Genomic DNA, 72,089 nt, shown 5'->3' on the forward strand with positions numbered 1-72,089 from the left:
AGCCATCCTTTCTGGGAAGTACTCCAGACAGGTGCAGGTATTCAGGACAAGGGAAGGCCAGAGAGGAAGGCAGACCCATTGTCTCCCTTCCATATGTACAATTTCTTTAATAGCCTGAGTTCCAGAAACTGCCATATTACTGGGGCTCCATAGATCACATCACTTGAATATGCCAACTCCTTGCACCCAATGAACAATTCGCTCCTTGATTCATCTGCTCACCATCTCCTCCAGAGCAGCCACCTGCAATTCCCCCCTCCCCAATCTTACAAGCATCAAAATCTTGGCAAAAGATAAATTCAGGTCACTGCCCATCCCTTTCCTGCAGCCTGACATTTACATGTTTCTGAAGATGTGAGCTCTGCTGGTCATGCAACCATGGGGAACAGCTGTAGCTTGGTGGCAAACCCCCCGAGAAATCTGAATCTCAGAATGGAAGTCCAGGAACTGATCACCAGGAGGTTCAAATTAGTTAACTAGTTAATTAATTGGGTTCAGAGAGTAGAAAGGGGCATCGATGCTGGCAATACCAACAACACTGCTTCTTTACCTCAAGGCAATGTTTCTCATCCTGGACAACTTTAAGAGGTGTGCACTTCAACTCCCAGGATTTCCCAGCCAGCCAGAATCCTGGGAGTTGAAGTCCACACCTCTTAAAGTGACCATGGTTGAGAAACACTGCCTTAAGGCAATCAGTAAGAAGAATGCAAGGAGAGGAGGTCAAAGTAAAGAGAATGTCAGAAAGAAGCACGTGTTCATGTTACATCCCTTTAGTTCATGCAAAACCAACCTTGGCCCGTGCTCGACATTTTGCTGAATACCGCCCACATATTTTCAAGTTTTCCCCCTCAAACCTGTTAGGTTAGGAAACACTGCCTAGGTTTGTAAACAGCTGCCCACCCCAGACTCAAAGAAGCATTGCGAAGTGTTTCTCCTCTTCTTGTCAAGACCTTTCACTCTCTGGGTCTACCCCGCGATGTTTGTTAGGCAGCTACTATGCCAAATGTGGGGCACAACATCCAGACAAGTGCGTGCCCTGGCACAGTTCTTGGAAATGAATGTGGCTGAAATGGAGCCTATTCCCCGAAGCCTTCCCAAGACAAAGGAAGCAACATGGAGGAAACCATTGCTCTAGCTTGCTTTAAGATTACACAAGGGAAGGCATTTCTACCATTGTGCTGGAGGAAAAACAGAGGAGGAAAGTATTATCTTGGCCACCGGAGCAGTATATAACCTGGAACGATAAATAAAGAATGGAACCAAATCCCCCATCCCTGGGGCACGATCTGAAGAGCCAACCCAGCGTCCACCTTTTCTACGTTTGTGAACATTAATGACCCAGCGCTCGAGAGAACCACCAGAGCATCGTGTGGCTCGCTCCCAGGCCCTCCCCTTTCCTAGAGCAGCTTTCCCCAACCGGGGAGACTTCTAGATGCCCTGACCTACAATCCCCATCATCCTCAGCCAGCTGGGGGGGGGCATTACTAGGCCGACCTCTGAACAGAGAGAGAAGAATGGAGCATTAACATCCTCAACTCAATACGTGGCTCGGTACACCAAGTGCGAAAAGGGAAACGTGTATTGGGAAGAAGGGAGGCGAGTGCGTGCCTGGGACTGGGATCCCCAGAGGCACCTCCCGTGGCCCCCCCCGGCCCTCCCTCCATCCCACTGGCTTTCTTAATTTCGTCAGGTTATTTTCATCTCTATTTAAAGACACAGAAAGCTAGTCTGCTGCAAAGCCAGCCAGCCACAGCATCCTATTCATTGTCTGTACCACCTCTGATCCCCTGGGCGTTCTTAGAAGAAAACTGGTGGTCATTTCAGTCCTGGTGAAGCGGAGAGAGGGGGCAGAAGTGGTGGCAGAGGCCATCTATCAATATGTCTTCTGACCCAGGGGTGCTTCCACTGTGGCTGTCCGTTCCCTCTGACCCATGAATGCTTCCAGAATATGCTTTCCCAATTCCAAATATGTTCATTGATTTAGAAAGGGTGCGAGCGTGCCGGGTTTATGCACGTTTGAGTCCCCCAGTCATCTCCGCTCACCTTGGACGTCCTACCGAACTGTATTTTGGGTCCTATCCAAAACATCCACACTAGCCCCCGGAGGAAGAATTAAAAGATGAAGTGATCCGAACCGAATCAATTCAGTGCCAGACAGGCATAATCCCTGACCGAACTTGTATTTTATAGTAGCATGCTACTGTATGTACAACCACTGCCGGTTAAGACAATTTTTTCCCGAAAACAAGGATGACATGCAGAAACACTCCAACATATTCTAATACACAAACACAGTTTTCCTTAATGGACTGGGAAGATTTTATCTGGAAGGGAACTCCAGGACGGGGAGTTAGGCTAGGAATGTGTTTTCTTCAAAAGGAAATGCTCCAGATATACCGGGAAAGAAACTTTCGCTGTGAGAGGGGCAACAGCTTAAACAGGGTTTATTCAGGGGACGTTCCCACACAACTGTACAGCGGCAGAGATCTTGTCAGTTCACCCACGTCCTTCCACCAATAAACTTCTCCTTTCATTTGGTATTCCCTCTTTACAGCTATCGGCTCTTCTGCGAAATCATCTGTTGGTTAAACACGCTTTTTCCACCCTCTCATTGATTCCTATTCTGTATTTTGTGATAATTCTTCTACCGATCAGAAAGCACTATCGTTTAAAATTCCAAAGAGAAAACAAAACATCCAGAGATAAGGGGAGGGGGGGGAACCTGTTAAAACAGTACCTCATTTTAATTTCAAAAGCATTTCAACAAGATTCTGTCCTAACTCAATGAACAGTGAACTTCCCTGTAGCAGCAACGCTGCCTGTTCTCCCGCTGGTTTCTCTGCCCAGGTTTTCCAACAGACTTCAAAATTCGTAGCTTTCTAACTGGTCTGCTGGTTTTCCGATTCCATTCTTGGTCCACTTACAAAAGACAAATCCTAGTCAAGGATTCCTGCAGAATTCTGCTGAAAAGTGGGTGTTAAACCACTTGGGGTTTTCTTGTAGAAAAATAGACTGCACTCTTTAAATAGCCAGGTACTTAAGGGGAAGAAGACGATATTAGGTAGGCAAACTGAATATTAGAAAGCCAGGTCCCTAGGAGGGCCCACCAGCCAGATGCTTCTCAGGGGAATCTGGGGTAAAAAAAAAAAAACACCAGGAGAGTTTAGGCACAGGAGGCACGTCTGCCTCTCGACTAGGACTGTTAAGTTCCTGGTATCTGCACTTCAGAATTGCTAAGCTGCTATATGAAGCGTCTCCCACACAGTTCATCATCCTTGTGACCGACAGCTATCAAGGAAGAGCCCGGGGAGGCACAGCTGCAGCAAATATGCTCCCCGGCATCTTCTCTCTCTTTCATGCTCTTTGCGTGAGTGATAACCCAAGAAGACAGAGTCCAACCCAAGGTCTCCTTTGATTCCACACCTCCCAAGTTCTAGAAGGTGTTTTTGATCTTGGCTGCCACCAGGATCAGGATCTCGCCAATCTTTCTCTGCCAGTTGCTGATGTCCTTGGAGACCTCGCACCACAGCTCTCCATGGCGTGGCTCCGCATTTTCACAACGCTTCCTCACCTCTTCTTGCTGCTCCTGCATCAGGATGAAAGGAGGCACAAAACTTGGCTTAACCATTCAGGTCGCAAGAAGTCTTCAGGAGACATGCAACACAATCTGGTTAGGTTTACTCGGAAATTCAGAAGATTCCTGAAGAACCCTGGTTCTGCTAAAGATTCTTGCTTTAACAAGAGGATGTACAACTGCACCTGTGCCCGTTGAAGGTACAGCTACAAAATGGGACAAATCCACTCCCATCTACCTTCCACAAGTTATCCCACAGTGCTCGGCTGTGCCCAACCCCCTCAGAACAATCTTCAGAGCTAGGAAGAAGCACTCTAGCTAACCAAGAGTGAGTGGGTGTGCTCCAGGTCCCCTCCCTTAAATGTTGCCATCTGATGGGACCTCAAAGGCGTGCCTTCTCGGTGGCCATCCCAGTCCTTTGGAACAGCCTCCCACCGGAGATCAGAGGGACCCCTATCCTTTTAGCCTTCTGGAGGGCTGTAAAGACCTCAATCTTCTCCTAAGCATTTGGCTAGGATGGGGCGGGGGGGTGTTGAGCTGCAAGGATGATTGGTCTGGCACCTGGGAGAAGGGTACTTTTCTTTTTAACTATGTTTTATGAATTGCTGTGAGCTGCCTAGAACTTTAGGGAGGGAGCACAGACTAATGATCAGAGATCCAATCCCAGGGAGCAGTTGAGCAATAAGGAAAAGGAATCAGTGAGGGAAAAGGGATTTCAACAGCCCAAGAGCTGGGAAATAACTTGGGAGTTGCAAATGAACTCTATGGAAGATTTGGAGAATGGGGCAGTTAGGATTCTAGACCACCAACATACCCAGAATGCAGCTTTAATTATGCATATAATATCTGGGTCACAAAAATATGGATGACCGCTGGATAGAAACAAAGGGACTGAGTTTTCCATATCTCTTTGCTGTCATTTAGCTTTCATCTGGATTTTTGCAGCTCAGATGTTTGCCTTAGCTTAAGTCAACATTTTCACTTTCCTCTGGAAATCAAAAGGAATCTGAGCCTGTTCCACCATCACTAACGCTTCCCCAATCAGCAAAGTCTCTCCATAAAGTTCCCGTTTGAGTGAATCAACCATTCCCTCACCTCAGTGCCATGCTGAAGCTCAAATTTATAAAAGAAAGCCCAAGCGTCCCCCAGGTCAGAATCTATCTTCACGGTCCGATGGAACCACTCTCGAGCCTTGGTTATTTTACGTTCGCTCCAGAACAACCTGCAGAGGAGGAAGGAGGAGAAGGCAAGCTAAGGAGACCAGGAACGTCTTTCTGACCAAGACAGTCAGAATCTGGAGTAGCACAAGTCACATCCAATGGAGAAGGAAAAGTCATGGAGATGCCCCTTAGACCAGGGTTTCTCAACCTTGGCAACTTTAAGACGTCTGGACTTCAACTCCCAGAATACCCCAGCCAGCCATGCGTTCAATTGGACTCTGCTTCAATTTCAATCCAGGAATGACACCGAACAGGTATGGGCCTTCTCTGTGTCATCCTTCACCGATTCTTCTAAGCTCATTTGCTCAATACCCATCTCCCTGGTAGTACCTAATTCAACCCCTGCAGAAGCAGCCCTAAACATACAGAAAACATACATATTTTGCCCACGCTTGGCCTGTGATCAATAGGCATGATAATTTGGAAATGTCTAATTTGTTCATGTACATCAGAAAGGCTTGTTAGAAGTCCTACTGAAATGAACAGGAGCTGCCCAACTGGGATTTTGTTAACCAATGACACCGGTGAAGTTTACAACACAATTAGATCCCATGCGCTTTGCATGGGGCCGCCCTTGAAGACCACTCGAAAGCTACAACTGGTCCAGAACGCAGCGGCACGTGTAATATTGGGTATTCCTAGGTTCGGCTATGTTAAACCTCTGTGGCGCAAACTGCACTGGCTCCTTGTTTCCTTCCAGGTGCAATTCAAGGTGCTGGTATCGCCTTTAAAGCCCTACATGGCATGGGACCACCTTATTTGCGGGACCACCTCTCCCTGAGAGTATCTGCCTGTCCCAGTATATCAGATAGGATGGGCACGATCCAGGTCCCTTCCCTGAAATCTTGCCATCTAGTGGGACCTCACAAATGTGCTTTCCCAGGGCTGCCCCTACCTTATAGAACACCCTCCCCCCAATGATCCAGCAGGCCCCCACCCTTTTAGCCTTTTGGTGTTTTTTTTTAAAATGGTAATTTTAATAAAAAATAAAAACAATTACAAGAAAAAAAACTAATACAAACTAAAAAAAATAGAAAAAAAAGAAAAAAGATAGAAAGAAAAATAGGAAAGAAAAAATAAGATGATAGTAAAGAGAAAGAAAAGAAATATATAAAAAAATGACTTCCTCCTTCATCGCAAGAAGTATGAACAATTTTAGTCACTTATCACCTTCTCTCAAAATACAGCCAATGACCTCTCCTCCCCATACCCCATCCCTTTTAGCCTTTCGGAAGGCTACCAAGACCTGGCTTTTTACCCAGGAGCTGGGATGGAATGAGGATATCTGGAGCTGGTTGTGGGGCATCCCAAGGGGATGACTGAGGCACTGTGTTTTTGTTTTATGGTTTATGATTTTAGAGTTACTGGGCTTTATTGTTGTTGTGAGCCACCCAGAATTGTGTTTAAGATGGGCGGCCATATAAATCTTACAATCAATCAATCAATCAATCAATCAATCAAACAAACCCTTCCTTCCTTCTCTCCTCCTTCCTGCCTTTCCTCCCTCCCTCTTCCTCTTTCTTCCCTCCTCCCTCCCTCCTTCCTTCCTCCCTTTCCTTCCTTTCTTCCTTCCTTACCTCCCTCCATCACCTCCCTCCCTCTTCCTCTCCTTTCTTCCTCCCTCCCTCCCTCCTTCCTTCCCTCTCCCTTCCTTCCTTTCTCCCTCCCTCCCTCCCTCTCCTTCCTTCCTTCTCCCTCCCTCCCTCTCCTTCTTTCCTTCTCCCTCCCTCTTCCTCTTTTCTTCCTCCCTCCCTCCCTCCTTCCCTCTCCCTTCCTTCCTTTCTCCCTCCCTCCCCTTCCTTCCTTCTCCTTCCCTCCCCTCTTTCTTCCTTCTTTACCTCCCTCCCTCCCACTTCCTCTCCTTCCTCCCTCCCTCCAATACAGCATTGTCTTTAAACATGGAAATCTAACAAAAGCAGTGGGCATGGGCTTAATTCTGAGTGTCCAGCTTTCCCTGCCTGTTACCCATTCTGAAATTTTCCTCTTCCTTTTAAAAGAAGTCCTTCAGTCAAACAACTGCACTGCTCTTTTACGGGGACCAATTTTGCATTCCAGCACAGAGGCTCAGTCAAGACCCAGGGATTTCCATGTCTTGACACTTAATAAAAAGGCTGTCTGGCAGATCAAACTGTTCCACCGTGTATGTTTATGGCCTAGTAAACATAACTGGGGGGGGGGGCTTGTTACTGCAATAGCTGTCAAGGAAAAAAAAATGCTACTTGCAGTGTGTAGGGCTTAGTACTGGGATGTTGCTGAAAGCTCTTTACAAGGCCTAGAAGAGAACCAAGCAAAGCCCGCTTGTCAGAGCAAGAGAATCTTCATTAGAGAACGGCAGAGGCTCACTCCTGAGCTGACAATTTTACTAGGGCTGTTAAAACCTGGCTTCCTTTCCAAGGAAAAGACCCCACAATTCACCGTGACATTTTCCAAGATACTGCAATGGTTTTCCACATTCAGAAAATGGTTTCCTGTGGAATTAAGTCTGAAGGACCCACTCAGCGCCTGCAAGAGCCACAGCGAACTACCGAATTGTAGAGACACGTCTCAGGGTGCGGGTGGAGGAATGATGCCCAGGCTCCCTGGAACTTTTCTCCACTCAATCTGTCCTGGGAGGGGATCACGGAGCACATCCAGTGCTCCTCTGCTCATTAAAGTAATGGAAAGAGACCACGAGTGCTGCTCTGGTGTCAGGGAAAGTGGCGAAAGTGACTCCCTGGCAGAACCCCAAGGACCCCATCGCATTGTCCCTAATATTTCACCGTCAAAGGAGAAGGCCCAAGGAGTTCCAGGCAGGCTTAATTGCAAAAAGTCTGGTACGAGCCAAGAGAAAAATAACAAGGGTGTCTCTGAACATATGCCAGCACTTCTTGTTTTCTTCTCAGCAAAGAAAAACTTTCCCTCCCACCGAAGCTTTCGTGAACTGCCTTTTAATAAAAGGTGTTAGTCAGAAAAGGTGCCCCCAGATTCCCTCTTTCAAAATAATCTGCCCCACATTTTCCTCCCTTCCCTGCAGCATTTTCCCTTCAAAGGGCTGTCTCCTGCCTTGTTATTTTATTTCATGTTCATCAACAGAAAATGTAGAAACAAAGATAGCTTGCTATACGGCGACCAAGGGGTGTCATGCTGACTTCTCTTTTGTCTTCAGAGTAGTCAACAGCCTTTCTATCTCCCCCCGACCCCCAGCTCCACTCCTTCTGTCCCATGTTAGCATGGAGAACAAGAGACAAGTTAACTCTAACGGGTGCCGAGGAATAGCAAAGCAATAAAGGAGAGGTCTGAAATTACCCCTTGCCTCCTTCCATCTAGTGTCTGTCATTAGAATGAATCTGTGCGGAAGCTTAGGGGATGGTATTTGGGGGAACAGCTGAGGTTAGCAGCTGCTTGGTTCCTGGAAAAGCATGGGGCCAGATACAGAGAGCTAAGGAGATCAGTCAAAGCAGCTTTGTTAAGGATGGGAAGACAGAACAGAGCAATACCTGAATCTGAAAATAATGTGTCAAAGTCCGTCTGCCCCTTCAGAGCTACTGATCAGATATATGCAGCGTTTCCAAAAAGGAGAGAAAAAGGGGATGAAGAAATCCTTATAGTCCATTCGTGAGTCCCCAAAGGCTCCTCCAGGATTTCTCATTCTCAGCCGGGGGAAAATGGACTTTTTTGAAGGGTGCAGTTCTCCCCGTAAGGGTGTCTGAGACTATCCAGGGAGGGGCAGATTCTTGATCATATTGTTCATACAGAGTCTGATTTCATTTAGTGAAGTCTGCTCTGACAAACACGTTAGCATTAAGCCTAGGGATGGATTTTAAGCGTGTGCTTATTTTTATCATCTGTCCCTAACCCACAGCGCAGGTCACATTTTCTGTAGGAACTGAAACATGGAAGACTGAGCAGGCACTGGTTTGCTGGTACAAATATTAATAAGAGTACAATAGAGTAGGCTCCATTTGGTGCTTCATGTAATTTCACACAACTTCCTCGGCTCTCAGCCTTTAGCAAAACCTCCAGCAGACCTTTTTTAGAACAGTGAGGATTCTGGATAGTATATCCAATTAATATTTGCTTCGTGTATTCAGCCTCCTTAAAATAAACGGGCATCATAACTTACTTGGCCACTGCCAGGAGGACGTGGGGATCGTGTTCACACTTCTTCAGAGCATCCACGCTCTTTGTCTTCCTTTGAGGTCTGGCCTCTAAGAAGATGGCTTCCGACCACAGAATTCCTAAAAGGCGGAAGAGACAGAAGTCAGAACTGATCCAGGACTATCTCAAATTAATACTGCCAATGAAGAAGCCTTATAACCAAGAGAATTCCATGGAGGAATTTTTGACTCCAGTCACATTAGGACATACTTATTGTCAGAAAAGCTTTTAAGGGATAACGTTATCCTTTGCCAGGCTTAAAGGACCCATTCGACCATTTAAACTCCCCCAGAAGGCAAGAGAATGAAAAGGCCAGAGCTTTTGGCTCCCCTGGGGGAGGGAGGTAGAGGGGGAAGAGACGGGGGACTTTAAAAGGAATGATTTATGGCTTAATGTGCTGTCTAATCAAGTCAAGCCTGTTTATTTCTGTCATTGACCAGCAAACTTAGTATGTTGTATGAACCTAGCCACTATGGCTGGTTCAACAAACTATGGTTGAAATGACCTTTGATTTAGCCTTGTATGTGAACCTGTGCTCAGTCTAAGCAGGAGGAATAAATTGCAGATCTTCCCCAGAGGGACATCCAATTCCTTAATATCTTAACCCTCTTGAGCAGTGTTTCTCAATCTTAGCCATTTTAAGATGTGTGGACTTCAATTCCCAGAATTCCCCAGCCAGCAGATCTTGCTGACAGCTCCCTATAGGGCTGGATGAAGAGACAGCCACAGGTACAGGGCACCCCACCTTTTTCCCCTAGCTCACACCTGCAGGAGCACCTGGGTCTTTCAGATGCTCCCCCCTTAACTTGGGTTTTCTTTCTTTCTTCTGTGGCAAGGGGCCACTGGGCCTGCCGCTGCTGTGTCCCCCTTCCCCTCATTCACGCCATCCCCCCATCACCTGGGGCAGAGCCGGGAGCATGTGGGTCTCTAGTGAAAACTGACAACCTGGACCCCCTTGGTGACTGGGGCCTGGAGCTTTCAGCTTGGGGAATTCTCCTCCTCTTCCTCCTCCTCACTCCTGCCTGCCTTGAATCTGCCACACAGGCAATTTAAAAACAAGGTTCCTACACTTCTGAATCCAACCCAATGCTGTGTAGGGAATGTTTTAGGCAAGATATACTTGGCTTAGAATATTTGCAGGAAGCACCATATGTGGACTACTCTGACTGTCACAGTAGGTTAGGTCAACCTGAACATATGTACTCCCTTTACTGGTTTAATACAAGAAGTGCTTGGCACAGAAAATTGGCCCCAAGGTCTCTCCTGGCATTGGACAAGCCAATAATCATCCAAGACCACAAAGCGGAATGAGAAGAAAGCCACTGAGGTGTGGAATTTTAATTGCAGCAGACAGAGCCTCACACAAAACTCATGTATCAGTTCTCATCTCTTCAAACAAGGCCAAAGACGACCTTCCAGAGAAAGACAAATCAGGAAACTGAAACACTCCATGGGGAAGGTGTTTGATCAGCTCCTTGCAGAACAAGGACGTTTCTACAGAGGTCTGTTGCAAACTGGACATTAGTGGACCACTTAAATCCAGGAAAGACCAAGCAATTCTAAAATATGCTGAAGATCTGCTCCCCTTTTCTAGCTAAGAGATGAAAACTAGAGAGATGAATGAACAGCAGTCAGTTAAAAACTCCCTGAAGAGAATGACTATTTCTTTCATTAATCAAAGTGGGAATATTAATAGTCTGCCATGTTTTCTTCACAGGTTCTCCACAGGATACGAAACAGTCCTCATATATTGGTTCATTTGCTTTTCATGCACACAAAAATAATGGAGATATTCAAATGAAGTCCTTGATAGATTGCTCCGAGCTCTTCACATTGGTTTGTTACTCAAATTCTCATTCCAAAACATGAGTGCCTTTTCCCAACGTCAAAGCTTTTTTTCGTGGCTGAAGAACCTACTCAGGATGAATGATGAAGAATGAATTCACCAGGTTTGGATCAAAAAGCTCAGCGGCATCGTAAGACCCAACATTTATTCTGGAGCCATACTGGGGAGAACGCTGAAAAGGGGGAATCAATGCAGAAGAATAAGTGAGGGACAAGCACAGAAGATTACTAGGACAGGAGATGAAAAAAACAGACCAAGAACCATAGTAACTGGTTTCAAGCAACATGCTAGTCTAAAATGAAGTGGACTCGCTTGTGACTCAAGTATTGTGTGAACTCAGCCGTATGGGTTAAATCCATCGAGGGTGAAATAAACCCACGCCACAACTGTGTTATGAATATTCGGCTAGTATATTGCTGCATACACTTTCCAATGATATTCCAAAGAAAGTACTTCAGCCTCTTTTGTGGAGGAAAATACTGTCCAATGCCAAGAAATGCCCGGCTTACTAGATACTCTCACTGTTTCGGGCCCCACTGTTCCTTGACTCAAGTTCTCCCTTTCTGGCATGGGGCTTTCAATCTGTGATCCCTCCCAGGTCAATCAACAGCCTCTGCTGTGAGCCGCCCAAAGCCATATATTTGAGATGGGCTGGCTGTACAAACTGAAGTAATAAATAAATAAAGCAATACACTGTTCAATAGCTTCCAAGTCAATGCTTTCCATGTCCTATGTAGCAGCCAACCTTCTCCATAGAAGGATTCGCGTTCCCAGATTGTGCAAGACCTATTTAAATATCGAAGCACAGGAAGTAAGAGTTGAAGGTCATCATGTCCGACTCCCCGCCCTGTGCCGGAATCCAGGAAATATTCCAAAAACCCGCTCATATCACAGCTTTTGTTCGGCAAGGAAAGGGTCATAAGTACAAGGGGCAATCAGATAAGGAGGTCTCTTACTGAAACTAATGATAGTGATTGCTGGCTTCCTGGACATGCAATGCTTATCTTAAAAAAAGAAAACAAATTAAATTGTAAGTTGAGCAAAGTGCAAAACCAGAATTATGCTTTTCCTACCTGAATTGGGACACTCTTGCAATGCTTTCGCCATCAAAGTATTTGCAATGTTCTTCAGCCCAGCTCTGTACTCTAACCGCACTGATTCCAGCCTACAGAAAGATGGAGCACCAGGTTTTAGTTATGAAAGCTGGAAGAGAGTTCTGGAAAGGCTTCCCACAAACCGTCACAGGATTTCCTCCTTACCACAAATCTTGGTTCTTGGGATTCTTCAGACGAGATTTCTCCAAGATGGCTCTGGCCCGGGTGAGCTGACCGACCTTCTCTTCCAGCCTGGACAACAGCAACCAAAGAGGGATCGAACCAGGGCATTTCTTCAGCTGTTGGGGAGCGGAGGGAGAGAAAATGTTGTGAGAGAGAAACATCGAGGACAGTCTCCGCTGCTGCAGGGGAGATCCTCTTTTCCACTGTCATGGGATGAAAGGACAAAAATCCCACTGTCCCTGGATCGCTCACTGATGGCTCAGAAGGGTGCATTTCCAGAGTTCATGATTTAGTGATCAGGCTCTTCAAATAGCTAATCTGATAAATTTTCAAGTTTCTAGGTTTGTCGTTAATTTCTGTGGAAGAGAAATGCTGAGGGATTGCACAAGAATACTGGGAAAATATTTGTGATACGTGGTCCATTTCTGGCCCATATCTGCAAGGGTCCAAAACAGCCTAGGCTAGAAGCTGGACCTTTGCCATTTCCTTTAGACCAGGGTTCCTCAATCTTGGTGACTTGAAGATGTGTGGACTTCAACTCCCAGAATTCTGGGAGTTGAAGTCCACACATCTTCAAGTCACCAAGGTTGAGGAATGCTGCTTTAGACTTCCCAAAGGGGTCTAGATTGCAGAGTCATATACATATTATAAACACATTCTGAGAGAGCCCATGATCTTCCCAGAAAACTACAGAGGAACCGGCCTTACCCCCTGATTATATGCATCTCGGGCTTTTTCAATCAGCTCCTCCTGTTCCTCTATCTGTCCTTTCATCATCCATAGCTTGGGGAAGTCTTCATAGTGCTTCAGGGCTTCCTCACAGAGCTCTTGAGCTGCGGCAATGTTTCCAAGCACCCATTCGAGTTTGACAGACTTCATGAAGACCTGGAAAGACGCAGGGAACCTTCACCTTTCACCCTAATCCAAGGGAACCCCCATCTTCTAAGACGTTTTAGGTCCACGCACACTCACCAGAAGTTTTGAGGACTACCACAATTGCCAGATGCACCTGTTCTGCACTTAAAAATCTACTCAATTACACTGAATGTAATACCGTAGCAGCTTATTTCAAGTTGTTCGTAAGCTACTTCTAGCTCTTAGGAAGGAAAAAAATGGGGATACTGTAAACTATATAATCCGATGTGTATTTTGTTACCTATTTAGCAATGTTTTAAAGAAAAAAAAACATGAGAGAAATTGGACTACAGACTTTTGAAATAATGAAGTAATAGTAGTAGTTATAGCCTGTAAGCCAAATTGGTATAGTGGTTAAGGTGCCATGTCAGCCTAGAAACTGGGAGACTGTGAGTTCTAGTCCCACCATAGGCACAAAGCCAGCTGGGTGACCTTGGGCCAGTCCCTTTCTCTCAGCCCTAAGAAGGCGGCAGTGACAAGCCACTTCCAAAATCTTGCCAGGAAAACTTCAAGGACTTGTCCAGACAGTTGCCAGGAGTCAACCCTGACTCAAAGGCACAACAACAACAAAGTTATAGCACTAAGCACAACAATTAAAACAGTATGTGGAGGACATATATTGAAGTGGGTGAAAAGTATACACAAGAGCATTTAACCAATGAGAGAATCTACGAAATGGCCCTATCATCCTCGGGTGACTTTCCACTGGCACACTTTAATGGTATCAAGAAGATCAATTCATTTTCAAGCGACACAAAGAGACTGCACTCTCTCACAAAACATTCTGAAGATGCACGACAACAGCAACTTAGCAAAGATCTACTGCAGGCCCTTACCCTCTTCAGTCACGCAGCACAGGTCACTCTAACCGGTTTGAAGCAGTGGCTCTTTTTAGCCCACCGCTATGCCTCTAGCTGACCCACTGCACAGCAGCACTCACCATGACTACAAGTACGTTTGAAGTGGGAAATGTGTTTTGTTTCAAGTGTGGATTAAACAGCCCCACTCAAAAGCATCTGAGTTGGCAGTTTTCCATCAGAATTAAAAAGCAAAGGGTCTTGAGCATTTTATTCTGACCCTGAAATACAACTATTGAAGCAGACATGTTCAGTTTTGAGCTTGGACCCACAAAGTCTATTTCAACATTGTCTTCTATGACCAGAACACTCAAAATGCTGCTACTCAAAACAGCCAAATTTATTCCAAGGTCAAACAAAATGTTCTAACCTTAATACAAAACTCTTAAAATATATGTTTTGTTTTGGGCTTGAATGTTAAACACAACCCTGACATGAGACATAAATACACTAGGATCTTTAAACAGCAGGATGGGCTCTCTTCTCTTCTCTAACTGTAATTATTTCATTCAGATGTGGGAACATCCACCCCCGAGTGGTAGAGAACAAATTTTCTGGGTCGAAGGGCACATTCAGCTCAGCAGATGAGCTAAGACACCTTTATGTACCCAGTGAAAGTAATTGCAGCTAATTTAATAGAACTGCGTCCTCCAAGCAGAGTGGGGCTTACTCGAGCTGTTGGGGCGCTGCTACGGGCCTTGGCCAACAACCGCCTTGCTCTTTCGTATTCGTTGTTTTCGGATTCCAACTTCACGGCAGCCAGCCAAATCTCTTCACTGTTGGGATTGGCCTGAAAAACAGTCACACACACAGACAGGAAAGGGGCATCAGAAAATTCCAAGTCCCGCTTCGTCAATTGTACGTATCAGGCCGAACCCTCCTCTTCTACTGTTCTGTTATTAGGCATGCTTTGTGCTAGCTAAGCATGGATCATGAAGGCTGGGGAAAACTGAAGATCCAGATCCTAATTTAATCATCAGGGGTTGGCGACAGGCTCCCCAACTGATCATTTGGAGCCCTGGGTCCTGCTCAGTGGTTCAGCTTCTGCCTGCACCAACAGGACCCCTGTTGGGTGAAGACAGCCTGGAAAAAGTGCCTCCATTAAACTCTGCAGAGCTAAAGCACTTAGTGGGAACAGCACAGAGCAGGACAGACCAACAGCCTGACTCATATAAGGAAACTGCCTATGTTCCTGGACAACAAACCACATGGGCTATGTGCTTGCTTGTTTACTTCTGTGTCATTGTGGATATAGGGATATTCAAATCATTGAACCGGGTGTGATAAATGGAATCTGGTCCAGAGCTGGACCCAACACCTGCTTGGATGGACAGCTGAGCTTAATGGAGCAGGATGCCCAAGCCTCACCCAGTTCAGGACTGTGGATTTTTTTTTTTTTTTTTTGGTCTGTGCAAGGCACATGGCCCAACAGCTGAAACAGCTGTAGTTTCACAGATCACACTGGCTGAGCTGGTCATCTGGACCAGACCCACAAGCCATTGGTTCTCTACCTCATCTCTAAGTAACAGCTGGCAAAAGATAAAACAGGCCTCTCTAAGGACAAAAAGGAAATTGTGGAGAGAGAGACGTCCTTCAGCGGGTGCTCCAAAGAATCGGGATGTTAATTTCAAAGAGGGTGGGGGAAAAAAGGTACCCATCATGCAAAATACCACACTGTGCAACGTCCCAAGTATTGCAAGCAACCCAGCACTTCTCTTAGCGTTCGAGCACGGGTGATTTCTGCAACTGGAGAAGAGCCAGAAAGGACCACAACAGATCCTAAACCATTTCGATGGATCAGTAGATTATATTCTAAACTTTGTCGTGGGTGAGGCTATTTTATCACTGCAGAAAGACAACAGAACCTCAAGGATCTCATGTTCTTGGAGCATTTTTCCTTTCATTCTCCCATGTTTTTATTTGTTTTTCCCCCTGTTGGTCTATGTCATGTCCTTTCATCTCTCTCTCTTTTTTTTTTAATCAACCTGGAAGCTTTTAGCACAGATCGCCTGAAACACTTCTAAATAAATCCAAAATACCGTAAGCCCTCTGTTCCAAAGCAGTCACTGCAGAAGGGAAGGACCCCATGAAAGCTGGGCAAGCTCACCTGGAAAGCCAACGCCAGAATGCTCCTGGCAGCAGGGACATCTCCAGCCAGCCACTTGGACTTTGCCCCCATGAGCCACAAGACTTCAGCTTTGGGGCAGTGAGCAACAGCTCTTTGCAAGAGAGCTTCCAGAGATTCCCTGAAAGGACACAAGAGCCCAAGGAAGTCACAGTCTGCGCATCTAACTTGCTGACAGGCAGGATAAGCAACACTTGCCCTCCTGGGGTCCAGAACCCAAACCCATCAGAAGCAGGAAATCCTGCGCTACTCCTATTCTGCTGTCCACCTCTCAAATGATATATTCAGTTTCGGTAAAGCTCTCTTCAAAATGGTTCCTAAATAATTGGAAAAGGAGACAGTCTAAGGGGCCCATTTTCATTCACATGAGCCAAAGGTGTTCCAAGAGCCATCTTCTATTGATTACACTATGGCTGCGCTCACACAACATGCTTAACGAAGCTAGGTAAAGTCCTAACAGCTGCATTTTTAGCTTGGGAACCGTTAACCTTGGTTAAGTTTTCTGTGGCTGGGTACGTTGTCCAAATCCAGCCTGTTTGGTTGGTTCATAATTCAATGTACTGTGTGAACCTCCAAATGAGTTAATTACATCATCAGGTTAAATATACTCCCCAAGCAGAGACCATGGATCAGAGCGAGAAAGATCTCAGGTCCTACACCTCACAGATTACTAGAAGGATGGAAATCGTTTAGCAACAATTGTGATTTTAAATTAAAGAGGCAATATACAATTTTTAAAAGGTACTCCACAGGCATCCCTCAGAGGCCCTGTCATGTTAGTAATCTTGTGGCTCACAATCAAAAGAGATCATTCCCATCCAGGGGGGCCAAGAAACTGACAGCGGAAAAAGCCTCAGGGGCTTCGCATCAAGAGGCCGTAATCTGCCAACTGTCTTTCTATGTATTAAAAACAGAGCTGTAGGAAAAGCACCTTGTATCTGTTCCCCTCCAGCTACAACAAATGAAGCTAAACCATCATAGGAACAATCACCACAACCTGTTTCCAGCAGAATCTTTGCAAAACAGCACAAGGGGATGTACCTTGTTCCGTGATTCTTTTCAAAATAGGCTGCTCGCAACCAGACACTCTTCTTGCTGGGGAATACTTGCAGGGCATAAGCGTAAATTGCCCGGGCGCACTCCAAGGCATTGTGAGCCACACACTGGAAAAAAGGAACATGGGTGAAACAAACTATTTTTAGTTACCTATCATAATCTTAGGTGTAGATTCAAGAACATTCTTTTTGCAGACCACTATGTCAGAAGCCATTCTACTTTATGCAAATGTTTCCATAAACCCCATCTAAAATTTTTATGGTGCATTAACATTTACTTTTTAAATGTAGAGCAGTGTTCCTCTACATTTAGCAACTTTTAAGACGTGTGGACTTCAACCCCAGCATGCTGAGAAACGCTGATGTAGAGCGACAAAGCCCAACTTCCATCCCATGCTTCTGAGGATTGTTGGTCCAATTGTGACTTACACAAAAATCAGGCTATGCAAATTTTACAAAACAGAACAGTTACGTTCATCAGTAATGCCCTCCTATTCTTTGAAGCAAATATTCACGTAGCGTGCTACGCCCAGATGACACACAAAAACCCCCCCGCCATGTGCCGTAATATGCAGTGCCCAAAGAAATGAACCATGGTATGGTTATTACGATGGCCCGTCCCATGCAAGCTAATGGTTGGATTCCTCAACATGCGGAACCACAAAGAACCCATTCAGCACGTTGTGCCAAACTAGCCATTATGTATGAAATACTGACTTACAAAACCACCAAATACACCCAATTTAAATTGCAGTTCAGAGTTTTTGCTTACATCAGAAGATGACTAGAATCAATTTTTAGAGGTAGCCCCTGTCCTAAAAGTAGGCAGAGGTGCCAACTGATAAAAGCGATCAAATAAAAAATGGGAAACATGTGTGATGTCAGACAGGCTGCAACGTCCCACCTCTAACTTTGCCAATTGGGCTCATCATCAGCGTCACGCCTGAGGTCTGTACTTACACTGTCAGCATCTTCCATCCAGGTGTGTTTCCGGTCTTCCTCTTCAATCCCAATTCCAATCACTGCTCTCATGATCGCCTGGCAGGTGGCCACACTTCCAGCTTTGTCGCATTCTTCAGCATCCTGGAAGAATTTATTTTCACATTTTCAGCTGGGGCAAGGAAGTGGCAATTCCCCCCAAAGTGGAAGCTTCGTCATAAACTGGCAATGCCCGTAACTGAACTGGCTGTTCTGCCCCCTGACCACCGCACTTTCACCCAGGCAGAGGTGAGAGGCCATAGTATCTTAGAAGAGTACATGTTCAGGCTAAGTATCTTTCATTTCCAATGAAAAAAACAGTAGTAGTAATGCTTTTATCTGTAAAAATTCGCATGGCACATTAAAGCAATTAACAAAACTGACAGATACATGAGCTTCATTAGTTCACAGAAAAACAAGTGTAACATCGTGATTAAATATTTAACTACAACTGAAAGAACCAGACAAACACAATCTCTCCTCTTCTGTTGCGTGCTTTGCATCCCATCTATCTTAGTCCCTGAACACCCCGGCCATCCCTCCCATCTCTTTCTGGTAGATTCCAGAAGAGCAGCTGTTTCAAATCAAATCAAATCAAATCAAATCTTTATTACGGACCAGCATAACTGCTTCAATCCATAGCTTCTAAAATATTCATATTATTTCTTGTAGCCCAAGCTTCCATAGAATTGTTATGAAATGCACTGGGAGCCATGAGACATTTTCCAATAGATTTTCCACATCTGTTTATTTTATTCCAGATCGTATTGTAGCACCTGCCCTGAACACATACTGTACAATGGTCTAAAACAACCATTCCCAGCTTGGCGCCTTGAGTAGTTTGGGAGACAGTCTCAAAAAGCCTGGAAGACATCCGATTAGAAACAAAGCCAGACTTTCAAAGAGAAACGCCCACAAAGTACCTGGATCCACTGCTCCCGGTTTATTTCCACCCCGTTAGCCCGTAACGAGGTGATGGCTCGGTCAATGATCTTCTCCACCATTTGAGTATTCCCGTTAGCCTCCTCAAGCTTGGCAGCCGTAATCCAGATGTGCCTGTCAGTTGGAATGTTCTCACGGGCTTTGTTTAAGACCTTACGAGCATTTTCGTAGGTTTCGAGTCTTGCCAGGGCAAGCCACAGCTGGAACAAATGAACCGGAAAAGTTGACGTGAAGGCTATCGAGCTGCAAGTGACGTTTCCTTCTAGATCAGGTTTTTCAAACTTTTTCAAACATGCTGGCTGGGGAATTCTGGGAGCTGAAGTCCATTCATCTTAAAGTTGCCAAGTTTGAAAAACACTGTCCTAGACCAATGTTTCTCAACCTTGCTAACTTTTAAGATGTGTGGACTTCAATTCCCAGAATCTTCCAGCCAGCATGGCTGGCTGGGGAATTCTGGGAGTTGAAGTCCACTCATCTTAAAGTTGCCAAGTTTGAAAAACACTGTTCTAGATCAAATCCTGGTGATTATTGGACAGACCCATGTTGCTTACTTGGCAACAGTATGAACTTTCCTAATTAGCTTACCACTTTGGGATTTCCTGGAGCTTAATTTAGATAAATCCAGTGGTCTCCTATCCAAGTGCAATCAACATGTGACCTTGCTTAGCTTTTTCAAGATCAGCCAGATGCTGCCACCTGCTCTGACTACAGAAGTAACTACCATACAAATGTATACACTGGATTCTCCCATTTCTTTTCGTTTGCAACCAACAAAAAGTGAGATCGTAAGAACTGAACTGAAAAAGAAAATACAGACATGCAAAGTGATAAAACGACCCAAAAGCGCTTTCAGAAATCCCCAAAGCTATTTGTACTTCAACTAGCCAAATCTTTTCACTAATTCTAAGAAAATCTCATATAGACTGCACAGCTGTCCTGAGAATATCTTTCTCAGAAGATGGGATAGGAGAAAAAGGAAGAGCATATATCTGTATGTTGCTACTTTCTGTCCCATAGTCAGAGCATGTTAGTCCGTTTCAAATCTGATCAGAGTTCATTTATTGTTGTCTCAATAGTGAGGCCAACATTGAGTGTCAGTGGCAATGGGTGCAAATGTTGGAAGACCTGTAAGACCAGGTTAGGGGCAGATAGTCATGGAGGAAATCTATCTATGTGGTCGCTAGGAGTCAAAAGTGACTTGATGGCACAGAATCAGTCAATCAATAGTGAGGCCTGCAGGGAAACGCAGAGTTTGCACCAGAAAGGAAAAGCTTTGAGGGAAAGCAAGGCAGACGTTGGTCCAACAGCCTGCTCCAACATGATTAAACATAGTTAAATGACTGGCAGGATAAACCCAATCCTAGTCCAATGTGGATTTGACACATACTCTTGCAACATCTCACAGTTCATCTTTCATTTAAGTGTTTTCAAAAGATTGTAACAAAGTGAGTGCATGAAGAAAAAAACCTGATTCTCCCCATCCCACACTACTGCATCTCAAAAGATCTGTAAGTTATTAGTAAATGCTAGTTTAGTACTAAGCGTACTAGCATAGAAATTAGGTCCAAGCAGAAACAGTAATTTCATCCTTATATTAGGGTCAAAACTTAGGGAAATGGGAGAGTGCCATTTAGCCATAATAGTATTAGATTTTATTATTATCAGATTTTTATCCCACCTTTTTATATATGGCCAACTCAAGGCAGCAAACACATCTAATACTCCTGCCTCCTACTTTCCCCACAGCAACAACCCTGTGAGGTGGGCTGGGCTGAGGGAGAGGGACTGGCCCAAAGTCACCCAGCCGGCTTTCACTCATAAGGGAGGCCTAGAACTCACTGTCTCCTGGTTTCTAGGCCGGCACCTTCACCCCTACACCGAACCGGTTCTCATATGGCATCAAAGGCCATCGCTCTTCAAGATGAGCTCGAGAAGAAAAACAAGCTGTCATAAATTGGGGAAATGTCCTTCTGCTTTCTGATATGTTCTTCCCTCCCTGGCATCCTAATTTAAAACTTTCAGCTCAGTGATAAGCTTTGTCTGGGACAGCCCCGCATACAGAAACGATCCGCCAACTTACTTCCACGCTGGTGGGGCAGCATTCCACCGCCCGGCTCAGCATTATCCTGGCATCCTCGGGTTCTTCCAATTCAACAGCCGCCTTCCATAGGCGGACTGAATTTGGAACGTGCTCCAGTGCTAGGAAAGAGAAATGGAAAAAAAAAAAAAACAGCCATGCTTTCTTTACCCAGGACAGAACCATATCCAAGCTGCCGGGTCTAATGCAATTTGCAAATTTAATAGAAAGGGAAATCTTTGAAGCATACCATGTAAAGGACTCACAAATGCAATGCAGCTGCTACATTTTAGAAATGGAGAAAGGCTGCAGTCAAGAACACACTTGACTTCTGCAATTTAAAGAACTGAGGGCTGGCCCCGGGGAGAAGGGATTATATATCCAACCTTCCAACTATCATTTTGTTTCTATCAATTCTGTACTTAATGCACTTCCTAAAATTACGCTCCAGTTCTCTTATCAGGAAAACTCTTGTCAGAAGCATCAATTTTCACAGTGGATTTCTGTGATTTCAAAAAGGCTGACTCAGTTGCTCATCTCGGCCCCTGTGTGAACTGACATTTTATGAATAAGACATAACCCCACTTAATTCTTTCCTGCCACTCAGAACTACTGACCGATAACATCTCTCTATTTTAAAAAACATTCCTTGCTTCCTTTTAACATCCTGCCTGAGGAAGAGGGCTCTAAAATCTGAAAAGTTCAACAAAACATCTTGGCTGGCTCTGACAAAAGTATTAGTTTTCTCTACTGGGCCAAAAAACTCTGATTGTTTTGCTTTCAAAAAGGCTTGGGGAGAGTTTAAAGGACATTTTTCCAAAAAAGTAATCCGTACAGTGCCCCCAAAACAGATTGTTTTGGAAAATATGTTTTAAAATACTGAAAGACTAGCTTTAATAAAATGAAAGGGCTCGGCACAAAAATTTTCTTCTTCAGTAACCTAACAGAGTTTTCTCCACAATCTCTGAAGAAACTGACTTTCACGTGGCCGACGGTTCAGCGGTTCGAGTCCAGCCTTCGCGTTAAACAGGGTGAGCTCCTGTTTCCTCCCCAGTTCCTGTCAACCCAACAGGTCGAAAACTCACGTGAGTAGATAAATGGGTACTCTCACTCCAGTGGGAGGAAAAATGCTGGTGGCACCTTGCAAAAAGGAGTTGGGACCAGTTGCTGGTAAGCACGAAAAACCGCATGCGCCCGAAAAGGGCGCGAAGCAACGGAAACCCCGCCTCCTGTGCTCGCCAGCTGGGCTCTGCTCTAGGAAGGAGGCTCTGGCAAACCACTTCCGAAAAACAATTGCCTTGAAAACTGCAAGGACTCATCCAAGCAGTCACTGCAGGGTCAGCAATGACTGAGCACAGACAAAAAAAAAAAAAAATTGTGTCCAAACTCTTGGAATCATATTGTAGATTGGACAAGGATTCTTCTAGCACAGTGTTTCTCAACCTTGGCCACTTGAAGATGTGTGGACTTCAACTCCCAGAATTCCCCAGCCAGCCATGCTGGCTGGGGAATTCTGGGAGTTGAAGTCCACATATCTTAAAGTCGCCAAGGTTGAGAAATACTGTTCTAACAGCTGCTGCCAACCTCCCTCCACTCACTCATCTACAGAGGAGGAGGATGGAATGGAATGGACTTATGAAGGCCAGGCTCAGGGAGATAAACGTGTTCTTAGCCCCCAACAGGAGCGTGGGAAGTTCAAGATGATGAGGCTGGCACCTCCCTAAGGAATTCACGGTGTTGTGGCTGGCTGGCTGGCTTGGGAACTAGGGTTCAGTCTGGGGAGATTTCTGTCTTGAGGTGGAAGCTAATAAACGCAACAGAACTGTATTTGCATTGTCTCTCGGAGTTCTTTGGGCTGAACCTGACAGAACCACACCAAGGATACAAACAACATAGCACAACAACACTTCCAGTCCACCAACATCCTTCTTGCAGTCTGCAGACCCCCACCCCCCCCATGGGTGGAATCACATCTTCTATCTGGTTTTAAATCTGTTTGGAGTTTGGGTGAGATTTTAACCCTAACCCCCACCGGGCCCCCGTGAATCCTCACCCCACACACTTTTAAAGTGAAGCCCCTGAATTGCCACAAAGGGCCTGGTGCTACCTGCAACTACCTGAAGTTGTATGCTTCTGAACAACCCAATGAAAGGTGTGCTATCACACATCTCCTCTTCAACCAGTGACACTTAATATTGTATTTCCAGAAAGGAAAACTAGATTTTTCCCCCCTTAAATAATTTATCTTTAAAACGGGAAAGCTATCTTAGACTAGCTGAAAACACAGTAAAGAAGGCAAATGTGTTTTTTCTCTGCAATCTTCCGTTCAGAGATTGTCTTCCTTTCAGAGAAACAGAGTACTATGAAACTCAAGACAGGATGACCTTGCTTTCCAGCACCCAAAGCATAGGAAACGTAGGACAGAGAATGCAAGTTTGAAGACTAAGCATCACGCTTTCAGAATTACTAAACATAACCAAAAGAACAGGAAGGAAATGATGTGGGCTGCTGTTTACACAGGACTGAGTTTGCCGAAGATGCTAGTTAACAAAATGTAATTGCCAAGTTCACGTGACATACCTTTGCAAATAAACTGTATTATGGCTTAACATGAAAGCCTGGTTCACACAAGATGCTAAGACAATGACTAAGCTTCCCAAAACATGCTGAACCTCAAACAACATGGCAGGTTGTGCAAATGCAGGCATGTTGTGATAACATGCAATCACAGCACCACAGATGCCAAGTGTGAGCTTGCAAACAAAAGGTTTGGGTGAACTGATGCTGGTAAATTCCTGCCTCCAGGTTTAACTTCATTGTTTGGGCCATACTCTACCAAAGTATTTCAGAACAGCATCCTCATATCCATAGCCACCCAGTAAAATAGAGTAGGTTAAGACCATACATCTAGCCCAAAGTCATGTAGGAAGCTGTAGATCTAATTAGGTCAGGCTCAATCTTCCTTTCCCAGAAGGTTTACAAAAATAAAAATAAAAAATAAAAAATATTTTTAATTATAAAAAATAAAAATACAAAATAATAAAAAATAAACAGGGGGATGGTTTATTTTATTTATTTATTTATTTATTTATTTATTTTTATTTATTTATATAGAAATGAAATGAAATGAAATATAAATAAACCTTTATTTTGGACAACTGAAGGCTGTGTACAATCCGAAACAGTCCCCTCTCATGCATTATTTGTCTCTGGAGCCAATTTCCACTTTGTTAATGGAAGCAAGGGTAGAAACTGGGCGCTGGCATCAGACAGCCCCTCCTCAACTCGGGAGGTTTCAACCCTACTGGTTTCAATGCATGACAGCCTGAGAACCGTGGGTTTCTCAATTCCTCGGACTAGCAAGGCAGCCTCATTCAGAAGCTTTGATAGAAATCCAAGTACTAAGGTTCAAGAATAGCTGCAGGCTCCAAGCTTTGCTCCTAGTGGACCACTTATCCCGGCTTTGTTTGACAGGCAGCTTGTCAAGAGGCAGCTTGAGGGAACCCAGCATGAAGCTGGAATGAATTCCAGAACTAAGTCTGCAAATTCATTTCTGCCAGCCTGCAGCACCACATCACAATCCCCAACTTCCCAATGCTGCCAGTGCCCTGAGCAGCAAGATGGACTTGAGAGTACAGGTAGTCCTCACTTAATCACCACAATGGGGACCGTAAAAGTGGTTGTTAACTGGGGCAGTTGTTAAGCGAATCCGACCCAATTTTACAACCTTCTTGTGGCGGTCGTTAAGCGAATCACCATGTCATTAAGCGAATCACACAGTTCCCCAGATTTTGCTTGCCGAAAGCCAGCTGGGAAGGTTGTAAATGGCAATCACATGACCCTGGGACACTGCAACCATCATAAGTGCAAGCTGGTTGCCAAGCACCTGGATTGTGATCACATGACCACGGGGGTGCTGGGACGGTCATAATGGGCACAGGAGATAAGTCATTATTTTAGTACCGTTGTAGCTTCAAACAGTCACTAAACAAATGGTTGTTAAGCAAGGACTACCTGTACATTCACACTTCATGCATCCTGCTCTCTCTCAGGGATCATCGCCAACCTCCCCCTTTTATAGCTCACAATGCAAAAAGGATGGGCAAGCAAAGAGAGGGCAATCTGTACGGGGCACGATTCAGAACCAAATCACAGTTGCTGACTCTGAAAATACACCCATCCTCTCCTTTTAATTTATTGTTTGAAACTGGAAGTTTTCTGTATCCTTGTCTTGGTATTTCTCCAAACCCATCAAAAAATAGAGTCAACATTTGGCGAGAGGAAAAAAAACAGAAAAGCTGCTAGACAGTTCTTAATGCAAAACAGCAATAGCGTTTCACTCCACTCTTAAAATACCAAGCTGGTGCTGTGACTTCAATTATGCCCGTAATGGCCAACAAACAATAATGACTGTGCTATTATCCTCGGGCTGTGAGGATACTCTCGAAAATTTATCGTGACAATGTTCTGATTAGTTGGATGGAAACTGTCTTCCATCACGCTTAGAGCTGCAATAGGAGACTCTTCAAGAGACTGTAAAATGCAGAATGACGGGCTTAGACGGCATGTTCTCGCAACCGGAGCGTTCAGTTTTCACACATCAAGAAGCAGGCCTCACATGCTATGGATTTTTTCTTTCTTTCTTTCTTTCTTTCTTTCTTTCTTTCTTTCTTTCTTTCTTTCTTTCTTTCTTTCTTTCTTTCTTTCGTCACACACCGCCTCATACCCAACCAATATCATACAAAAGAAATGCCACCTGAGTGCTTTGTTCAATTTGTCCATATTAATATCTTGCTCGCAATTACAGGTCTGTGCCTATGATTAAATCAGAATCTAAAAGAGAGATCATAACACCTCCTAAGGTGGAATGCGAAGAGCATGGCCCACAAGCAGAGCTCCTCTAGAGTAAGTGGGGGGGGTTGATCTTTTCTTTTTGCATTGGGGGGGGTGGTAGTTCTATACGGACGAAACTGATCTCTTATGCCTTGTAGAGACTCAACACATCCATTTCACCCCTTAAGAGCGCTGCTCTTTCGCTCAAACCCAGCCTCACCCACTGTGGAGTGGACCCTTGACATGCCATGCAAAGCCTAGCCAGGTCCTCAAGCCAGTGGAAGTTGTGGACTCCAATGCTAAGCAATCTAGACCAATCTCTCCGAAAGCTATAGGAACCCAGCTCCACCCCTGGAGTCAGAGGCCAAGAATTTTTAAACAACATCAAGAGATGTGCTTCCACTAATGCTGACTGTAATTAAGGCCAACCATTATTGCTGGTGAGGAATCCAACAATTAATATACAGTCCAGTGATGCAAAAGCCTTAAAGAAGCCACACACACCTGGTCCTCTAGGTGTTACTGAACTGCATCTCCCATCATCCCTTCCTACTAGCCATGCTCATTAGAGCGTCCGGGAACTGGATTTTCAACTTCCACTGGCTTTAAAGATCTCAAAGTCCCTAAAGGAATACTGGCACAACAACGAAGTGGATGTGCCCTGAACTTTCCTAGGGGAAGGTCTAAACACTCCAACCAGGATATCCCTTTCCCCAGTTGCCATCCCTGTAAGGTAGTGGGGCAACTGGAGAAGAGCTTCCATCTCAAATTAGGCACCTGGGGTAGAAGTAAACACACAGCAAGTCTCCTGATGCTAAGCTATGGAGGCATTAAAGACAAGCACCAGGGCCTGAGTGAAACTGGCAAGCAGATAAGGATCCAAGCCAGCTATTGGTCCCAGGTAGCAACCAGGTGCTGCCTTCCAAACCAGCTGAAGCTTCCCTCCGTGGACCTGTCTCACCTTTCCGAAGGACCCGCTTCTTTGCTCGAATATCAGTCTCCAACTCGGCGGCTCTGATATAAATCCGGACCGACTGTGGAAGGTGACGGACTGCCTGAGCCACCACAGCCTTGGCGGTATCTCCAGGCTGCAAGCGTGCAGCCTCCAACCACACATCTTCACTCTGGAGAAAGGCAGGGTAAGAAAAGTCAATGACTGATTTGTTAAGGGATCCGGTCCTTTAAGGAGGACGTGGGAGGAAAATGAGAAGTATTCCTGTTATGATTATTAATTACATTGATAGACTTCCCAATCCATAAGGACTCTGGGTGGATTACAGATGAGATACATAAGAAGCAATATACAATAAACAAAAAGTATAAAAATAAAATAAATAGAACCCAAACTAACAGACACATACAATAATATTACATTATCCAAGCCAAAATGGGGTCAAGGCCCAAAGCCCTCCAAAAGAGCTATGTTTTCAGCAGTTTCCAGAAGGTGATCCAGGTGGGAGCCTGTCAGCCTTGCGAGGTAGACCAGACAGGAAACACAGCTAGATGAGCTAATTCTACTTTATTATAAGGCTACATTAACAGAATCTTGCAAATCTGAAAGTACAATTCTATCCCTGTCTCCTTTACAGCCCGAGAACTTAGGGAGGGTCCCTTCTGACCCTCTTTCTCCACCCATTATGAAGCTGCGGGCTGTGCTGTCTCTCATCTGACCATTCCGTTGGCAGTGTCTCTTCACCCCACCTCCCAAGGTCTTTCCCACGTACCATTACAGAGCCAAAGGACCACCCCAGCCACTGAAAAGCAGCACCTCTGAGCCATGACCTCACCTTCAAAAAGTGGGGCACCAGTATATATGGGCAGGGTAGTTTAAGGGAAAGAACAGGAAGCAATGAAGGGAACTAGAGAGTAGATGACAATGAACAGAAGGTTTTGAAGAAATACATGCAGGAAACCAGCTTGGGAGGACTAAACCAAGGAAATTTTGGCCCAGTTAAGAAGGTGTTGTAGTTAGACATAGGTCCAACTAAACCAACTTCAAATAAGTCTACCCTATTGCCTGCTCTCTAATAAGATATGCACTGCTTCTGAATATGGAGGATCCATTTAGTTGTCACAACCAACAAGCTGCAGTTAAAATTCTCTTCCTCTGCCTTCCACGAATTCTTCCATTTCCTTTTTAAACTTATTAACTTTGTGATCATCATCACATATTGTGACAGGATTCCACAAATCCATTATTTTGTGCCCCATTATGTCCTTGTCTGAACTGACTGCTAAAGAAATCAACTGGTCCCCACATCTGAGGAAAGGATAAATCTATTTTCTCCAAAATATTTAGAGTCTCCTAGATCTCATGTCTCCCCACCAGACCTGCCAAAAAAAGAGCCACGTATTGGAAAGTTGTCCTAAGTGGCATATATGGCACAGAAGGTGAAACCACAAATCACTTTTGCACTGAGACAGGGAAGAATGAATTCAAAGAGCTAACCAGGGTATTCAGTTTTCATCCCATTGCCTCTCACATGGACTCAGAGAATCTAAAAAGGTGACTGCAGCTAAGAGAAAGTGCCAAAAAATCCTTTGGTAGCTGTTGCTTTTCACCTTAGTGATGTACCAGAAACCCACTTGCTTCCTCCAAGGAGAAAAAAAGTGTCTTAAGGATCAAGAAAATTAAGCTTATGCAAAACTGAAGGGAAAGAGAAAATTAAATAAATAAACCCTCACCTTGGGACACATTTCGGTCCCTTTCATGATGAGATTTCGAGCTACCTGCAGTTTCCCCGTCACCTCTTCCAAGCGTGCTGAAGCTATCCAGGCTGGTGGGTGGTGAGGGTTAGTCTCTCGCACGGATTTTAGAAGTAAGCGTGCTTTCTTGATGTCACTAGCAAGGGAGAAAACACAGAGGCAAAAGCTTCATATCCTTCAGTGCCACCCCTATTTATTCCAAAATGTGTTGCAGGAATACAGAGAACGGACTTTCCCCTATAACATATTTGCACGACCAGTGTCAAACTGACAGGTGAGGCTAAGATAACCCCCAGCAAATGCGAGGCTGTCAGGAAAAGAAAAGGAGTTAAGATGTTCTAGGGCTGGGAGATAAAAAAGAGAGAACTGTCTTTCAGGAACAAAAAGAGATCAGCGGGAACGGAGCATGCGCGTAGTTATCAACGAATTGAAACAGTGGCCTCTCCTCCTCGATCTGCACATTACTCTTATCTAGCTGACGATGAATGTATACATTTCACAAACACGTTCTCTTGGAGGCAAACAACTCAAGCAATGGCAATTTGATGAGGCCTCTTATGGTGCTTCCAACACTGACTTTTTGGAATACTTTATAGTAGGGATGAGAGCCAATTTGATGTAATGGTTCAGGCATGAGGCTAGAAACCGGGAGATTGAGTTGTAGTCCTGCCAAGGCACAAAGCCAGCTGGGTGACCTTGGGCCAGTCCCTGTCTCTCAGCCCTGGGAAGGAGGCAATGACAAACCACCTCTGAAAAACCTTGCCAAGAAAACTACAGGGACTTGTCCGAGAATCGGACACGACTGAACAGATAAAATAAATAAATACTAGGGATAGTGTAGGTGGGATAGATACAAAGACAGGGAAAGTGTAAATCAGTGTTTTTCAACTTGGCAACTTGAAGTTATGTGGACTTCAACTCCCAGAATTGCTGGGTGGGGAATTCTGGGAGTTGAAGTCCACACATCTTCCAGTTGCCAAGTTGAAAAACACTGGGGTAGATAAACGGAGAACCAGTTTCATGTAGTCGCTAACATGCTGGCCTAGAAACTGGGACACCATGAGTCTGAGTTTTCCCTTAAGCACGGAAGCCAGGTAGGTGACTGTATTCCTTCTCTCTCAGCCAAAACCCAGGGGAACACTAGGTTTAGTTGAGGGGAAAACAGGAGATCAGAGCATTACATACACCACCTTATACAAAAGAAAGGTGGGGTATAAATCTAATAATAATAATGGGGAGGTATAGCAGTTCAGGCCCAAAGGTGAAAAGGAGGTTTGAAGTGAATGTGGGTATATACACTACACCTCTCAAACCACCTTTGAAGATGTTGTGTCTTTTCCTAGGCTGGCACAGTAGCGGCACGATCTCAGGTTTATTTATTCATTCTTTCTTTCTACTTGCATACCACCGAATCAGCACAGACCCATGGAGGTTTACAAAATGATCAGCAAAAACATCAGTAACCTTTAAAACATTCACAGTAAACAAAAACAAAGCAACCAATAACTAGTCAAAGTTACAGCAATGGAAGGGTAGAAATAATGAATTAAAAAAAAAAAAACCTAAGAAAACCAAATACTGTCAACAGTTAAATTGATGTCACACATTCAAAGGGAGATAAATTGAAGAGGACCAGAAGAAACTATTCAGCCAAATGCTCTTTGGAAAAATTCCATCTTCAGTAGCTTCTGGAGTGTTAGAAGGGATGGAGGAAGCCTTTGGCCTAAAGCAGTTTTTCTCAACCTTAGCAACTTTTAAAATATGTGGACTTCAACTTCCAGAATTCCCCAGCCAGCCATGCTGGCTGGGGAATTCTGGGAAGTGAAGTCCACATATCTTAAAGTTGCTAAGGTTGAGAAACACTGGTCTAAAGAGAGGGTACTCCACAATGTCAGAGCAGACCTCAATTCCCTTCCTCCCTTCATGAAAGTGGGGTACAACAAATGCTTGTCCCAAGAAGAAAATACCGAACAAGTTGATTCAAACAGAAAACAGTCTGAAGAGGCACCCAAGAGCATCTGCGGAGAGGTCAAAAACGTCAGGATGGCGGCTATGACCATGCAATCAAAGCCCTGTCCCTTTTTAATGTGCATCATGCATCAACACCCACAAAAAAGGGTGGGGCTCCAATCTCACAGTCATGGCTGACATCTTGACTTTTCTGACCCCTTCCCCCCTCCGATATCCCTGGAACTACAACAGCGTCCGCTAAAACACCCTGTCGCACCCATCCACACCCTTTTTACTGAAATGCATTTTTTAAGGAGGTGCTGGTATTTATTTATATTGATTTAGATAGTGTGATAGTGTGGAACGTGCACCACATTCATTCCAAACCACTTTTCTGGCTGCAGACCCAAAGTGTTGTATACTTCCACTCCACACCCATCTTAGGCAATATTATCACATTAATCTTCCGCTAAGATCAGACCTGTGTGCAGGGACCGAAAGAGCACTGGCAAATAATAGCTCTAGGATAGGCCTCAGCTTCTCTGGAAGGAGGGAAGAGACATGCATTTATGCACCTCTTTGAACTCAGTGGCTTCTATTCTTTCTATTACACAAGTACAAGCACTGCCATCACACCCACAGTCTTACTTGATGTCTCCACCATGTGTTGGAATCATGGAATTTAAATCAGTGAGGTACCCTTTGGGATCCACCACGGTTTGGCCGCTCACCGAGTCGGACACCTGGGGGTTAACCAAAGCCTTATTAAGATGAGAGGACACGCAAACCAATGTAAAAAGCTATTGTCTGTATACATTTTCCCATAAAGCACTGAAAAAGTAAAACAAAGTTATGCCCGTCACTACGAAATCCTCCCCAAATACCATTACTTTTTGAAAACTTAATAATTACAAAAGGCAGCTTTACTTGGAACAGGTTATATTCTGCAACGATACCTTTAACACCATTAAACAACAACATCTGCCTATCCTTGGGAAAGACTCAATAGGTGGATAAAAATGCCAAATCCAGTCTAAACCTCTGGCTGACTGTGTGACCAACAAAAATTTATTAAACTTGTATGCTGCTCAACTCTCTATGACTCTGGGAGGCTCACAACAAATCATATAATGGAAGGAGAAGCCCCTTAAAATTACGTAAATTTACCCCAAGTACTCCAGCAGAAAAATTTTAATTTTGTAGATGCCACATTTAAAAGCTGTAATGTAGCACCCTAATGTTTACTGGGTCTGATAAGGAACAACTCTCTGCTTTTCTCCCCATATCCTTACCTGGCTGAGACGCATATCCATCAAGGTGTTTCTAGCTTGTCCAATCTTCCTCATATCCAGCTCTCCTGTCCCAGGAGTCATTAGCCCCGGTGTCATTCCTCCTGGATAAGGAGTGTTTAAGCCCCCTGGGTAAGGGGTATTCAGACCACCAAATTGCTGCAAGATAAACCAGGGGTGGGGGAGAGGGGAGTGTTAAGCAACTTCAAATTCTATCAGATAAAATGGAACAGTTGCTGTGTGGGATAAGGGAAGGTTTGGATATTGCAAAGATTCCAGTGCAGGAGCAGAGTGAGGTGAAAAAGGGAGGAAGGGAGGGTTAAAAACAACCATTCATTTGCCCCAGAAGAAAATATAACTGAGGCTATCCCATTCAATTCTTCTCACTTGCAGTGAAGATTTGCAGGAATGGGGTTGACCTCTCTTAACATCTTGCCCAAAATTCGGATGATACCTCTATTATGTCTGGTTCTCACTTCTTTTGCCCATGAAACAGGCATATATCGGAGGTCATTCTACAAGCCATTCTTTCAGAAAACCTGTTTATACCAGGAAATCTCAACAGAGATTCTCACCGTCTGCCGGGGATCCACAGATGTGTGATTCTCCCCCGACTGCAAATGCTTCGCAAAGAAACTGTCTGGAACAGGAGTCAGTTTTTCATAACGTGGATTCCTTTGACGCTTATTCCTAGCATCACCAACTTCAGGAATACTTAGCCATTCTTCTTCAGTAACTTCAGCCAGTTTTCTCTACCAAAACAACAACCACTCGTAATTGAAATTGCTACACTGCATGTAACTTACTCACTTCTTTCCTTTTCCCATCTTTGACTTTTAGCTTGCAAGTCCCCCTTAGTGCCTTTTTCTTCCAGTGAACAACACATAGGCTTTCTGGATCTTTATACCTGTGAGATTTTGTGCAGCCTCTTCTTTCAACCCCTTGGCTTCCCACTCTTCTTTTCACCAGGCCTCTGTCTCTAACCCGTATTTCTCAACCCTTATAATTCTCCCCCAAGAAAAACAGGTCAACCCTCTCCTATTTCAACTATCTAGTTTAGCCCAAAAAGTGGGACAGAGAGAACAAGGTAACAGGGAATGTAGCTGTTGCCCAAAGACTTAAACTAGCACTGTTTTAACATGGCAATGTTAATGCAGAAAACGTTCTGTGGTATTGCCATCTCTTCTCAAGGTATTCCTAGTAAGGAGATGCAGACAGCCTTTTAAAATCTGCTTAGAGAGATCATAATTAATACTCATCCTCACTGATTCAACTATCAATTCCAAATATATATTCAACTTCTCTTCCCAAATTTCAGGCCCTATCTTCACATTTACATTTTTTGAATACATATTGCTGTCTCCTTACTTTCAGATCTGAGAACTGCTGCTGAATTTTCGGCCGTTCCATTCGGTACTTTTCAATCTCCTCTTTCTCTCGCTGTTCTCTAGAAAATAAAAGGTACAGCCCATACTTCAGCCAATCACATATTTATCCCACTCACCTTTTAAGTATTTGAATATTTGAGACACCCAAGACTAAATCATGCACCAAAGTCTAAAAAAACAGTAGCTGAAGTTTGAAGATACAGGCTTCAAATCAAGGCACATGGGCAACATCTCTCATGCTTAAAAACACCCCTACCTTCTCTCCTTTCTTCTTTCATCCATCCTTTTATCCAAAGCAGCATAAATTGCATCTGCTTCTTCATCATCTTTTTCATAAGGCCCACTGGAGAACAAGCTTCCAGCATATCCATTGAACTGCATGTGACAAAAAGGTCATATTAACTCATGTTATCCCCTTAATGTAACCCACCAAAATCAAAATATCAAAATAAATCCAGTCTTATAGGCTGTTTAGCCATAAAGGCAGGGGTGGGGGGAGGACTAAGTGGCAGTCATACAGGGGGAAAAAAAAACCAGGTTCACATCTATAGCGTTCCATGTAAAAGAAATGATGTTACAAACTTGAAAAAAAAATTACTCAGTCCTTGAGAGAATCGTGGAAACTAAATAAAAAACATTTTATTTAGGCCAAACAGGATGGATATAACTCAAGTTTCATTTGCAGCGTTGACTGGTATAACAAAATGGCATCACCTCATCGTAATTTGTATCATTCAGATCTTCATCATCATCATCAGCTGCCTGGTTTTTCTTCATCTGATCCCCAACAGTTCTCTTCCCTGGTGGGGCATGACGATCATCCACAGGGTCATTAGCGTCTCGGGCAGGACCAATATCTGACCGGGTGGTAAAACCTGTAGCTCTACAGAGGGGAAAAAAAAAAAAAACACTGATTCAGAGAGAATTCGGACATCGCTGGGCAAGGGCTTTTCAAATCTAAAATTCTCCCTAAACCCAGATTTGCAAGTGATCATCATCTCTGGGCTATCAAGCAACAAAGGTTTGTAAAATTAAGAGTTAACCCTTCTTTCCTAGAGCAGCAGCATGTTACAGATAAAAAAGAACAAGCATTCTTTTGGGGCAGGTAAAGTGGGAAATAGAAAAAAAAAAATCCAGGAAGAAGGCATGATACATTTTCCACCTTGTTGCCAAAAAATCCTTCACAGTTATGTCCACATAGCTACCTGGAGAAGAATTTTTTAGTCATCCTTCTAGACTCATACTCAAGCTGCCTTATATGCATGCCCACAAATCTAACTGTGTAACTACTTTAACCTTAACTTTCCTCAACGGTGTGCATTCACACAACAGACTTCCCCATGGTTAACTATGTTTCACTCAACCCATTTCTGGCCTTGCATAGTACAGTGAGCCATTAATTAACCTTAAGTTAACTAATTTTGCACAACAAACTAGATGAAAACATAAATAGTAAGTTTATAGGTCATGGTGTTGTGCAACGATAACCTGCCCGCCGGGCATGATCACAGAGGAAAATGTTTACATCAATAAGAGGACATGACAGGAATCACTGCAGTATAAACCGCTGTGGAACAACATAGGTTTTAATTCCAAGAAGTACTGACATATATGCCTCATGTTGTAAAGGAATTTAGAGCTGACATTGGGGAAAGTACGAGAGACATTAAGGGGGAAAGAAAGGAGCGAGCTGATAAGGAGGAACTTGGAGAAGAGATTACACACTCCGGAAAACTGAGAAGGAAATTCAAATATCCCTGCCTTGATTTTGTTTTGTATAAGTTGGGGCAGAGAGAAATTTGGGCAGGCTTTCAAGATGGATGCCAACCCTCCAAGATAGACCAGGTCAAGAAACAGGCATGGCAGGGATTCCAGAAATGCTATTTTATTGTTATAAGGTTTAATAAGAGAATCTTGAAAGCCTCTCCAAGTTTCACTCTGCCCCATTTTAAACAAGAAAGGACCAAGGCAGGGATATTTTGAGTTTCTTTCTCACCCTTCCTTCTATCTCTGGACCAGTGTTTCTCAACCTTAGCAACTTTAAGATGTGTAGACTTCAACTCCATGGCTGGCTGGGGAATTCTGGGAGTTGAAGTCCACACATCTTAAAGTTGCCACAGTTGAGAAACACTGCTCTGGACTGTGTAATCTCTTGTTCAAGTCCCTCCTTAACAGCTCTCTCCTACTTTCCCCAAGACCAGGTCTACATTCTGTTACAGAGGTACAACCCCAGAACCTAAGCCTTTTAAATTTATATATTTATTTATTTATTATTAAATTTATATGCTGCCCATCTCCCCCAGAGGGTGACTCTGGGTGGCTTACAATTAAAAACCAAGACAATAAAAACAATAGAACTATAAATACCCCCCCCCCCCCGATTAAAACACAACGTTCACTCTTCTTTCTCAGTGGGCTATAACTCACATTCCCAACTGTCAAGAAAACACATTTATTATGTCTGCCCCACTTTGTCCAGACAGGGAACCCTTTTCATAGCAATCCAAAGCTAACTTCCTGCAAAAGGTAACAACCCAAACTCTGCACCACTAAACCCATGGTTTAGTGGATACCAACTCTGGGCATCTTTGATCGCAGCGCAGAAGACAAGCACTGTTTGGGTTGACAACACAATGAATATGAGCGAAGCATATGCAAAGCACAACAACAAAAACTGAACTACAGTTCAAGCAAGCAAGGTAAACATGCACGAATGCAGCCATGAGGTTTTTCCTGGATGCTATTTCACAGCCCAATCCAGCAGAGGCTGGAACACGGATAATACCCACCCGTGCAGCTGCTTTCCCACAACACAGTTCACTTGATTACCAGCCACACGTGTGTCTGTGGGCATGCAACCCCCCCAACTCTAAATACGTGTTTCTCCACCTGGGCAACTTTTAAGATGTGGGGACTTCAACTCCCAGAATCCCCTAGCCAGCCCCGGGGAATGGATTGACTTCCCCAGAGCTGGCTGGGGAATTCTGGGAGTTGAAGTCCCCACATCTTAAAGTTGCCCAGGTGGAGAAACACGGCCCTAAACGGACAAAAGCAGGCCGGGTTGGCCCAACACGCGACGCTCAGCCGGTCGTGGGAATGCAGCCCTTCCAAGCGTCCACCGGGAACGGCCAGTGCCCCGGCCGCTCCGTTGAAGCACGCTGAGGGGAAGAGGGCCCTCTGCACGTGCTCAGGGACACCACCCAGCCCTGGCCCGACGGCTCACCCGCGGCCCAGGCCCGGCACGTAGCCCAGCGGGGCCGGCATGCCCAGGAAGGGTTTCTTCTTGCGGTTCATGGTGCCGGTCAGCGCCGCCGTCAGTCCCGAGGCGCCGCCGCCGCCCCCGCCCGAACCCCCCGCGGCGCTTGAGCCGGCCGGGGCGGCGGCGGCGGCGGACGAGGCGGCGGGAGACGCCGCCGAGGAAGCGGCCGCGGCGGCCATGATGGCGGCGGAGGCCGGAAAACAGGCCGCGGGGCGGGGCGAGGCTAGGAGGCGGGCGGCGGCGGCGCGGCCCCGCCGGCTTCTGCGTCGCCTCAGGAGCGCCGGCACGACGCGGAGCGCGTCCTCGCCTCGCCGGAGCGACGCCCCTGCGAGGTAGGCTGGGCTCGGGGGGCGCTTCTGAGGCTGAGGCGGGACTCGAATGTGGGTCCCCCGGTCTGAATCGAGCCACGGCCTCGCGAGGTAGGCTCGGCTGAGGCGGGGGACTGACGCTAAGGGCGCATCTGTGGCTGAGGGGGACTCGAATTCAAGTCTCCCCGGTCCAGGAGTCACAACAACCCTGCGTGGTACGCCGGGTGGCGGGGGGGGGGCTGGCCCAACGCCCCCCAGGAAGGTTCTGTACCTGAGAGGGGAATAGAACTGGGGTCCCCCAGTCTAAATCCAACCACCGCCCTGCGAGGTGGGCTGGGCTGAGGAAGAGGGACTGGCCCAAAGTCTCTGAAAGGGATTCTGTGGCTGAGGGGATACTCGAACTCAGGTCTCCCCAGTCCAGAAGTACCAACAATCCCGCGAGGGGGGCTGGGCTGAGAGAGGAACTGGCCCAAAGACCCCCATGGAGTTTCTGTGACTGAGAGGGCAACCTGGATCTCCCTGCTCATACTCCAATAACAACCCTGTAAGGTGGGCTGGGCTGAGAAAGAGGGACTGGCCTAAAGATCCCTCGGGGGCTTCTGTCCCCACTTCTGGTCCAGGCCCATTGTCCGCACAACAGATCACTTTTCTAAGGAATTTAGCCTTCCTGCCTCTATATATATATATACATACACACATATACATATACACACACGTATATACACACACACACACACACACCCATAAATATACCCATATATATATACCCATATATATATTTGTTGTTGTTTAGTCGTTAAGTCGTGTCCGACTCTCCGTGACTCCATGAACCATACTGCGCCAGGCCTTCCGGTCCTTCACTGCCTCCCTGAGTTTGCTCAGTTTCATGCTCATTGCTTCAGTGATGCTATCTAACCATCTCATCCTCTGCCGTCCTCTTCTCCTTTTGCCTTCAATCTTTCCCAGCATCAGGGTCTTTTCCAAAGAGTCCTCTCTTCGCATTAGGTGACCAAAGTATCTGAGCTTGAGCTTCATTATCGATCCTTCCAATGAGCAATCAGGGTTGATTTCCTTTAAGATTGACTGGTTTGACCTCCTAGCAGTCCAGGGGACTCTCAAGAGTCTTCTCCAGCACCACAGTTCAAAGGCATCAATTCTTCGGCGCTCCGCCTTCTTTATGGTCCAGCTCTCACAGCCATACATTACTACTGGAAAAACCATAGCTTTGACTATGCGGATCTTTGTCGGCAAGGTGACGTCTCTGCTTTTTAATATGCTATCTAGGCTTGCCATAGCTTTCCTCCCAAGGAGCAAGCGTCTTTTAATTTCATGGCTGCAGTCTCCATCTGCGGTGATCTTGGAGCCCAAATAAATGAAGTCTGTTACTGCTTCCATTTCTACCCCTTCTATTTGCCAGGAATTGATGGGTCCAGATGCCATGATCTTAGTTTTTTTAATGTTGAGTTTCAAACCAGCTTTCGCACTCTCCTCTTTCACCCTCATCAAGAGGCTCTTTAGTTCTTCTTCACTTTCTGCCATTAGGGTGGTATCGTCTGCATATCTGAGGTTGTTGATGATTCTCCCTGCAATCTTAATTACGGCTTGTGATTCTTCCAGCCTGGCATTTCTCATGATGTACTCTGCATATAGGTTAAATAAGCAGGGTGACAGTATACAGCCTTGTCGTACACCTTTCCCTATTTTGAACCAATCGGTTGTTCCGTGACTGGTTCTAACTGTTGCTTCTTGGCCTGCATACAGATTTCTCAGGAGACAGGTAAGGTGGTCTGGTACTCCCATCTCTTTAAGAATTTGCCACAGTTTGTTGTGATCCACACAATCAAAGGCTTTTGCATAGTCAATGAAGCAGAAGTAGATATTTTTCTGGAACTCTCGTGCTTTCTCCATGATCCAGCGAATGTTGGCGATTTGATCTCTAGTTCCTCTGCCTCTTCGAAACCCAGCTTGTACATCCGGTAGTTCTCGGTTCATGTATTGCTGAAGCCTAGCTTGTAGGATTTTGAGCATAACCTTGCTAGCATGTGAAATGAGTGCAATTGTGCGATAGTTTGAGCATTCTTTGGCATTGCCCTTCTTTGGAATTGGAACGTAAACTGACCTTTTCCAATCCCGTGGCCACTGTTGCGTTTTCCAAACTTGCTGGCATATTGAGTGCAGCACTTTAACACCATCGTCTTTTAGTATTTTAAATAACTCAGCTGGAATACTGTCATCTCCACTAGCTTTGTTGTTAGCAATGCTTCCTAAGGCCCACTTGACTTCACTCTCTAGGATGTCTGGCTCAAGGTCAGCGATCACACCAGCGTGGACATCAGGGACATTAAGATCTTTCTTGTATAGTTCTTCTGTGTATTCTTGCCACCTCTTCTTAATCTCTTCTGCTTCTGTTAGGTCCCTGCCTTTTTTGTCCTTTATCATGCCCATCTTTGCACTAAACGTTCCTTTCATATCTCCAATTTTCGTGAAGAGATCTCTAGTCTTCCCCATTCTATTGTTTTCCTCAATTTCTTTGCATTGTTCATTTAAGAAGGCTTTCTTATCTCTCCTTGCTATTCTCTGGAAATCTGCATTCAGTTGCTTATATCTTTCCCTTTCACCCTTGCTTTTCGCATTCCTTCTTTCCACAGCTATTTGTAAAGCCTCATCAGACAGCCATTTTGCTTTCTTGCATTTCTTTTTCTTTGGGATGGTTTTAGTTGCTGCCTCCTGTACAATGTTACGGACCTCCGTCCATAGTTCTTCAGGCACTCTGTCTACCAAATCTAATCCTCTAAATCTATTCATCACCTTCACTGTGTACTCACAAGGAATATGATCTAAGTCATACCTGAGTGGTCTAGTGGTTTTCCCTACATTCTTCAATTTAAGCCTAAATTTTGCAGTAAGAAGCTCATGATCTGAGCCACAGTCAGCTCCTGGTCTTGTTTTTGCTGTCTGTATAGAGCTTCTCCATCTTTGGCTGCAAAGTATGTAATCAATCTGGTTTCGGTTTTGACCATCTGGTGATGTCCATGTGTAGAGTCGTCTCTTGTGTTGTTGGAAAAGAGTGTTTGCTATGACTAGCTTGTTCTCTTGACAGAACTCTATTAGCCTTTGCCCTGCTTCATTTTGTACTCCAAGGCCAAACTTGCCTGTTATTCCGATTACTCCTTGACTTCCTACTTTAGCATTCCAATCCCCTATGATGAAAAGGACATCTTTTTGGTGCTAGTTCTAGAAGATGTTGTAGGTCTTCATAGAAGCGGTCAACCTCAGCTTCTTCAGCATCAGTGGTTGGGGCATAGACTTGGATGACTGTGATATTGAATGGTTTGCCTTGGATACGCACTGAGATCATTCTGTCGTTTTTGAGGTTGTACCCCATTACTGCCTTTCCGACTCTCTTATTGACTATGATTGCAACTCCATTTCTTCTAAGGGTTTCTTGCCCACAGTAGTAGATATAATGGTCACCCGAATTAAATTCACCCATTCCCGTCCATTTCAGTTCGCTGATTCCCAAGATGTCGATGTTCAGTCTTGTCATCTCATGCTTGACCACATCCAGCTTGCCTTGGTTCATAGATCTTACATTCCAGGTACCTATACAATATTGTTCTTTGCAGCATCGGACCTTCTTTTCGCTTCCAGATACATCCACAGCTGAACGTCCTTTCGGCTTTGGCCCAGCCGCTTCACTCTTTCTGGAGCTACTTGGAATTGCCCTCCGCTCTTCCCCAGTAGCATATTGGACACCTTCCGACCTGAGGGGCTCATCTTCCGGCGTCATATCTTTTAGCCTTTTAACATTGTCCATGGGGTTTTCTTGGCACGGATACTGGAGTGGGTTGCCATTTCCTTCTCCAGTGGACCACATTTTGTCAGAACTCTCTGTCATGACCTGTCCGTCTTGGGTGGCCCTGCACGGTATAGCTCATGGCTTCACTGAGTTACGCAAGCCCCTTCGCCACGACAAGGCAGTGATTCATGAAGGGGCATATATATATATAGAGGTATATATATGTGTGTGTGTGTGTGTATATATATATATATATATATATATGGGTGTGTATGTATGTATGTGAATATATATATATATGGGTGTGTATGTATGTGTGTGTGTGTGTATATATATATATGGGTATGTGTGTGTGTGTGTGTGTGTATATATGGGTTTTTGTGTATGTATCACATTAGAGGAAGGGGGTTACACCATCCCGCAAGGGGGATAGACTCGGTTACAGGAGTGATGGTGCACCTTTGGGAGACCTGAACGGCCAGGCTGGGGATTGGAGAAAGTCTGTCTATGTGGTCACCAAGAGTCGATCGTAACTCGAAGGCACATAATCTACGGCATGCAAAAACGCAAGTCCTTTGAGAAGTCCATAATGTTGGGGGAAGTGGAAGGAAAGAGAAGAAGAGGACGACAGTCAGAATCCTCGCAATCAATTAACCATATTATTTGCCAGCTTGCTTGCTTGGGTTCTGGAAGGATGGATGGAAGAAATGACCGTTAGAGGCAGGTGGGCTGTTATCAAAGACTCAGGAATGCTCAAGGTCGTACCAACCAGCGAGTGTGAGAAGACCGGGAGGTTAGGGGGGTGCAAGGGGGAAAGAGAAAAAAGGTAAAAGCAACTTTTGGCACACGCGGGCTCAGTCTTAGCAGTGCTTTGGAACTGTACACTTGTTCTCAATAAATGAACTTTCTTTTGAACCATTACTGGTTGCAAGGAGAGTTACTGAAGTTGGGAGTTGTGAGTGGCAGATCATTACAACGACCAGCAGCAAAGTGGAGGGACTCAGTTACAGTGGCGATGAGTGCACTGACCTGAAAGACCAAGTTAGGGACAGATCATCTTGGAGAAAAATCTAGCTATGTTGTTGCTAAGAGTTGACACCAACTGGATGGCACCCAGTCAGTCAATCAATATTTTATTTGTTTGTTTGTCAAATTTATATAGCTGCCTATCTCATGGATGTGACTCTGGGTGGCGTACAATAGAAACAAAACAATTAGAAATAGAGTCTTAAAAACCATTAAAAACCATTTAAAATATAAATAAAGGCACAGGAGTACATTCTAGGCAATACACCCATTTTACAGGCTCCCTATTTCCATGGAATCCCCAAGCCTGCTGACAGAAGTCTTGAGGGATTGCTGGAAAATCAATAGGGTCGGGGCCAATCTCACCTCAGGGGGAATGATGTTCCAAGGGGCTGGTGCCACTGCAGAGAAGGCTTGCCTCCTAAACATGTCATCATCTGCTAGTAATGCCCCTCTGGATTCTATGTAGGTCAGACAGGACAAACTTTATGCAAAATAATTTTTTTTATCCCGCCTTTATTATTTTTATAAGTAACTCAAGGTGATGAACATATCTAATACTCTTTCCTCCTCCTGTTTTTCCCACAACAACAACAACTCTGTGAGGTGAGTTGGGCTGAGAGAATGACTGGCCCAAAGTCTCACAGCCGGCTTTCATGCCTAAGGCGGGACTAGAACACACAGTCTCCTGCTTTCTAGCCTGGAGCCTTAACCACTAGACCAAACTTTCAGACTTGCAAGTTTTTGTTAACATAGCCTTACAATGAAGTAGGATTAGTTCATCTTGATGTGTTTCCTATCTGATCTGCTTGGGAGGCTGACATCAATCTTGCAAGTCTGAAAGTACAAATCTCTCACCATCCCTATTTACCATCTGATCTCTTCCCCCCACCCTTCCAAGGTCATTCTCACATTCCATTACAGAAGCTGCAGAATATTAGTAGGAAATAGAGTAAAGCATTCTTTAATTACTGTATCTCAGCAAAGAACTGTGCCAAATATCAGATGATAACGTTTAAAGCTTGTTGAGATGGTGGCCATATAAATTGGATAAATAAATAATAAAGCTGATTCCTGTATTCAAAGACCTCTGAATATATTTGATGAAAAAAATAAAATGTTTTAAATATTTCTGAAAACTTCCAAGCAGCTCTGAAAACACTTTCTGAATGGGAAGAAGTGTGGATAGAAGCAGTGGTGTAGTCCCTATATGCAAAATGTTCTTGAGGGAAACTTTGCCTGGACTATGCAAGATAAGAAACATTCTCATATACCCAGAATTCTAAAAATTATCAGAAACACCAAAGATTATTACTTTTCCATGTGAACCATCTAAAATTACAGAATTTGTGAAACAGGGAACGCTTCTATGGCCAAAGAGAGAAGAAAATTATGAGAAACCCCAATATGTTTTTCAGGAAGTACTTGAAGAAAATACATAATGTGTTTTGGCATATTCGTAGTAAGGGACAATAAGGGGAAAAATATGTTGATTGCCTTTTTCCCAAAGAGAGCTGTTCCTACCATCTTCCACCACCATTTTTCATCTTTTACCTGCAAAGGATTTGCACTTTGTAAACTCTGTGTCACTCATCTTGCTAGTCAAAATTTTGGGATATTGGAATATTCTAAAATGTACTGGGTTCTCAAAGTTGAAAGCCCAGAATCTATTCATATCTGCTCCACTAAGTCCCAGTGTACTTAATGAAGGGCATTGAGTCCCAGGACAGTGTGTAGAGGCATTTCAAGAGATTGCAATGCATTCTTCCATTCCCACTGAAAATGACTTGAAGTTGTCATTCTTCATCATGGGAGAAACTGCCAAGTTTGAACGTAGCAAGAGAATTGATTTGACCCATATGTGCATGAAATGGAAAAGCAAATTGCTGTCTTCTGCTGCCTAATTTAGCATTATTAAATTAATAATTGTGGTTGTTCTGAATGACCTATTAACAGAATAATCACCGCTTGTACTTTTTGGTTTTCACTGCAATGTGACTGTGACCCAGTGATTAATTTAGTACATATACTGGTCTATGGTCATAATAAAGATCTTATTTGAATCTAATACAGTATTTTCCAACTGTACTCTGTATCTTGCAAATGTGCATAATCTTCCATATGCAACAAGAATTTGTTTTTGACACAGGCTTATTCAAACTTTGAGTATAATCATTAAAATCAGTGGACAAGGTAGTTGAAAATTATATTAACCATTAAAGAGCATTAGTTTCAGATCAAATGAAGTTCTTAAATATGTTATGAGGCATCACAAGGGATGGAATTAGGACTTTGTCATTAATAAAGTCTTCATTTAGATTTTTCTGATGCCAAACATTTTTATATTTATATCCTACTTTTTCCTTTGAAGGAAGATTAAACACAGCTTACCACTTCCCAGCGGTTTGGCTTCACAGCGGTTCAAGGAGGTGGGCTATGCTACCAAAGACAGTTTTGAGCTTCATGTCTGAAAGGGGACATGAACCTGGTTCTCCAACACTGCAAGGTGAAGGTGCCCATCAGCCTTTTATATTGGTACGCCCATTTCATCTTTTGAGGACACGTCAGTTCTCCCTCAGATAGGGAGCTACGAGGGCTGGTCCACCCATCCATCTGGTGTGATTTACCAGAATATTCCCTACCAAGCCCTGTAGCCCCTCTCTATCCAGGAGGCTCCCTGTTACCCCAGCTTTCCTTTGTCTTTTTTTTAGGGACAGGTGACACGCTTTTACTTCCTATCCAGTTCTTCAGATTTATATGCTGCTGCAATTAGGAGACTCTGAGCAGTTTACAGTCTCTTCTAATAATAAAATATAACCATCCAAATAACAAGAAACAGCAAACACCTGAAGCATACTCTTCCAACAATAATAAAAGATGCGCACCTTGTGGATAGTTCAGTATTCCACTCATTCCTCAAATTCCCCCCCAAGAGAGCCAGACCTTTTGACGATTTACCAAGGAAGTGATAATCCTTGTATCCTCGTGGCTTGACTACTGCAACACACTCTACATGGGGCTGCCCTTGAAGACCATCCAGAAGCTTCAGCTGGTCTAGAATGCAGCAGCATGGACAGTGATGGGCAGGCCTCAGTGTGTCCATGTAATACTTCTGCAAGCTGCACCAATTGCCAGTTTGCTTCTGGGAGCAATTGAAGGTGCTGGTCATCATCTACAGCCCTATATGGCATAGGGCTTAGTTACTTGAGGGACTGCCTGTCTCCCATAGTATCTGCCTGGCCAATTCAATCTGGCAGAATTGGCACACTCCAGGTTCCTTCAATTAAACAATGCTATCTGTTGGGACTGAGGAAGCGTGCCTTCTCTGTAGCAGTACCTGCCTTCTGGAATGATGCCCCTTGAGATCTGAATGGCCCTCACCCTTCTGGTGTTTTGAAGGACCCTTAAGACTTGGCTCTTTTCCAAGGCCTTTAGGGAGGGTGAGTGAAGCCCACTTTGGACTATGCAGGTCTGTTTCTTTTTTCCATTCCAGTCTGGTTTCTGTCATCTGTCATTCTGTTTTATTGTTTTTAATGATTTTAGTAGTTATTTTTGGGTTGATGTTGTACTGTTTTCTGGATTTTTAACCTTGTAGGCCGCCCAGAGTCACAGTAGTGAGACTGGCAGCTATATAAATTTGATAGATAAATAAATACATAAATCTTTGCTATCTTTTATTCTTTATTTTTGCTTCTTATTGTATTTTTTTAATGTTTTTACTTGTGAGCGACCCAGAGTTGTTGGAACTCGGGTAGCATAATATATGACAACTGCAATGAGACTATTATATGCTCAAAGGTGGAAAGGTTTGACACCACTCACAATGGAGGAATGGTTGATGAAGGTGATGGAGCTGGCAGAGATGGTGAAATTGACTTCTTTGATCAGAGAAAAGACAATAACTTTTGAAATGGAAAAAAGAAACAGACCCACATAGTCCAAAGATATTGAAAAGACAATATGGTCGACTGGAAACCTCGTATAGACTTTTTGCATGAAACGGAAAAAAATGCACTTAGACTTATGGCTTTGATGATTAGAAAAAGAAAAGATAATAGAAAAAAGTGAGGGCTTTTTTGTAATCATAGAGTAAGAGATAACTTTGTAATTATATTTGCTGCAGAGAAAATGGGAAGTTTCTGTTTCTTTTTATGCTTTCTCACTGCACGTTCGCTTTTGCTTTTTTCCTTCTCTCTTTCTTCATTCTTTCTATTTTGTATTAATCTGTGTTAGTTTTTATGTTCTCTTTAAAGCTTAATAAAATTTATTTTTAAAAAAGGGAACTGAGGTAGCATACAAATTTAATTAATAAATGTTTGGAAGGAGGGTATTCCATGGAGAGCCATCATTGAGAAGGCATGAGAAGCAGGTTCCTGAAGATGGCATTCCAAATTAATCAAGTGGGATGCAACTATCCAGCATATTTATGTTCTCAGAAAATTTATGAGATCCATTTGTGGCCCTGGATCATTTTTGGAAACAAAAATAATGCTTAAGCCAGGGAGTTAAGTGTTGCAGAATGCCAACATTCCTTTTATCGTTATTTTTTTTCCCAAGTCAAAAATCTGATGGCATGCAGCTTGGCAGTGCTAAGAATGGTCCCCATGGGCTCCTTAGGTTTTTGGCTATGGCAATTGGGACTCCAGCATTGTACCCCAGTAGCTCTTTGATGCCATCATCTACACAACCTTGTTATACTAAGGAAGGGGATTTAACTCAGTTCAGTGCAATGCCTGACAACAAGACATCTGGGCTGCAAAGCCATTTTGCCTTCTTCAAACTCTTCCCCCAAAACCTTCTGAAAAACTCTGAATAATATGACTTTGGAGGGTAGATACATTAATATTAGTTTGCTTTAAATTATTTATTATTATTTCAGATCCCAGTGAGAGAATGGAGTCTCATAACATTGTGATCATAGTGGAGCCATATTAGTTCACAAAATTTAAATGTTGTGGCTGCTTTAAAGTCTCAAAAAGGAGTATTTGTTAAGCTCCCCCCCCCCATGCATTACAAAGCAAAGCACACCTTTCAAATGTTTTGCACAGCCTGTTATCCAACAAGCTTTTACAACACCTCTGAGTTCAACTTTTGTATTTCATTCTAAGCTGTAAATAATCAGGGTTAAAGTAAAATTTTCCAGTGGAAAGTAATTACCATTGTATCACTTTCCTTTTGGGGATTAGTGATGAAAACGTTGGAAGGAAAGCATTCATGTTCCCCTGATTTACATGTACAAGAATGAATTCCCCAAACTGCTTTTCAACATTTTTACATTTTATTTTTAATTTATTTACTAGGGCTTATATGTTACTCCAGTGCAAAAATACCTTGAGTTTCCCCCTCTTTCAGTAAGAAGGTTAAAATAATCTAAATTGACAACATATACTTATAACCTCAAAACTCCCAGCATCCAGGGAACAATCAAAACCTCACATAAAAATCCATGATTTGGGGAGAGGGGGAATCATTCACACCCATTCCATTCCCAAGGCTCTCTTGAAAAGCCATGATTTTATGGCTTTCCTAAAAATGTATAGAATCTGAGCTGAACAGATTCGCATTGCTAAGTATGAATGGTAAAAAGAGTACGAAGCAAGGACAACCTATTACTATAGTTGGAACATTTTACATATCAGTTTGTATGATGTTTTAAGTGTGCGTGTGCGTGCGTATGTCTGTGTACCTTGGTAGGTCAGAAGCAACCTCAAATGAAGCTTATTAGCCCTTTTGACTGATGCCAGACATTGTAATGCTCTTCTGGTATTAAAATTCTGACATTAGTGGAATCAAAAGTGAATTTAGGCTCATTTATGGGGAAATCTGCCCAGAAAGTCAAAAGTGAAAAATTGGATAAGCAGTGATATGTGAATGGATTTACAAAACATGCTGATCGGGGGGGAGGCTTCCTTCCTTCCTTCCTTCCTTCCTTCCTTCCTTCCTTCCTTCCTTCCTTCCTTCCTTCCTTCCTTCCTTCCTTCCTTCCTTCCTGCTGGCTTACTGTGTGTGAATCAGGGCATTATTGTTCCAGCCAACTGTCCTTTATCTCACTTTGAAACAGATTTATACAAACCCCATGTCTCTACCCCACTTCCTACTGAAAAAATGAACTGTTCTTGTCTACTCATCATAGCTTTGCTTTTAAGGAGGCTGAGTATTCAGAATCTTCCATCACTCTTGCATTCTTCACTATTCCATCATAAACAATCAAATCAATCACACTTCTAGATTTATATTCATTCCTTTGCCTTGTATACATACAAGTAGACTTATGCTCAAACTGCTTCTTTAATGCAGACTTTTTTCTGAACTGATGCTCATCAGATTGACCTGTCTCATTCATTCTTGGGGCTCTGAATGGTTCAATCATTTCTCTCTACTCTCATCTTATTCCCATCTAACCCTTCATGTCATCAAGCAGAATAATTTTTCCCCTGGATCATACTCATTCAGAATGTTGCTCAACTCCCCCCCCCCCCCGCCAATCAACTGTGATTCTTCCATGATCACCATTCACTAGAATATAACATGCAACTATTACAAACTGGAGATCCTTACATTCATTGTTGTGGTTCAGTCATTAAGTCGTGTCCGACTCTTCGTGACCCCATGAACCATATCACGCCAGGCCTTCCTGTCTTTCACGGCCTCCCAGAGTTTGCTCAGTTTCATGTTCATTGCTTCAGTGATGCTATCTAACCATCTCATCCTCTGCCATCCCCTTCTCCTTTTGCCTTCCATCTTTCCCAGCATCAGGGTCTTTTCCAAAAAGTCCTCTCTTCACATTAGGTGGCCAAAGTATCTGAGCTTGAGCTTCATTATCAATCCTTCCAATGAGCAGTCAGGGTTGATTTCCTTTAGGATTGACTGGTTTGACCTTCTAGCAGTCCAAGGGACTCTTAACAGTCTTCTCCAGCACCACAATTCAAAGGCATCAATTCTTCAGCGCTCAGCCTTCCTTATGGTTCAGCTCTCATAGCCATACATTGCTACTGGAAAAACCATAGCTCTGATTATGCGGATCTTTGTCGGCTAGGTGATGTCTCTGCTTTTTAATATGCTGTCTAGGTTTGCCATAGTTTTCCTCCCAAGGAGCAAGCATCTTTTAATTTCATGGCTGTATTCTCTGTCTGCAGTGATCTTGGAGCAAGCGTCTTTTAATTTCATGGCTGCAGTCTCCATCTGCGGTGATCTTGGAGCCCAAATAAATGAAGTCTGTTACTGCTTCCATTTCTACTCCTTCTATTTGCCAGGAATTGATGGGTCCAGATGCCATGATCTTAGTTTTTTTAATGTTGAGTTTCAAGCCAGCTTTTGCGCTCTCCTCTTTCACCCTCATCAAGAGGCTCTTTAGTTCTTCTTCACTTTCTGCCATTAGGGTGGTATCGTCTCCATATCTGCGGTTGCATATTGTTGATATTTCTCCTTGCAATCTTAATTCCAGCTTGTGATTCTTCCAACCCAGCATTTCTCATGATGTACTCTGCATATAGGTTAAATAAGCAGGGTGACAGTATACAGCCTTGTCGTACTCCTTTCCCTTTTTTGAACCAATCAGTTGTTCCATGACTGGTTCCAATTGTTGCTTCTTGGCCCGCATTCAGATTTCTCAGGAGACAGATAAGGTGGTTTGGTACCCCCATCTCTTTAAGAATTTTCCACAGTTTGTTGTGATCCACACAATCAAAGGCTTTTGCATAGTCAATGAAGCAGAAGTAGATGCTTTTCTGGAACTCTCGTGCTTTCTCCATGATCCAGCGAATGTTGGCGATTTGATCTCTAGTTCCTCTGCCTCTTCGAAACCCAGCTTGTACATCCGGTAGTGCTCGGTTCATGTACTATTGAAGCCTAGCTTGTAGGATTTTGAGTGTAACCTTGCTAGCAAATGAGCACAATTGTGCGGTAGTTTGAGCATTCTTTGGCATTGCCCTTCTTTGGAATTGGAACGTAAACTGACCTTTTCCATTCCTGTGGCCACTGCTGAGTTTTCCAAACTTGCTGGCATATTGAGTGCAGCACTTTAACAGCATCATCTTCTAGTATTTTAAATAACTCAGCTGGAATACTGTCATCTCCACTAGCTTTGTTGTTAGCAATGCTTCCTAAGGCCCACTTGACTTCACTCTCTAGGATGTCTGGCTCAAGGTCAGTGATCACACCAGCGTGGACATCAGGGACATTAAGATCTTTCTTGTATAGTTCTTCTGTGTATTCTTGCCACCTCTTCTTAATCTCTTCTGCTTCTGTTAGGTCCCTGCCTTTTTTGTCCTTTATCATGCCCATCTTTGCACTAAACGTTCCTTTCATATCTCCAATTTTCTTGTAGAGATCTCTAGTCTTCCCCATTCTATTATTTTCCTCAATTTCTTTGCATTGTTCATTTAAGAAGGCCTTCTTATCTCTCCTTGCTATTCTCTGGAAATCTGCATTCAGTTGCTTATATCTTTCCCTTTCACCCTTGCTTTTCTCATTCCTTCTTTCCACAGCTATTTGTAAAGCCTCATCAGACAGCCACTTTGCTTTCTTGCATTCTTACACACCCATAAAAACCTAAGTTCATATTTTCTGACATACATTTTTAGCTCCTACATCCATTATTGAATTTATTCATCAACTCCATTCCACCAAATCAGATCACCTTTATTCTGATTTGTTACATCCTCCGCCTTTCTCTTAGTTTCAAGGGCACACCATGTTTCTGTTTCGTTTGTTTCATTCATTAATCCTTAGTCTTTACTATTTACTCATCTTACATTTGAAGTGACAATCACATGCCTTGGTTACCATCAAATGGGCCCATAAGATTTTATTTATTTGTTTGTTTGTTTGTTTGTTTATTTAATTTATATGCCGCAATCTCCCCCAGAGGATGACCTGTGCTGGCTGGGAAATTCTGGGAGTTGAAGTCCACGCATCTTAGAGTTGCCAAGGTTGAGAAACACTGCTCTACATTTTTAGTAAGATTTATTTATTTATTTGAAACACTTAAATGGTTGCTATCTTATGTAGGGTGGCTCACAACAATCATTAAATTAATTCATAATTAATTTAATTAAACAATAATGAAAACCAGAAAGCATGCTCTTGTCATTTTATGCAAGTTGGGTCCATACTCTGTTGCCGGTATTGCTGTAACCAGGAGGTACATGCCTGTATTCGGGATCAATTTGCAACATTTTTATATTGCCACATTTTTGTATTGCTTTGTGAAGCTTCAATGCAGTCTACAGAAAGTCTGAAACTCGCAGAAAAGTAGAGGGCATTTTCTGCCCAAAAGCTGTGATTCTAGAATTCTGCATTCCACCAGGTGGAGTACTAAAACCAGAGAGGCTTTTCCTTCTGGATAGCGGGTTACAGGGTTGCAAACGAAGCCAAGGTTGCTTTTTGGATAATCTCACTTAGTATGCTGGCCCAGTTACCCGAGCAGATGATGGAAAGCTTTTGTACTTTTTTTCCTATTTCTTTTCTTTCTCTCCCTTCTCCCTTCCTTCTGTTTAATTTAAAAAAAAAAAAAAATTCTGGCTGAAATTAATTCAGCCCTCAAGGCAATAAGTTCTTCCCAGCTTGAGTAAAATCCTATTCGTTTTCCAACCCAACAATGTTTGCTTAGCTTAGTATAATAATTGCATTGGATCCTCATCGGAGAGACCTTTATGAAATAATATATTTGTATGAGTTTTAAAGCTAACCTATGTGGATGATCTTGTTTCCTCAGCGTTGCTTATTTAAGTAATAATACCCATCGCTGAAGTGTATGCAGAACAATAAATCTACTGTATCCTTTATTAAGTGCTAGAGCACGGGTGTTTAATTTGACAGCAGACTCCATTTATAAATCAAAAGCATTAGTTGGTGCACTGCAAATTGATGTTTTTGTCAGAGGAGAGCAATCACAAAAATACATCCCGTTCCAGGAATTGTTGCTAGTGGTCTGGTTGGGCTAATCTTTTTGACTGAAAATTGACTAGTTCTCTGATTCTGCAAGCACATAGAAATTCATAAGAACATAAGGAGGTCTCTGCTGAATTAGAAAGGGGGAAAATTACTGTTTGGCATCTTGAATGACTTATATCCACCTCTTAGAGTGAGTTTGGCATCAGCTTGATCTGAAATTGTGCATATGTCCAAAGGAAAGTTGGGGGTGGGGGGGGGAATGCATCTGATTCAGCTTTTATTTGAGATATCTGGGATGGGTTTACTCAGCATGCAAGACTATCAATCATGGTCTGCACACAATGCAGCCAAGCTCAGACCAAACCACCTTATATCTTAGCATGCTGGTTGAGCCAGAGTTAGTGCGTATCCTATGGCGCACACACATTTTGGCCTCACTGTCTTTTTCCTGTGCCTGTCTGAAGCTGGCATAGATCAAGGGCCTGATTCTAGTGTTTCTCTAGGGAGGGCAGAGACCCTTTCCTGGCATTTTAACACTTTCTAGCCACAAGCATCGGGGGTTGGGATTGTGCCTATAAGCCTGTAAAGTTCTGGAGTTCTTGAGGGATTTTTAAAACAGCGTTTTCAAAGAAGCCACAGGACTTGGGCAGTTTTCTATATTCCCTCCCCCCCTTTCAGGTGGAAGAGAAGAAGAGAGGAGGGCTTTTAAGAGTAAATGACAGCTAAAATGATCTTTGCAGGCTGCCAATGTCACACAGTGAAGGGGTCCTAATTAGGATCTTTTGTAAACTCCTCCTTGGCTGGTCACCTGTGGTGAGTGGAAATAACCTCTAGGCAGTCAGATACTGGATGTTTTTTGAATGCTGTAAGACCAGGCTCTTTTTCTTGCTACAAACAGTTGCCATTTCTACTCATATTTAGCTGGCTGTTACAATGATTGTGGATAAGTGACTTTTGCACTTTTATAAGCTGCATTGCAGTCACTTTCTGGCACACGTGTATATAACAGTTCTTACCCCTTACCTTCAGAGCTATGCATTGTGTAACCATGTACCATCAGAGATCTCCCAAACAGACTGATATAGGATTAATTCACCTTGACTTTGTGAAATCTGAGCAGGGTTGAACTAAGTTAAGATTAACTAGATTAAATATATGGTTTTCATTTGGTTATTACTGGTTTATTTAATATTAACTTAAAAGTGGAACAGATACAACAACACCACTAATTCCTCACACAAAGTTTTGCTTAAGATTGTACAAAGAAGATAGAGTTATACATGGAGACAGAGATGTCAGAGATGAGCATGCAAATTTCAGAAAAGATATCTCATCAGATTGCTAGAAAAAGAGAATGGAGACAAGAGAATTTAAGGAAGCTTGGTGTATTGACTATAGCAAGGCTTTTGATTGTGCTGATCATGCCAGAATGTGGAGAATATATAGATATAGTTATTATTTTTAAGTTGCAGGATTGAAGAGCTGTTTTAGTAGGGGGTGATTTTTAAGGGTTGTTTTTTTTAATATCTTGATGCTTTTAGGCTATACATTGCTCAGTCATTTTGAGAAGACAATATAGAAATTTTGTAAATCAACCAGTCTACTAAATAACGGGTGTGCCAGAACACCTGATCGTTTTTCTGAGCAAACTTTCCCATTAACACAAACTGAGACAGGAGAGGTAGAATGGTTCCAAATAGGGAAGGAAGTGAGACAGGGCTACAGATTGTCCCCATATTTGTTGGAACCAAGGAGCAGGCCAAAATGCTAACAATTTGAGATATGCATAGGATACCACTTTGTTACCTGAGAGCAAGGCTGAGAAAAGCTCATGAGAAAAAAAAAAACTCTGTTCATATTAAATGTTAAGAAGACATAAGTAATGTCAGCTAGTAGACTTAGTGGCTTTACAATTGAGGGTGAATTTTGTTTTGTAGCGCTTAAGGCAAAATAAAGATAGAGACTCTTCTGGAGAAGTAAAGGAGAGTATTCCAAGACAGGAAAGCAATGGTAAAATTAGAAAAGATTGGCAATATTTCCATAACAACATAGATAAGAATAGTTAAAGCAATTCTTTTTCTACCTTAACCGTACAGGTATGGAAGTTGATCACAGAGAGAGAATGAGAGAAAGAAGATATGGAGATGGAGATGGTCACTAAGAGTAGTATTAACCATAAGAAGAACCACTAAATCCTGAATGAAATAAAAATGGATTGTTCCCCTGAGGTGATGATCAGTAAGCAGAAGCTCGCATTGGACATGTTGCGTGAGCAGGTGATGGACTAGAAAACATCATTAGGCTTGGCAAGACTGAGAGAAAGAGAAGAAGGGGAAGACAGTGGATAAGGTAGATGGCCAGGGTCAAAGAAATTATAGGACTGTCCTTGGAAGAGGTAGAAGTTATTACTAGAGAAAGCTGGTAGTGGAGACCATGTGCCTTGGCCAGGATGAACCAACCTCCCAGAATTTTCAGTGATGGCTCAGCTGGATGGGGAATTCTGACAGTCGTGGAAGTTGCCAGGGTTGAGAAACACTAGACTGTGCAGTTGGCAGAAGTCAAGGCTGACTTGATAGCTATTGCTACTGTACTACTACTTGCTTAACCAACACAGTGTGTTTGTTTAGGGGCTGGTGATCTTAGCATGTTGAGTATTTTTCCCAATATTTTACTCCTTGTGACAGACAGACAGACAGACCTCATTGGCTTCCACTTTTGACTCCTGACAGGAGAGAATAAGTCTCTCCTTGGAGTCTTTGAAATACCACCCTGGCTCTCAGTTCCCCATTGTCAGGTTTGAGATGGAATTGCCTTGTCCTCTCCACCTGCCTCCAAAGAAGCAACCAGTATGAACAAGTGTGATTTTGAGAATAAATGTGATTTCAGCCAATGAAGTTCTGAATGTGGTGTGGAACAAGCAAAACAAAAGGGTTAAGGAAAGGCAGTGGGGGGTGGGGGTGGGAGTTGGAAGCCTCTAATCTGGCCCTTGGGTTTTGAAAACAGCAAGCAAGCCAGCAGGCAAAGTATCCCATTCTGTCCTTAAAACTGAAGGGATGGAAAGAGAAAAATGGCTCAACATACTGTACGGTTATCAAAGGAGGTTTCAGCATTGTTGGTAATGAGCTGAGCTCTTTCCTTAGGACCGCAAGTACTGTACCTTGGAGAATTCATTTGTTCTCTTCTGAAACCAGTGACATTCATAGTCATTATTATTTGCTCAGTGCTGGCAGAATGCCTGGGACTTTTCAGCTAATGTGTTAAAAACCTGGAAGATCAATAAACAAGCAACGCTTTCTCTCCCCTGGTGCTGGGAAAGGGGAAGCAGAGAATCGGCAAAAAGATTTGCAGTCCAATTGTTTCTCCAAGGAAAATGATGTGCCAAGCCTGCGGTGGAAACTGTGAATCCTATTAGAGAATTATGATGCTTCCTTTTGACTGAGCCAAAACTGAGTGCCCATGTGGCACTATCTTATCCCATCTTCTGCTGGATTTTAACCATGTTTTGAGGTTTACAAGGGTGTCTGATCCCAGAGCGCAGCCTAGAAAGTAGCATCTAAGTCTTAGCTGATCTCAAAATGCCAAGCAAGTTCATATCCAGTTACCATTGTATCTGGATATGACACCACTAGGAAATCCCAGGGCTATAGGCTAGAGTGGGAAGTTGAAAAATCATCCAGGAAGAAAGCAACGGCAAACCATTTTATATATATACAGCAGGAGTCAGGTTTGGTTCAAAGGAGACATTACTGAGCATTACCCAGTGACGCTTATTCTGAATTTATGCAAACTGGACTTTATAACCAAGTTTCTATGCATCATCCACTGGAAATTAAGCCAGCTTCAGAAATTCCTTTCCAGATTTCCACCAGTTCTTCTCCTCTGACCAGTGGTTCTGTCTGGATGGTGGTTACCATGGCACTTGATTGCTCAATTCCCCTGCACCTTCAACCTTCCAACTCATGCTGGTAAAGCAAGTGCAATTGCTATCCTTTCCATAGTCATGTTTTTTGGTAGACTTTTGGTATGCACTGACTCCCTCTGTCCATGACACCTTCCTATCCACTTTCTCTGCTGGTGCATCAGGGGTGGGAGGATGGGGACAGACCACAATTGTATACTTTTTTCAGCAGGAGAAACTGGTAGAAGGCTTGAGAGGGAGGGAGGGAGGGAGGGAGGGACATTCCTTCACCTTTTTTAACACTGAACCATTAAAAAAACCAACCAACCACAATGTAAACATTCTTCCTATTACTTCTGCTAGAAGTGGCTGGGTGTTTTTGGGCTGGGGGTCCGGGGTGTGGGGATTGGAGGAGTGAGATTAGGACAATGAAGAAAAAATTAGAACAATAGTTCATTGTTTCACTATGGGAAGGAAGGACACTTCAGAAAGAGATAGCCATGCAGCACAGGGCGAAATGGTCACCAGTGATGAAAGAAGAGGAAGCATTCTTGCTACAGCACCTGGAATTAATTGGAGCAGAGACATTTGCCTTCAACAAAATGAAGATAGACAAACTGCTGGCAGAAGCTGAAAAACATTATTTTTGAGAAAACACAAGTGAAACTAGGCCTAGCAGGCTTGGGGCAAGGAGACATTGTGTGTTCCCACCCTTGGGTAATGGCTCGTGGCCTGTATCGGTTGTGCAGATTGACCCAGTGGAGATGTGCCCCAAACAAAGTGGGAACCAGTGGCCATCTGCAAGCCTTGTGCTTTCCTGCTGATGCCCTTGAGGGCCGGGGAGCAGCATAGTTCAGCACAATTTAATATCAGGAACAAGGACTGCGTGTGCAGGAGCTACAGAAGATGAAACCGTTTCTTGGATAAGTAGGCCTTAGGCCATGAAGGGCTTTCTAGGTGATAGAACCTTCAGTTGCAGGTTCAGCACCTTCAGTTGCACTTGGAAGTCTGTCAGTGACCAGTGCAGCTCACAAAGCAAAGCAGTTAAAATTGCTTGTGCCACCGCATTCCGGACCAGCTGCATCTTCCAAATGGATTTCAAGAGCAGCCCCGTGTAGAGTGCATTGCAGGAGTCCATACACCAAGTGGCCAAAGCATGAGTGACTGATTGAAGCCCCATCGGTCCAGGTAAGGTTGTAGTTGGTGCACAAAGTGTATTTGTGCAAAGACCTTAGCAGTAGCTGCCACCTACTCCTTGAGCAGGAACTGTGAGTCCAAGAAGAGCCCCAAATTGTGCAGTAGTCCCAAAGGGGGAAGTGCAATCCCATTCAGAACTAAAGATGGAACATGGAGGATGTTCCATCCCACAGCCACCTGATCTTGTCAGGGGTGAGCTTGAGCCTATTTCTCCTCCTTCAGGCCCCCACAGCCCCCAGACACTTGGACAAGACCTTGACAGTATCCCCTAATAGGTCTGGGGTTGAGATGCATGATTGGGTATCACCTACATTTTGATGAGACTTGACCCGAAACTGGAAGATGACCTCCTAGCAGCTTCAGACAGATGTTTAACAGAAGGAGCAAGAGTGTCAAATGCAGCAATACCCCACACATCATGGGCCTCAGACTTGCTCTCTCCCCCTTGTCAACATCTACTGCAACCATAAGAGAAAGAAAGAGAAGTACCACAAAACAGTGCCCCCATTCCTAATCACTGGTAGAACAGAAGGATACCATGGTCAACAGCATTGAAAGCCACTAAGGGATCAAGGAAAACCAGGATGACTGCACTGTCCCCATCCTGACTCCACCAGAGGTCATCAGCAAGCATGACCATGGCTGTCTCAGTACTATGTCCAGGCCTGAAATCTGACTGAAGGGGGTCTAGATAATCTCTTTCCTCCATAACATAAAGAAGAGAACAGAAGTCAGACAAGAATGGACTAAGGAAAACTCACTCTTAATGCAGTTTGCCTCCTGGGAAGTCACAGTACCAGAAAAGAAGTGCAAAGAGCCAGGTACCCATTTTCGATACAGCATAGTTTTTCTTAAACCAACTTAAGTAATGCTGCTTAGCGCCAGGTGAGATCTGGCCACTGAGAAAAAATAGCAATTCCCCCCTGATAAATGAAGGGGAAATAATTCTAATAGGTTCATTCTAGACAGAACAAAAGCCTGCCTGTGCATTTAAATGACTTTAGATCTCTTTTGCTGATTAATTGCAAAGCCTTTTCTCCCTACAAGCACCTTTTTCATTTTTCTTTTCCTTTCCGGTAGTTGCTATTAAGGAACAGCCAGATGTTGCCAGCTTCATTTAAAAGTAGGGTATATCTGGAACTTCTCTCATCCGAGACCCAGAGATAGCTGAAGGTTTAAAAAATAAATCAGCCAAGAGGAGAATATGAAAGGTGCCCTCTTACATTTAGAATTGTTAGGTTGGTAGAACGAGTTACAAAACACACACAATCCAAGACAAGAAGACTCTGTGCAGATGCAACTTTTGACTTTATGTTGCAACACCCTGCCAAGACTGGTTTTCAAAGCACAAATGTGTCAGTCCACCTAGAGCAGTGTTTCTCAACCTTGGGAACTTTAAGATGTGTGGACTTCAACTCCCAGAATTCCCCAGCCTCCCCATGCTGGCTGGGGAATTCTGAAGTTGAAGTCCACACATCTTAAAGTTCCCAAGGTTGAGAAACACTGACCTAGAGATAAGACATCTAGTACACTCCTAATCTGCACTTGCAGAAAGTCACTTTGTACAACCTTTGTAGCAACCTGCTATCTTGATATATCTCTCTGTCAACTCTGCTGGGTCACCGTTCTACTCCCCTCTTTCAGTGCTCAGCCTGACACATCTGCCATGGCGCTGTGCCTTTCAGCCTACCCAGAGGGCCACTGGACCCTCCGAATGCATGTCTCTTGGCAGAAGACAATACTCTCCTGAATGACTGAGTCATTGGTTTTAGGGATTAAGCTCTGCCTCTTCTCTTCCTCAAGCATGTGAAAAGCCTTGCAGAATGAGACCGAAGTTCGGTCCAACTCAGTATCCTATTTCCAGCGTTGGCCAACTTTCTCACACCGTCGATTCCTCAGTAGTGCTAAATCCATCTTCCACTCAGTTGATCTCTCCTTTAAAATCCATCACCGCATCTCACGGCAGGCAAAGTTATATTGGAAAGAGGAACATAGAAACTGATTGTGGGGGGGGGGGCATAAAACCTGCCCACCATCACTGGCCCCCTTATATATTAGAGGCCACAAAACTGCTTTTCAAAGAAAAAGGTGGTTGTGAATCCAGCATCCACAGGATGGGCAACTGCTTCTCAGGCAGGGAATATTTTATTAATTAATTTATTTATTTATTATTAAATTTGTATGCCACCCATCTCCCCCCAAAGGGTGACTCTATATACACATATACATATATATATACACACATATATATACATCCCTCCATCTCAAGCAGGATCATCTTCTGAGGAGAGAAGTTTTCGTAAGCAAACAGATCCCCTACAACCCCTTCTACCCGGGGTGGAAAAACTTTTATTCTTTTGAACGTGCAGGTGCGTTTCCAGCAAGAGGGAAGCAAGCAAGAAGCTGTGTGTCTGTCAGAAAATACACTGTGGGTAGTTTTGTTTTATTTTGCCCCCAGCACCTTCCCAGTCAATCCCTATAGCCAGCTCCGAGCAAGCACACACACCCCGCTCAGATCAGCTAGCAAAAATATAGCTTGAGATTTATTTATTAAACATCAGCAAACATCAAAAACAGGCAAAAATGAGGCAAAGGGCAGGCAAAAGACACATGAACACTAGGCAAGAATTTACATTATCTATGTATCTGTTCACATATCGAAAGGCACAGACCTTTCCAAAGTCATTTGGAATCAATATCGTGAGTAATTAGCATGTAGAGTCCCAAAGTTTTTAGTCCTTCCAGCTTTAACCCTTTTATGTACCTAGCAATAGCAGAAGTGAGATGGAAAGGAGGACACCAAGTGATCCCTCCTCTATTCTGCCCCATGAAGAAACAGTTTGGTGGACAGGGATGATGTGTCCAACAGGTTGGGAGTAGGGGAGAAGGAACTAAAACTGTCCTCCAACCTCTGATTAAAGTTGCAGTGTGCAGAAGATGGTTTGCAGATTCTCCAGGTAACAGATTGGCCCACAGGTAACTGGCTGGAAGAAGATCACCCTCAAAACGGGACTAAGTGGTTTAAATGCCCCCTTCCAACTTGATCATTCTGTCCCTCGCTGGCCTTTCCTGAGATGCTTCAGCGGGAGGTGGAACTCAACCCAGGGCATTGGCAAGCTAAGCTGTGATTCCTTCTTGGCAACCTCGGGCGTAATTATTCTCTGAATAGTGGAAAAGGAAAAAGGATTATCTGATGCATTCTTTTTGTGCCACTGGAGAGCTTGGTAAACAATCCCAGCTGTGGGCCCAGGGGAAATTATTCTTAAAGAAATACATTAATAGATCCTGAGAGATTAATGGTAATCCCTATATTACCTATATTCCTATATTATAGTTTCCTTAATTGGTAAATTAAAACAGTTGTGGGGGGGGGGGGTAAGGCTTGTTCCCAAGAGATTATTTTTACCTGGGTGTCCTCAAGGAGATCCAAATTGGCTGTTGAACTGCAGTGGCTTTACTCCTCCTCTACACAAACCTTGAAAGCAGTGTTGTCCAAACTTGGCCATTTTAAGATGAGTGGACTTCAACTCCCAGAATTCCCCAGCCAGCCATGCTGGCTGGGGAATTCTGGGAGTTGAAGTCCACTCATCTTAAAATGGCCAAGTTTGGACAACACTGCTTTCAAGGTACATGCAGGCATTGCCTAGAAGATGGCGCATGTGAATCCCATTGCTGGGCTCACGGGTGGGCATTTCAGCCCACACAATTAGGTTTTATGACTATCGGAAAAGTTTAGAAAAATATATTACCTTGGGAGCTATCTGAATAAATAGCCTCACGGATGTAAATCCTCTCCCCCCCCCCCCGCTCCTCTGTTTTTACATTATAAATGTTTAATCCTGAAGCATTTTCCAGCACAAAATACTTTCCGAAGAAAACTTGGCCTAATTAAGCCTGAGAGCAATTTTATTTCTTCCAACAGCTGCTGCAGGTTGCCCTCTGGTGTAAACAGTTTTTATGTCCCATTTTAGTCTAGTCAGAAATGGAGAAAGGTGTCTAGGACAGATGCACTCTTCAAATGAAATAGCAACCTTGGCAGCGTTGCTCCATTTCCAAGCTCATCTCAAGCTGCTTTTTCAGGAAATCAGCATTTGCTTTCAGAAGGCTTTTATATCATCTATTTTCTTCTCCCCCTCCCCCCCAAGCCTATGGCAAAAACCGATCCAGGTTTTCCTCTCCCTTAACAAATCGTTTCAGAAAATGGGCAAAAGCCTCCTGTAATTTGTATTGGTGGTGGCTGAACATCCAAACACGATGATTTTCACTTCAGAGCGCTGCTAAAATAGGCGATCCCGCATTTTCTGACCTTTTTCCATTCCTAGGAAGAAGCATAAAATAGGATTGCTAGATATTCCAGGATAGACCTAGTTAAAGCAGTATAATCCCACCTTACCAACGTCATAGAAATGTAAAGCCAGTAATTAGCAACACTGAATGTTTTTCAACTGCGATATATTTACATTCCCCTTTACATATGCATTGCAAACTTCCACATAAAGCAATTCCAGCTAATTATGTAGACGTAGTATCCAGGTAAGCATCTTTTCTCCCTCCGTCACAAAATGTTCCAAAATGGCAACCGTACTGCTTAAGCTTCTTTGCGTTTCAAATCTTGCAGTCGCTGTAGATAGCCGTCCTTCTATCCTTCTCTTTCTGGCCTTTTTAAAATCTTTCTGGAGTCACCCTGAAATGAAACTTTATGTATTTATTTCTCTTACTCAAATAATACGCTCCTCCAGTCATCGACCAACTCTGAAGCTCCCAGTGTTTCTAGATCTGAAGTGAAAGACTAATTTCTAAAGCACAAATGTGCAGTCTTTTCAGAGCTGGAGCTACACTTTTGGTTTAGGGCAGTGTTGTCCAAACTTGGCCAGTTTAAGATGAGTGGACTTCTGGGGAATTCTGGGAGTTGAAGTCCACTCATCTTAAAGTGGCCAAGTTTGGACAACACTGGTTTAGGGGTTTCTGATGTCTACAGGGAGGGTGGTCAGTTACGTGCTGGAGTGCAGTGTGCCAAATTTTCTGCCTCTTTGTTGTTATTTTTCAGGGGATGGGGGTTGAGCAAAACAACTGCCCACCCAGAAACGCCCGCATGAAGGGATGTCCAAAAACTCAAGATGATGGCAGTGACCGTGTGCCCGAAACCCTGCCTCTGTTTTATGGGTATCATGCAGCACACATGAAAAATGGGTGGGGCTTCAATGTTATGGCCCATGTTTTGACTTTTTTGACCTCCCTCCTTGCAGATGCCCCTGCATTTGCATCTATTTTCCCTCCTCTGGTGAGCAAGTACGTATGAAAATTGACATTGGGGAAAATCAGCAATTTTGACAGTGAATGTTGGTGGCACAACCTGAAGGGACTTAGGGGGCCAAAAATATGCAGCAGCCCCCCCCCCCCCCGATTATAACTCATACTGGCTATGTTCCCATAACATATTTTTCTTGGTTACTGAATGAACCTATTTTCTGAGTTTGCACAATACAAGCTGGGATTGTACATGATATGAGGACACGCCCATACACCAAGGTTTAATCCTAACCAGGCTTAACGCCTTGCAAGAATCGCTCTGCTAGATCTTAAGATCTCTTAAGATTGCTTAGATCTCTGCTAAATCTGTTTAAGCCCTCTAGGTGAGCACGTCTGTCTTATACCCTGTAGTGGAATCACCCCTCCTGGTGGGTTTTAACCTTCAGAAAAAATAACTGGGGGGAGGGATTTACACTAGATTGGGATGGCGCTGTCAATGTTCAAAACCATGTATGTGATTTTAATATTTATTTCTTGGATTATTAACTGATAAGGTGATCAAAGGAAGCATGCTTCATCTGTACCAGAAAGAAACTTTGCCCATGCTCCAGAGAACCCCAGTGAAAAAAGCTCAAAAACTCGAGCAAAATAAATTGTAAGGCAGCTGGAGAATGAGGTAGAGAGAGAAAAGCCTCTTTCAGGCAAATATGAGCACAAATGTTGGCACAGTGTGAATGAAAATTGACTCTGCAGCTATTGCTGGATTGCACAATCCAATCCTATGTTAATCTTCAACTCCCAGGGGTGGGGGGATTATTTATTTGTAGGTAAAGGTGCGTAACATTAGGCTCATCAACAGTAATCCTAATCTACTTGGTAGAACTAAAAAGGGGGGTGACAGCAAGCATGCACATGTCAGGCCATCCATCTATTTCAGTTAGGGGTTGTTTCCCCCTATGAGGTTCCATGCCCTTGAAATAAAGGGTTTTGGATGTTGTAAAGAGATGGGGTTGCTGCTATTATGCTGGTCTCCATGTTGCATAGCTGCATCCTTGCCTGAATTGCTCAATGTTGGGGTTGGTGGTGGTGGAGTTCCCCAGAGTTATGTATGGTTCTGGGGGGCTCCAACCTGCCTTCTTTGGCCCAGAATTTGAGGTGCCTTGGGAGTTCATGGTCACCATGGCAGACATGGTCCTGACCCAGGTTATTGATTGCCTGACAGGGTGGGCATGCTTCAGGTCCTTCTGTTAAACAACGTCATGTAGCTGCATTCTCCGTGGTGACCTCTGCCCTGTGAAACAGCCTCCCTCTGAGATTGGGATGGTCCCAACCCTGCTAGCCTTCTGGAAGGCCTTGAAGATCTGACTTTCCCCTAAGACAGTGAGGCTAGGAGATTAGTTGAGCCTGGTGTTTTGGTTTTATGATGTGCAATGGCTGAGTTTTGCTCTGAACCTCAGTTGCATTGCATTATGTTCATTGTACTTGACTCTATTTTATATTTTTCTGTATCACTAGACAACCGGAGTTACTAGGTTAAGATGGACAGCCTTATAATTCTTTATAAAGGAAGAAGAGAAGTTAGGAACCAGGGGAACAAACAAATGTAGGTACATTGATTCACCCTCCCTATAAAATGAAATAATTATTGAATGACCCCCCCCAAGGAGACCTAACTAGGAGGAGGAAGAGGAGGGTTTTTTTTTTCAATCAGTTGGGTTTTTGTTTTGTTTTTCCTAGCAATTCCTGCAATAGAAAATAGGAAATTTAGCATAATTCTTCTTGTAAGTCTGAGCGAACAGAGCGACAGTGGATGTAAGGTGAAAAGATTTACCCATGCCCCTTGCTGAGTTTGTCACTAAATAAGTGCAAGAACATCCCAACCAGCCCACCCATCAAAATTACATCACAATAATTTCTCCTTTGAAAAATTTCAGAACTAAATTCCTTTTTCCTTAAATTGGATGAGAAGTAATGGGAAGGGAAGGGGGAACCACATAGGAAAACTTTTCTGCCCAGCAATCATTGTACCCTTGTAATCATTTTATTTATTCATTAGAATTATATTGTGCCTTTCCTTCAGGAGCTCAAGGTGGTATAGACAGTGTTCCATCCTCCCATTTTTTCCCACAACCACAGCTCCATCCAACACCTTCACCACTAGACCAGGCTGACATTTGGCCTGAGAGGGAGGGACTGGCCTAAAATCCCCCAGGGACCTTCTGTGGCTGGGAAGGGACTGGAACCTGGGTCTCCGCATTCCTAGTCCAGCACCTTCCACACTAGGCCATCCTGAATCTCTTTAATAAGTACATTTGTTGTGGCCAAATTTATTCCCCAGAAGCCTTAGCTTTTCATTTTCTTGTTTTCTACTCATCCTTTGCTTTCAAGTTTGCTCTGACGTTGATGAGAACTTCCCCATTTAAACAACTTGATGTTTTCAGGTTAATGTCAACTTCTTCCCATGGACATTTTGAACGAGGGAATGCAAACCAAGGTTCCCTGTGACTAAAATATTTCACTGGTCTTGACACTGTTTCAGATCACACAACCTTCTAACAAGGAATTAAAAACCAGCTACATGGAAGAAGGGAGAATCTCTTGTCCTTTGTTCTTTGACAGGCAGCATTCATTGCCTTCTCCATCATTCCTCCTCAAATCAATTTTGGTCTATACGGGAGGCTGAGAGTCATTTTTTTCCTAACATTTTGCAGATTGATTGCCTTTAAGTAACACCTAAAGCCTTTTTTCTCACCCTTCCCAGTTGTCCTTCTCCAGTTGGACTAAATAGGACTTTAGAAAACTACCTGGAAAAGTCATTAATTGAGACAGAGGTGGTGGGCTACCAAGGCCCACACAGTTGTTGATCATTTAAGGAGCTAAGCAGAATGCTGTCACATTTATCTTCTACCCGGCACCCTCAGCGCCACTCAACTTGGCTTTAGAGGCTGCTGGATAAACTTTTAAAAACCCATAGTCAAAGTATATTGCCTTTTCATTGTGATAAATGGCAGGGATTAATGGTCCTAATTCCCACTGCGGTGTCCAATTTAAACACAGACACCACACACAAGCATTTTTATCCCAAAAGATTCTGAAATCTTTTTACATGGTTTCCCCCAAGTAAATGATTTGCAGCCATTTCTCTAAAGTTTACATTTTTGTATGCAATTTCAGAGCCAAGAGCCACATCACCAAACACAGAGACATATACACTGTGCATTCTGATCAACAGATTAATCTGGGGACTGGGTTGCTTTGCTTTAAAATATAGTAGCTGGCAGCCTCTAACCACCTGTGGCTGGTCTTTAAAAAAAAAATAATAATCAGGTCCGAACTTAGCATTTGGAGTCGGACAGGGGACTATAGGTAATTCCAGGGCTGTGGGTCAGAGTCAAATAAAACATCCCCAAACGCAGGAATGGTAACCTAGTTCCAGACTGTTGCCGAGAAGTAGATGACTCCATGAATCAGGAGTTGAGCATGAGTCAAAGAAGACTTTACTAGGTTGTTCATTAAAAACAGGATTGATTATATCATGTTGGAGGTCTTAGCAACCACATAGCTGGATTTTCTCCACGAAGATCTATACCTAACTTGATCCTTCAGGTCTCCCAATGGTGCCCCCATCGCCACTGTAACTAGGTTCATCCATCTTGCTGCTGATTTTCCTTTTTTTTCCTTCCCCCTTTCCCAGCATTAGAGCCTTCTCCAGAGAGCTAAGTTTTAGCCACATGTCCAAAGTAGGATAATTTGAGTCTGGTCATTTGAACCCAGCTACATTTTACCCAGCCTCTATTTTTAATAACATACTAAGGGAGTTTTAAGTTCCATCCTGTGACACATTGGCCTCTAAGGAAAGAAGCCCAGTGTCATAGGTTTTCCTTCTACTCTTCATCTTGACCTGCCTTAGGACCGCATAGCTACAGAGATGCTTGCTCCACTAAATCTGTCCTTTTCTTTAATTGCAAATGCTATGCTTTTATGAGTTTAACCCAGAGAGCTGGGGACCTGTGCTAAATACCCAAGAGACCCAAAGCTGGATTGCAGTATCATTAATCTCTTTAAGCCCCTTGATGACTCTGGTACAGATGCCATTTTTCAATCTGTCCTAACTCACTGGTGGTTGCAAATATATTATTGGGGTAGGGAAGAGAGGGAGAGATATGAAGAAGGCCTTTTGCTCCTAGAGAAAAGATGAAAATACAAAATTTTAAACAATAATTAGATTTGGGCATTGGAGATGGTAGAGCTAATAGAGGAAGAAGGGCTGCTTACCACTGGGCAGAGTTGGTAACTACTTGTGGTCCGACCCATCTGTGACTAAGGAAGATGCAGGTCGTGTGTTTCCATGGGAACAAAATTGTTAAACTCTCTCCCTAGAAATGTACTGCAGTAATTTGGAGGAGAAAGGGTTAGACTATTATTTGGGGGGATGAGGATAGGCTATTACATGTCCTTCTAGATTCAGCCAATACATTTGGGAATAAACTCAAATATTATCAATATTTAATATTAATATTAATATTACCAATGCCAAGAAGCTTCCAGCATCCTCTTCCCAAAAGAAACCAAACCTTAGTAAGGACTGTGGCTTGAAATGTCTCACTGGTTGGAAATGTGAGGGGGTGAGTAAATTGAGGCTGAATGTGATCCTTCCACCTGGGCAAATAATATCCCATTATACTAGTAGAGAACAAAGTTTGCAGTGGAGAAGTCAAGGCATTTCTGGCCTTGCAGATGTTGACTGGGAAAATCTTTGCAGTAAATCAACATGAAGCACGGAAGGCAAATTGGATGCTCTTAAGCTTCTGTCTGTTTCACACTCTGCATTGCAAAACATGGAATTGGCAGTGATCTTATCATGTTTAGGGTTCTGTTCCAAAGCACATCTCATGTATTTGAAAACTGATCTGCTGGGAAGTTTCCCTCCACTACAATAAATGTTGGCAGACTCCTTTTTTTTCTCTCACCTATGTCAGTCTAAAGAACTGTAATACCATTATATATGAAATTGCCATGAGGGGGATTATTTTATCACTCTTCACATGAACATGGGGAAGAGAAAATGGCAGCAAACAGCACATGTTTGATAGTATACAGTTTGGAATAGAATATTGGCTCATATACAGCAGGTGGAGGCCCCAAATAAACTTTGCATGATTCCAGAAAGTTAAGCAGGCCTGGGGCTGGTTAGTGGGTGGTTAGTGGATGGGAGAACACAGGAAATTCCAGATCTGAAGGCTAGATTGGGAAACTGAGAAATCATCCCAAAAGATGGCAATGATGAACCACTTCCATTTTGCTGTCAAGAAAATGACATGGATGTATCCATGATTTTTTTTTTTAATTCGTTCAGTTGTGTCCTATTCTCAGAGACTGCCTAGACAAGTCCCTGCAGTTTTCTTGGTAAGGTTTTTCAGAAGTGGTTTGCCCTTGCCTCCTTCGTAGAGTTGAGAGAAAGTGACTGGCCCAAGGTCACCCAGCTGACTTTGTGCCTAGGCAGGACTAGAACTCATGGTCTCCCAGTTTCTAGCCTGATGTCTTAACCACCACACCCCACTGGCTCTCTCCAGAGTTAAACTTGAAACTTGAGGGAAACTTTACCTATGGGGTTATCACCATAAGGAACTCTTAAAGCATTGAGCCCATTTCAGAAAGAAGGCCAAAATAATCTGGAATCGGAGGAAAGAGTCCACTGGTGAGAATTTCAGAGGCATCTCTGCCTCTAAGTATCCAGCTGTCTTTCTGTGCACATTTTTAAGCAGAGACTTGATGGCCAACATGGTGTAGCATGACCTTTGAGGGGCCTCCAATTCATTGGCTGTGTCACAGAACATGCTTAGCTGGTGACCAAGTTAACCCTTTTTCTGAGTTCATGTAATACATTGAGCCACTAACCACAGCACTGTGCTCCCACAATAGGACAAAACCAACATTAATTTTTTTTTTTTAGGTGGAGCAAATGCATCTCTTAGGCCTTTCACTGATCTGGCTTAGCATGTTCCCTGAACACAGCCAGAAATCATTATTAGAAGCATCTTTTTCACCCTGCTCCTAAAAATAGATGCAGTTTAGATGTCAAATTATCAGGTCAGACTTTCATCATCAAAACTGATGCATTTTCCCAAGTTCTTGCAAATGACTGATCTGCTATAATCTAAAGAATCAATTTGTAGTGGGTAGCCAATTAACCAGTTCCACCCAGATAAAAACAACAAGATGTCAAAGTAAAACTTAAGTTTCTTCCTTCAAGCTAGCCAGTAATTGTTTACAGGCAGGGTAGAAAGAAGCTTATAATTCTTCTGTTATTCTCCCTGTAGGTATATGATTGATTAAAAGATATGTATTAATGCTAGAGCATCAAACAGGTCTTCCTTCTTTCTTTCCTCTAACAGCAACTTAATGAATAAAAAGCAAACAAAATCAAGCAAATGGTGTAACATTTCTTTTTATAACCCTGATAATTTGTATGCATTCATACATAGAGCAAAGCATATACAAGCTGAAGCTGGGACTTTATTCTCTGAAGTACACCCTCTCCAGCTGCTTAAAACCTTATTTTGCCCAAGGATGGAGAAGAGGGTTCATGTCCAGCTAGATTTTATATTTTCAAAAGAAGTGAGTGGGTAGAATTAACCACTGCTTGTTATTTCTTCATTCCAACAGCCATTGGGAAAGTCCTGGGTGCAACTCAGAACCAGCTTAAGCCTTACTAGACATGCTAAGTTAGATGTACAGTATGTAATTTCACCAAAAAGACAGTTAAATAAATTCTTGTTCTCCCGCTTCTCGCTTTGTTTACCATTTTGCCTTATGGAGAGTTGGCGAACTCAAAATCTTGCCAACTATTTCTGACCTTGAGCAGGCTTCATAAAAGTATGGCATGTTGCCTCGAAATACGATTTTGGAATTGTATCTTACATCCAGCAAGGATATATTTTCTTGTCATGTCACAATAGACAGCTTGCTTTTGAGAGAGCTCTGGTGCCTTTACGTTTTGCACTGATGCTGGTGCGTTAAATTTCTTGGTAATTTAAGGACTACTTACTCTTTTAAAGTTCCTTTGAATCTCCACGCTGCTCAGGTAAGGGGAGTTCAAAGAGAACTGACTATGCTTAAAGGATTTGGAAAAGCAAGATAAAAGCTTCAGGGTAAAAAAGTGTGGAAATGCTAAACCATCGAACCTGACCTTTGATTTCCTTTCCAGGCAAGCTCCTATTATACAGTCCCGTTCTTTCCACCCAATCTCTTTTCTTGCCATTTTAAAACAGCTTCTTTCTGCCTTTTGAAATTCTTTCCAGAACAGTGAGCTGTAGAATTTAAAGTAAGAGCCAGGTGTGGCTAAAAGAAGCAGCTTCACTTCCAAGACATCTTGTGGTGGTGGCGAAGGAAGGAAAATGCCAACCATCAAACAATGGCACGGTGGAGAAAACGATTAAGCAAAATAGATCAGCAAGTGGCCTTGACATCAGAGGGCTTCTGTTAAGGACACTTAGGCCCTCCAAAGTAGAAGAAAGCATATAAATAAAAGACTGAACAGTGGTGGGGAGGAAAGCAGTGTGAAAGGAATTACTAGCAGACAGGAGGCAGATTGGCATGGCGTGTCTCTTCAGCACTACGGAGAGCTCCTAGAGATGCAGGCATTACTCTGGCATTTCTCAACCTGGTCATCCTCCAGATGTGTTGACATCAGCTCCCATAATTCCTAATTGCCATGAGCTTTGGTAAGAATTCTGGGTGCTGAAGTCCACACAACTTGGGAGCATTCATGTTTGAGAAAGCTGCGTTACCCTGATGAGAATCAGAGCCAATAAGGCCGGGTGGATAATCTGTTGCTTTCCAGTCTCGGATCTCCAACTTTCATAAATCTCAACTAGCATAGCCAATTTCCCATGCATTTCAGATATTGAATTGGACTCAACACTTAACATAGAACCTGTGAAAATAATGAGAGTAAAGTTAGTCAGGAGTCATGTACATTCTACTGATTTTCGTGAGTTTGCTCTAATTCTGTAAAATGGCTGAATCAGGAACCAATCTAAAATTTACTTTGACTCACATGCATATTTAGTTTAGTTTTGTTTTTTTTTTAAATCAGTCTCTTCCCTTCTATTACACTTTAGTGGCATTTGCAGGTGTATAAAAATCATATTAGACAGAAAATTAGTCACAGTGTTATAGTGAAAAACTTGTATGCATTCCCCCACATCTTTGGTCTTTGGGGAGCCAACATCCACAAAAGAGTAGCTTTTATAAAATAGTCACACAAGGATTGAAAAATCTTTATCTTGGACAGAACTATATCCATTAAGATAACATGTACAGTATCTATATATCATGTTTGCCTTCCTTTCAAAAATAATGAAAGCTAAAGGTGTATATTTAAAGAAACGTATAGTTTTGTTCATTTAAAGAAAATGAAAGCAAATATATTATTTACTAGCTTTGTTGTATGAATTCAGCCACTTGTAACTTATTCAACAACCATCATTAACCAAACCTTGGCTTATAATCCAGGCAGAATGAATGGGTGTATCTGTTCTTGTAAAGGATTTGTGTGCTATGTATCGCTCTCAGTAAATACGCACTCTTTGTATGACAGCCAGTTTGGTGTAGTAGTTAAGGCACCAGGCTATAAACTGGGATGCTATGAGTTCAAGTCCTGCCTTAGGCACAAAGCCAGCCGGGTGACCTTGGGTCAGTCACTCTCTCTCAGCTCTGTGAATAAAAAGGCAAGGCCAAACCACTTCCATAAAACCTTGCCAAGAAAACTACAGGGACCTGGCTAGGCAGCTGCCAGGAGTCAAGACTGACTTGAAGCACACACACAAAACCTTTATATAAAGATTTGTCGCTTCATTATAAAATGCCAAATTGCTTGGGGCTGACATCTGCTTCCAAGATGCATCTTCTCAAGCTGGAAGCCTTATTCTCTGTTTTGAAATTATTCCTTTATGTTATCTTGTACCACCATGTCTCAAGCACCCTTCAAGTCTGGGACAGGACAGCAACAGATTAAGACTGAAAACTTTTACACTCAAGGATTGCTAATCATGATTGCATAGCCAGTTTGGATTAATGGCACACTGAAATCTACAATGCAGTCAATGACTGAATACTATCAATTAGACTTTAAGTACAACCCTTTAATGTGACAATGAAATTTATGCTCCAACCACAGATGCAGAAGAAGAGGAGGTTGATGGGTTTTACGACTGAGTTCAATTTGAAATCAACAGAACTTGCAAGCAAGATGTGTTGCTTGTGATTGGAGACTGGGATGCCAAAGTTGGAAACGTGAAAGAGGAAAATGTAGTTTGATTATATGGATTAAGTAACTGAAATAAAGCAGGAGACCGACTTACTCATTCTGCCACTCCAATGATTTCTTCATAGCTAACAGTCTTCAAACGATGCCTCCATACATGACATCACCAGATGGAATATATAGAAATAAAATTGACTGTATTATTGCAAAAATGAGCTCAATTATAGCATTAAAGATATGACCAGGTGCTAACTGTGGAACAGATCATGAACTGCTCATGTGCAAGTTCCAAATTAAGCTAAAGAAGAAGAAAGCCAAGTGTTTCCACAATATGTTCTTGAACATATGCTCACCATTTTCAAGGACAACATCGGGAATCACTTTGAAGTCCTGAACTTCTTTGATAGAGAACCAGAGGAATTTTGGAATAAATTTAAAGAAGTCATAAGGATGGATGTGAAAAGAGATGGCCAAAAATGGAGAAAGAGAAGAAAGCAAACTGGATGTCAGAACAAACCGTGGAAATTGCAAAGAAGAGAAGAGATGCCAAATCCAAGAACAACAAAAATCTCAGAAAGGAACTTAAAGAGTTTCAGAGAGCTGTTAGAAGAGACAAGAAGCAGTATTACAACAACATTGGTAAAGGCATCAAAGAGGGAAACAGACATGGAAAAGTAAGGAAAGTCTTTCAAAAGATCTCTGAAATCAGAAGGAGCTTCCAACTTCAAATTTGTATGCTAAAGGACACCAATGGACAGATAGTAACCAATTCAAAGGAGATTAAAGGAAGATGGAAGGAGTATACAGTAGAGAAGTCAACATCCAAGTTACCTTAGAAGATATTCCCTACTTACAAGAACCTCTAGTACCAGAAGATGAAGTTAGTTCAGCACTCTGGTCATTATCAAATCGGAAGGCTATGAAATATGGCAAGCAACAGAAGAATCAGTCAAGGTTCTAACCAAGCTATGCCAGCAAATATAGAGAACGACACAGTGGCCAACCAACTGGAAGGGGTCAA

General features: G+C 43.3%; 1 protein-coding gene and 1 long non-coding RNA gene across 2 annotated transcripts; one reads left to right on the forward strand and one right to left on the reverse strand.

The window, feature by feature from the left end:
• Positions 1 to 2,427: 2,427 nt before the first annotated feature.
• On the reverse strand, positions 2,428 to 36,639 carry PRPF6 (pre-mRNA processing factor 6). Its single transcript, XM_088128497.1, has 21 exons — positions 36,393 to 36,639; positions 33,884 to 34,052; positions 33,426 to 33,544; positions 33,150 to 33,228; positions 32,357 to 32,533; positions 31,785 to 31,940; positions 31,141 to 31,235; positions 28,522 to 28,678; positions 26,798 to 26,960; positions 21,007 to 21,125; positions 18,908 to 19,126; positions 17,967 to 18,089; positions 16,993 to 17,114; positions 15,934 to 16,072; positions 14,497 to 14,616; positions 12,763 to 12,939; positions 12,037 to 12,170; positions 11,851 to 11,942; positions 8,897 to 9,011; positions 4,670 to 4,796; positions 2,428 to 3,586 (listed from the first exon to the last, which is right to left on the reverse strand). Exons 1-21 carry the CDS (start codon positions 36,605 to 36,607, stop codon positions 3,434 to 3,436), a joined length of 2,970 nt encoding a protein of 989 aa, XP_087984623.1. The 5' UTR covers positions 36,608 to 36,639; the 3' UTR covers positions 2,428 to 3,433.
• Positions 36,640 to 36,667: 28 nt separating this feature from the next.
• Positions 36,668 to 55,574, forward strand: LOC148214284 (uncharacterized). Its single transcript, XR_015793468.1, has 3 exons — positions 36,668 to 36,760; positions 50,428 to 50,518; positions 53,552 to 55,574. It is a non-coding gene; the product is annotated as an uncharacterized LOC148214284 (long non-coding RNA).
• Positions 55,575 to 72,089: the final 16,515 nt, after the last annotated feature.

The sequence above is a fragment of the Python bivittatus genome, unplaced genomic scaffold (genome assembly GCF_059951505.1).
Source record: "Python bivittatus isolate LINGU-HERP-01145 unplaced genomic scaffold, Pbiv_v1 ctg000700_np1212, whole genome shotgun sequence".
NCBI classification, from domain to species: Eukaryota; Metazoa; Chordata; class Lepidosauria; order Squamata; family Pythonidae; genus Python; species Python bivittatus.

Bases quoted from the DNA above. Each gene is read 5' to 3' on its own strand.
- PRPF6 (XM_088128497.1), bottom strand. From the start codon at position 36,607: ATGGCCGCCGCGGCCGCTTCCTCGGCGGCGTCTCCCGCCGCCTCGTCC. The intron at 33,229-33,425 runs GTAGGGGTGTTT...TTTATTTTCTAG, and splicing joins GAAAGAAGAAAGGAGAGAAG to AGAACAGCGAGAGAAAGAGG. The intron at 31,941-32,356 runs GTGAGAATCTCT...TTTATCTTGCAG, and splicing joins CTGTGGATCCCCGGCAGACG to CAATTTGGTGGTCTGAATAC.